General features: G+C 41.2%; 1 protein-coding gene across 1 annotated transcript; it reads right to left on the reverse strand.

Annotated features, from left to right (window-relative positions):
* Positions 1-16138: 16138 nt before the first annotated feature.
* On the reverse strand, positions 16139-29594 carry TBX22 (T-box transcription factor 22). Its single transcript, XM_084638401.1, has 8 exons — positions 29242-29594; positions 28347-28500; positions 27395-27496; positions 25570-25744; positions 24187-24351; positions 23268-23332; positions 22919-23004; positions 16139-18225 (listed from the first exon to the last, which is right to left on the reverse strand). The coding sequence occupies exons 1-8, from the start codon at positions 29405-29407 to the stop codon at positions 17615-17617; spliced, it is 1524 nt and encodes a 507-aa protein (XP_084494527.1). The 5' UTR covers positions 29408-29594; the 3' UTR covers positions 16139-17614.
* Positions 29595-72089: the final 42495 nt, after the last annotated feature.

The raw sequence follows: 72089 nt of genomic DNA on the forward strand, positions 1-72089 counted from the left end.
TATTAAGTTACAGTTCAGCTCTGTTGCATGGGAAACTATGTTTTAAAGTAAAACCTTAGCTTGCATTATCTGTTTAATTTGTTGCATGCCATTTAGGGCATAAACATTTCCAGTTCATTTTAATTTCATATCATAGGAGAATAATAAAGACAGCACAGTTATTGGTCACAGCTGTGTGAATGTGCTGAATGTAACCTAAAGAATTATGCTGTCAAATATACGGAGCCAGTTATTATTGTTTTCCCTTACAATCTTGCCAACAGTTAATTACAGGATTTTATTAAAAAATATTCGTGCAATTAAAATCTCTATATTTGAAAGCCTTTTTAGTAAGAGACTAAACAAGAATAAAAAATTTGTATTCAAAGGTTGCCAGTTTTTGTAACAAGATAATGTTGGTGTCAAATTATAAAACTAATAAACTGTTCTTATCTGGTGTTTTACATATTTTAAATGTAGCAAGGTTGGAATATGCAGTGGTTTTTAACAGTTTAATAAGAATATGTTTCTGGAAAATAACACCATTTATAATCTCTATACAATTAAATCTGGTTATAAAAAATCATTAATGTCACAATTCTGATAAAAGTCTGTGCTGGGATACTAAAAAAATTACTTTGTTACATACAGTAAACATGGCACACTGAAAGCAAATAACTAATTTACATCCCTTTTCAGTTGGTTGTGTGTAATTGTATCTTCTATGTGAGAGTTAGACGATAGCATTTTTCTTTCTTTGTGCTACACCCAGCTAATTTTAAGAACTTTATATAAGATATTCAAAGGAATTCCATTTATTAAAATAATTACATATATTTATGCTACTGATCATGTAAGGCCTGATTCTGTACCCATTAAAGTCAATGGGCCAAATCCTCAACTGGAGTAAATTGACAGCTCCAGTGCGATGCTAATTTAGATCGCCTGATGATCTGGTCCCATGGGTTCAACCTTGGTGATCTTATATTTAATCAATAAAATATTTCTTGTTGGCAGCTTTGAGGCCAATGCATATATAAACCAGGCTGCATAATCTGATTGTGAGGTTAGTATGATTGGTACTGTAGTTTTATCACAGTATTTCAATGGCAAAGAATAGACACAAGGGAAACTGAAATTTTTTCTCTGTTTCCAAAAGTGGATTAAATAGTCTGGGCAAAAGCAGACTCAACAACAATCCCAAACCTCTTTTTCTTAAAGATTTGTTCAGTAATAAATAACTGTTTCAGTCCACTACACTGATGAAAAGAAATTCTTTTTTAATCAATCCCAGGCAACATGTCATGCCATTGTGTAATCACTGGTGCAAATAATCAAAAATACAAAACAAACATATCTGTTTAATACAGTCCAGATTAGGAATGTGTTTTAGAAAAGTGCTTTTCACACAGGTGTATTCTATTTTAAGAAAATAGATGGGATTAAAATCTATAGGCTGAAGAGGCATCTAATGTTGGCATATGGCTGTCAAAATAAAAACTATTAGATTGAAACTGACCGAGTACAATTACTTGAAATAAAGCAGGCAAAATGCTTTACTTTCACCCCATGTATGTTTTGATTTTTTTTTAAGTACAAATTACTTTAAAACCATTCTTTCATGTTTTCACCTGCTTCAAGGCAAATCCATTTTCAACCTCTTGATCAGAAGGCCTCCAAATTCTTTTCCTGTGATTAGAAAATGAATCATTATTACCAAACCTCTTCTGCCTATCAAAGAAAAATGTTTCAAGCCCAGTTGCGCTCAGGATTTAATCTCCATGCTAACGTGCTGCTAGGATTTTTCTTTCTGATTCTGTAAGGGGAAAGAATGCAGGGGAAAATTGGACGGCGAAATGTTTTAGTTGTTCCTTATGGGAAATGGTGCAAGAAAAAAAGACCAAAGCAAGGAAACAAGGCTGGAAAACGTGGGTAATAAGCAGGGAAATACAAAGACAGCATCCTTGGCCTAGAAAATTCTTTGAGGATGTTCGGTTGAAACCAACTGTGCTTCAAAAAGAGGTGGGAGTGGCTAGAAGAGTGGGGATCCCCAAAAGAGCACCCCACATGTTAAATACACCACTGCAGAATGTCTCCACGTTAAATAGCTCTGTTGACCCACTGCTGGGTCAGATGGAACACAGGACAGTGTGCTAAAGGCCAAGGCCAAGACTTGCCAAGATAGGAGCCTAAAGTTAGACACCTAAATACATATTATTATGAATTGAATTAAAACGTCTTGTTTTGAGTAGAGAAGCCATTGCAATCAGGTGGCTGAAACACTGGCTGTAGCACTCAAACACAGGCAGATGTAAAAGCTGAATAGAAGTTGAATTATGTGCTCCAAGGGGTTTCAGTTGCAGGGGCAGCTGCAGTTTTGATTGGTGGAACCATTTTGGTCTATGTGTGCATGTGGGAGAGAGAGAACACAAGCTGAAGTCCCACAGAGAGACAGAGGCAGCGAGGGAATGACAAGCAGAAAGTAACCAAAGGATGTTAAATGTGACCAGGAAAGAAAGCTTTTTGGATACCACGTTCTGGCTGACAGAGGCTGGGAACAGTGAGCAAAGGAACCATTTCCTAGCTGCTTGCTTCCTACTGTGTTTAGGAAAACAGGACTTTTTGCATGTAAATAAATCAAACTCCAGCATAGAAATACCTAACTATCACTAATTTCTCCTCCTAACTGGAAAAATCTACAAGATCCTCATTTTTTTGCTAGCTTCTCTGGTCAAAAGGAGTTACAATACATAGGTGCTAAAATGAATGCCTGGATTCTCAGGGGTGTTGGGTGCCCCATAGATGTCGCTGAGGTCAGAGTACACTTGATATAGATTTATGAAACCATCTGTTGGCACTCATTTTTTAAAAATCTTGGCTCAGTCCTTTGCCTACGTACACAAACCGGTAGATCAAAGACTAATATGATCAAACGGGTCTACTCTAATGACACAAATAGATGCGAGTGTGGTGAAGTGCAGACCATGGAGCATCTGGTCCCTTCTTGTCTCCTCGGGGAGACCTGTACAAAGGAGGAGCTTGCTGCACCGATGGAAGGAGCTGTCGCTTGTGCACAGTTCTGGAAAAGTGTCTAGTTTGTGACAAGGACGTGAGGAGAAGAAGGCTCAGTCTCACAATACCTAGAGTGCCTAGCTTTAATGGTCAGAAGCAGAAGGTCTCTGGGCTTATTGCAGGGCCTGAGGCAGCGTACAGACAGTGCATAATCTGGGGCCTCTCTCCTCACAGAGGGTATGGTAAAGAAAAATAGCTGCTAGTGCTAAGGAGGGAAACGTTATCTGTCTGGAGCACAGATGTTACACTCCACCCTACCTTGAAACCCACAGCCCTGTGCTAGAGGAGGTGGGGAGCTGCACTGCCCCAGCAGGATCATCAGGAAGCTGCATTGTGAGCTTCCTAGAGCATAGGGGGAGCGTGCCAGCTGCTACACCTCATAAGGGAGTGCTGGTCAGTGCAGAGGGGGACAGGACCCAGGCACATGGGGCAGCTATTATCTGTTAAGCAATAGCCTATCCCGGATCTAGCAAAGCCAATGGCAGAATTCTCATTCACCTGGATGCCAGCAGATCTGGCCTATATGCTGGATGTTAGAACTTCCTGTTTCAATTTAATTTTTTATTTGCAATATTGATAAGCTATTTCCTGGTTTGTATTTAATATAATATTAAATCAAAAATTATCAAAATGACAAGGTTTTAAATGAGGATAAAGGAAGAAAAATGTAAATTTGCATGGCTATATGTAACATTTTTGACAATAAATTACCTGAGAATGAAAACAGAGAGAGGAATTCAGAGCAGATATCTGTACATTTCTACAATTAAACATTTTGTAATGATTTTTGTCCAGTGGAGCAAGATTAGTAAACTTGTTGTCTAGTCGTTTATAGCTTTAGTAAGTATTGAGTTTCACTTCAATATAATTAACATTTTTAGTAGTTCACTGCATTCTGGTCCCTGAATGACGCTAGAATAAAGATATTCAGGTAAACCTGAAGAAAGTCCAATATCTCTCCATGTGCAGTTGTGTTTATAGCTTTCGCATGTGTGTGGTTTTTTTTAATGCCACAGGGAGCCATTTATAGGGCTAAAATAACATAGAATCTTTTCTTTTGATGTTTCCACCATGTAGGAGGTGAAATACTGTCAGAAGACAAGATTTCTTATTATTTAGGTCACATTAAGGTGTCCCTGAGGCAAGAGAAAAGGCTGTGAATCCCAGAAACAGAAAGATCTATACGAGACCCCAGCAACATCCACTTCTTTAGTTAGTCCTTGAATTCTTGCTTCCAGTGAAGTCAATGGTACTTCCTTCAGTCATTAACTTTAGCTGTAACAAGATTGGGTCAACAAAAGCTATTAATAGCTTGAGTTGTTTGCAATACTATTCAGAAATAACCTATGATGTAAAATTGAAGATCTCAATGTTTAGAATGAATTCTAATCTTGATAAATAATAAATCTCAGTAGTGTTTGACTTTTGAACAGTCCCCTCCCTACCTTGTGAAATATAGTTCCAGGATTTGCTCTCTAAAGTTTGCTTTATTTTAGCATGTGTTTTTATAGCATGTGCTAGTTAAAGTTGAATTACAGCTTCTATTGTAACATCCCTCATTTCCTCCAAACATGATTTTGTTGTTTTGTTCTTTTCTTTGATAGATTTCACATATGAACAGAAACATTTAGAATTAGCTGTGTTGTTTGTTTAGCTCAGTCTAACATGGCTGTTACTGGGGTCACTATGAAGCACATTAGCTCAGTCTGAATTAACAGGGTTCTCATCCCATTTTAAATTATAAACACAAGGGGACTGAACTAGGGTGGAGTTTTCAACCTTAACACTGATTTTTCTGACCTCTCTATGTGCTCAATTTTGCAACTGTAACAATAATAGTTTATTATTAATAATAGTTTATTGCACGGAATGTTTACCAGCCATGCACTATATCATATATGTTATCTAATAGCAATGAATGATGGTCAGAAAGAACTGGAGCACAATGGAGTATACAACAAGCAAAGGTCATGATGCAGCTAGCAATGTGTGCAATCAACTACTATTGATTTGCACAGTTGGGACCAAGTCTTGATGTAGTTTAGAGATCCTTAACCTATTTGCTGAGAAATGTGCTGGATTCTTTATCTTCTGAGGGTCATCTGGTAGTATATATTACATTAAAATGCGTTCAACAAATGTTATTTTGTTCAAGGTTTTGATTTAACTTTAAGTGGAAGTTCCTTCTATAACCCCGCTGATATTTAAATGCCCTCAGATTTTGATATAAAAGGCTGATTTTAAACCTGCAGTTGAAGCATTGTATATGCAGGTGTCAATGGGATCTTTTCTCCAGAATTGTGGGGAGGCAATTTTCCCTAAATAGTTCTGGCACTCATTTTTATGCATGGAAATGTGGAGAAAAGATCTGTATGTTCAAGCTTATTTGTAATATGCCTCAGTTGGGTTCAGAAATGTTTAGTAGTCACCTCCTATCCTCAGCAAAAATCACTATGAATGTGCATATAATTTCCTTAGCCTTAAAGGTAAATTATTTTGTAATTAAAACAGAAAAGTAATGTAGTACTGTGATGCTTCTTGGGATCCCCAGGATGGTGAATCGCTCTGTTACCGCCCCTCCCCCCACCTCCAGTGAGAGACATACTTGCTTATACTTAACTGGGTTTCATCTCCCTGACACCACCAGCCTGTTAGCTGGCCAAATAATCTCTGGGCTATGCCAGCCCTTACTTTGCCTTACAGGTTAATAATACTTCAATATCTAGTTTGCATAATATTAAGATACCATTAACTTGGGTTTCAGAGTAGCAGACGTGTTAGTCTGTATCCGCAAAAAGAAAAGGAAGACTTGTGGCACCTTAGAGACTAACAAATTTATTTGAGCATAAGCTTTTGTGTATGTGTATATATATATATCTTCTTACTGTACGTTCCATTCTATGCATCCAATGAAGTGAGCTGTAGCTCATGAAAGCTTATGCTCAAATAAATTTGTTAGTCTCTAAGGTGCCACAAGTACTCCTTTTCTGTTAACTTGCGTGTGAACAGAGACTGGGAATGGCTGGGTCATTACACATATTGAATTTGTTTCCCCATGTTAAGTATTCTCACATCGTCTTGTCAACTGTCTAAATGGACCATCTTGATTATCACTACAAATTTTTTTTCTCCTGCTGATAATAGCTCATCTTAATTAATTAGCCTCTCACAGTTTGTATGGTAACTTCCACCTTCTCTGTATGTGTATATATATAGCTTCTTACTATATGTTCCATTCTGTGCATCCGATCAAGTGGGCTGTAGCCCACGAAAGCTTATGCTCCAATAAATTTGTTAGTCTCTAAGATGCCACAAGTACTCCTGTTCTTTTTGCGGTTACAGACTAACACAGCTGCTACTCTGAAACCAGTTTTTTCAATGTGCATCAAATCGATTTAAACCTAGGAACATCATACTTAACATGATGTTAAAGGGGAAAGGCCCTCAAAGCCCTATATGGGAGCATGTGATGAGAGGTGAGGTATATTCAATAGAGGTACAGCAGGACTTTTTTTCTCTCTGCTTCTTTCTCACTGAAATAAATGGCCATGTGCATTTCAATGGGAATTTTCCTAAAAAGAGATGCAACATGTGGCCCTGGGGAATAAGCAGGTTAATAAAAGACCCATGGATGGACAGATGCTGCCATCATAGTACCCAATTCTGTGAAACAGGCCTAGTCCATTTTTTCTCTATATTATATTTATTGACATGCCATTTGACTCTCTTTTGGTTTTGTTGCTTGAAATATTCATGGTAAACATGATGGAAATTAATCTGATCTCCTGAATAATCTCCAGCCTTCTGCATAAAATGTTATTTCTATAGGTTCTAGTATGAGAAATTCGACTCGACTGGTGGTGAATTAATGTGGTTGCAATACTCTAATGCACTCAACGGCCAAAGCAAAAGTAAAATGAATATCTTTGAAACACAGGTTGGGGTAATAGTAAGAATAACTGAAAGTAATCTTGCCAGTCCATTATTATTTTCTTCCTTTTTGAGTCTAAGCCCTTTTTAGTCACAAACCTGACTCAAAGCAGATGGATCTGTCAAAGATCACTCTCACAGGTGAGCTGAATTGAGCTGATTAGCTGTTAAGAGCTAACAGCTGTAAAGTGAGGCATTGAGGAAATTGTTGGAGACCATGCCCTACTAAAAGATGAGATTTCGATCAAACACCAAAAAGAAAAACATAGAACTTCTCTGAGAAGTTGTACTATTGAAATGTTAAAGAAAAAGGTTTTTAAAATCTTAGAAACTACCTGAACCCCTCCTTAAGAATGTAATATATCTTCATGGTACATTCAGTTGGAAATTTTCTTTAAAAAAACACATCAGGTTCTGTTGTTGTTAACAAACTATCTGCTTTAGCTATCCAGTATTGCTGTTTCTGGGGATTTTGCTGTTTCTAGGCAGTATTTACCTTCAAGTCCACAGAAAGGTTTTAAATTTTATTTGCCGCTTTGTGCTTTATGATTATAAACATAAAGGGTCCCGTACAAAATATGGAACACTTACTTTCCTGAATTGCAACAAAAACTTAAAATTTGGAACTTTACCTAGCACTTTAGGATGTGAAGTATACTTCATGGGAACGGAAACTGGTCTGACATATAGAAGTAGAGGGTAGCTCCTTCCTGAAAGGACATGGCAAAGGATGGATACAGCCGTTCTCAAACTATGGGTCAGAACCCCAAAGTGGGTTGTGACCCCATTTTAATGGGGGTCACCAGAGCTGGCGTTAGACTTGCTGGGGCCCAGGGCTTAAGTCCAAGCCCAAGCTCCACCACCTTGGGTGGCAAAGCTCAGGCTTCAGCTCCAGGCCTGGGCAGCAGGGCTCAGGCTACAGGCCCCCTACTCCTGGGGTTGTATCGTCATTTTTGTTGTCAGAAGGGGGTCGCAGCGCAATGAAGTTTGAGAACCTTTAGATTAATACATAGCTGTAAAAAGGAGACACTACCCAGGCACAAAGAGAAATCAGCTGTATGAAACATGAACAGAAAGCTAAGGAACCCTGATATAATAGCCAACATCTGTAAAAACCCTACCCGCCAGCATTAGCCTCAAGAATATATAGGGTCAGATCCCACCTCGCATATACCAGTTTTCACTAAGGTAGCTCCATTTAGTTCAATAACGTTGTTCATGATTTGCACAAGTGTAAGTGAGGAAAGAATTGGGCTCAGAGTTTAACCATGAAATGGCAGCCCTAGTAGGGAGAAAGTGTGATTTCCTTTGCTAATAAAACAGTTCCAAATCACAAAGAAGTTGTTTTCCTATTCATGTTTATATTACTATAAACCATAGACAAAAAATACGTAATTTTTTTAAATTGTGAAATTGCAGAATCAGTGTAGTGTGGCTGTTGCCGAAGTAGCAAAGTTGTGTGAAAGTAGCAAAGCTGAAGTAGCAACGCTGAAGTAGGAGGGTTGTGACTCAGTAGAGCAGTGGTTTTCAAACCGTGGGTCGTGACCCAGAACTGGGTCGCGGAATGGAAGGCACTGGGTCATGGTGGCTCTGGTCAGCACTGCCAACCAGGCTGTTAAAAGTCCCATAAGTGGTGCTGCCCAGCTAAGGCAGGCTAGTCCGTACCTGTCCTGTCTCTGCGCTGTGCCCTGGAAGTAGCCAGCAGCAGGTCTGGCGCCTAGGCGTGTGGGCCATGGGGCTCCACGCGCTGCCCCCACCCCAAGCACTGGCTCCACTCTCCCATTGGCCAGTTTCCAGCCAATGGGAACTGGGGGGGGGTGCCTGCAGGTGAGAGCCACATGGAGCCACTTGTGCACCTCTGTCTAGGAGCCAGACCTGCTACTGGCTGCTTCTGGGGTGCAGCACTGTCCGTGGTGCCAGGACAGGCAGGAAGCCTGCCTCTGCACCCCTGCTGCCCCGCCTACCAGGAGCCGCCCAAGGTAAGCCCGTGCCCCAACCCCAATCCCCTGCCCCGGCCCTGAGCCTCCCCAAACCCAGAGCCCCATTCTGCACCCCAACCCCCTCATCCTCAGCCCCACCCCAGAGCCTGCACCCCCAACCCAGAGCCCTGACCCCCTCCAACACCCCAACCCCCTGCCCCAGCCCTGAGCCCCACCCTGCAGCCCTCACCCCTGCACCCCAACCCTCTGCCCCAGCCCTGAGCCCCTCCCACACCCCAAGCCCTCATCCCCAGCTCCGTTGGGTCAAGGGCATCAACAATTTTCTTCAACTGGGTCACCAGAAAAAAAGTTTGAAAACCGTGGTCGTAGAGCATATCTGCTGACTAAGGACATCTTTTTGTGACTGGACATGGTTTTGGCCTGTTAGTACTTTTTGCAGACGTCATAGAAGACCAAAATGGATTACAGCTATTTAGGTGATTGTGCTGTAAAGAGTTCTCAGGAATGACCTAAATGTCATTAGGAGAGAGAGAGAGTAGAAAGAGCATTATTAAAATGATCAGACTACTTTAACGTGGGACCCATGCTCAGGTCTCACAGCTGCCTTTCATTTTCAACTCCAGCAATGCTTTTTTTTCATAGTTAAGTTCAGGGATGAAATCTGCAAGTTACTGTCACAGGCATGAGGTGGCTGGCAGGCATACTGTGAGCTGAGGTTCTAGATTTCCTTCACTGCTGTGGCAAGGCATGACAGTCATGACCTGCAATAAAAGTCCTGTAATTCAGGTCTTTGGCCTTTGGCCTGACGTCAGTCAGTGTTTTTATGAAGTGCACAAATGGGGAATAAAATGATACACTCAAATTCATTTTCATTTATGAACTAAAGCAGGATTTGAACTCCTTTCTTCAAAATGGAATGATTAGCCCACTGCGGCCCTGAGATGTACGTCAAATATCACAGGTTCTTCTGAAAATAGGTTTGCCTCGAATCGTATATTGAAGTGATTTCTTCACAAAAGGTACCTACAAGATCCTAAATCTTAATCCACTTTGAAATCAATTTACAATCCACTTTGCTTGCAGTTTAAGGATCTAATTCATGTTCATTCACAAATTTTATTTGCTGTGGAATACCTAGCTGGCCCTTTAGCTATCAGATCTGAAAATCAGAATAGATGTGAGGCTCAGGTTAAGAGTATAGTCTGATTTCCTTCTGAGCAGCTCTAACTTGTGCTATTCCTGTCAAAAACATGCACACTGGGCCCAATCCTTGCACACAGCCTGACTGAATAGACGGTGTGGAATGAAATTACACAAGGGGTTGAAATGGTGTGATTTCTTCTCCCCAACCCATGAGCAGGGTGTTGAGTACCCAAGCCCTATGTGTTACGTATATTAATGTTCATATCTTATATACTTTATATTTTATGTAATTTTTAATTTATACAAAACAATGGCAGCATCGGCCCAAAGATCTAGGCATTTCTGGCAAATATTTACAGCACAGCAAATATTTATGTATTTAAATATTTACAGCGAATATTTAAAAGTAGAAATAAAACCAGCAGCCTCCACTCATCCCCAATCAGAGCTTGCCAACCAGATAATAAATATCTAAGCTAACGAAACACCACCCTACTCATATGTACCAGTCTTCATTAAATTGCTTCCACCCTGAAAACCCAGGGGAAAATGGGTTTTGCGGCATGCCCTTTACAGGCTGTTTCACATCAATAGGGGAGCAAATTCCAGAGTTGGGGTTCCTCCCAGAGTAAGCTTTTCCAGAAGCCTCGTCTCTTGGAAACCAAAGGAGAGCCTCTGCTCATCACAGTTATGTCAGTATCACTAGAATAAAAAGTGGTCCACCAGGTAGGGAGATGCCCAGCTATACAAAGATAAACAGAGCTAATCAGAGGGTTAGGTTTCTTAAACAAATTCTTTTTCAAAAGAGAAAAAACCTAAAATTGAAATAAAAATCCACTCCACTCCCAGCCTATCTGCATGCTACCTATAATCTCCTAAACTAATAAGATGTCAGCCCCTGCCTTTGCTCAGCCAGTAAAGCCAACTATTACTGACCTCCTATTAAATATGCAAACAAGCATCGTCATACTTTTTCTCATGCTGCCTCTCAGACATGGGTTCCCCTTGAAAATCTCCAAAGTTACATCATTATTTTTCAAATCCCTTCTTAAAGCTCTCCTTTGCAGTTATATCTACAGAAAACAGGGCAATGGTTAAGCAGTTGGTAGCCTGAGACCACTGTCAATCATGTAGCTCAGTATTGTCTCATTGTATCCTGATGCTCCCCATCTGTCTGTATCCACCTGTTGTCTCTTGTCTTATACTTATATTTTGAGCTTTTTGGGGTAGGAACCATCGTTTTTTGTTCTATATTAGTACAGCGCCTAGCACAACAAGGTCCTGGTCCATGACTAGAACTCCTTCATGATACTGAAATCCAAATAATTACTAATAATTACAACAATATATAGTACCTCCATATTTAAGTGTCAGAAATGCCATTTCGTTTTGTGAAATAACAATATTTTGGTTTGTTTTATGGATATCTTTTTCAGAATGTTCAAATTACAGAGCCATTTCCCGTATTCACCATACAAAGGTTTTGTTTCTGTTTGGCGAAAAGCATCAGTAGCGATCACTATGCTTGTCAGTACACACTATCTATCTTCAAACTGATATTGATGAAAATAAAATAAAAAACGAGGCCACATATTAGACAAATAAATGCCTGCAATACAACCAGAAAATTAAAATAACAATTTAATGTGGTATGATTTGGCTGGTTTTGCATCCATATTTTTTAAATAGTCAGTACATCTTTCAGGTGCTTTAAGAGACAAAACCAGCCTATATATATATATGAAGTAAGAAGAAAGAACATGTAAATATTGTATATCCATCTGTTCCCAATAGAGTATGTTTACATATTAATGTGCAGTACAAATTTGTAAACATGAACATCTGAAACTTTTGGAGGAAGTGATACTAGCCCTTTTCCTTTCTATAACTTTATTGGAGCAGCATGTCTGAAATGGCCCAAACCACACATGGAAATAAGTTTAATACTGGATATGTTTCAAGGGTTTTATATATTTATTTGTCTGCTTTATATTGCCATCCAATCCAGGTTTGTATCTATAATTTGAATACAAATTATCATCTAATTGCAGCCCAAACCTTCGAAGATAAAATATATACTAAGGCACTTATATCAAAGCAACTACCACCAATGTTCAAACGATGCATTTGGCTTATTTTAAACATAGCCAGTAAACATATTAAATTCTGGTGAAACCAATTGGTAAACTACAGTTGGATTCACAAACACTTGTTGTTGTTTTGTCTCATTGAAGAAGAGGTTTCTAAACACAAATGTAGCATATTCCAAAAGGGAGTACAAAAACAGTGCTTCAGTATTGTGAATTCAATTTACTGAGTACTGTAAATATAATCCGATATTTCTGAATAGCTTTGAATCTAAGGTTGAATTAACAACATTTTAAATTGTGGAATAAGTTTCAGCTTTTGAGAAATGTATTTCCCTCCCTATTTTATTCACCCACACAGTATTTTTATGTTTATTTTCAATCCACTGACCGAGGCTAGAAAGTTGAAAGTTTTGCACTTGTCATATATTTCCACATAATAGTAAAGAAAAGAACTTCACTGGTACAGTATATAGAATATACCTGCATGTTATGGACATATGGTCCTTTTGAAGTTGTCTTTCATTCATCCCATTTGCACATTTTAAAAAAAAAGATTTACGATTATGAATATTTGAAGTAATGGTGGTAATTCATTTTCTCATGTTCTGTCACTCAGTTATCACTAGTAGCAGTTTAAAACAGTAAGACAAAAAGGAAACTTGTAAGTCATCATTGATCATTTGGACATAGCTTTTCTACTATAAACAAAACCATATATACAATGGTGTTAAAAATCTGGCTAAAATACCATCATGGCTATTACAAATGTAGCTGTTAGTTCCACTTGGCACTCTCCCAATTTATCAAAAGTTGGACCGTTTGCATCCGGATAGTGTCTCCTTGGCTAGCTGGATTGGATTCACAGCCTGATTGGAATTCTGGTTTTCTGACCTGCATGGACTCCACAGATTGTGAAATGTCCTCCATTTGTTCGCAGGGAAGCTCAAATCACATCCTTTCCAATAGCTACACTGTACACGGAGTAAGCCCGGCGTGTGCCATGTTAGTGGACTTCAGTAAGCTCCTTCATTGATATGGGGCCAGAATTCTCAAGGCCTTTGTCATAAACTGGTGAATCTTTAGACAGAGTCATTATAGAGCTGGAGAGAACAGTGAAATATGAATAAAATGGCCTTGGTGCCATTCAGTGAAATGGGAAAGATACATTATATGTTCTAAAATCAAAGGACCTGATTCTCCTCTCATTTATACCAGTGTAAATCAAGAGTAATCCCATTCAAGCCTATGCTGTATAACTGGTGTAAGAGTGAAGAAAATCAGACCTGGCATAGTGAGCCAGAGTTTTGCCACCGGAGCAGAAATGTCTAGCCACAGATCGAAAACCTTGGGTCATTTATTCCAGTCTGGTCAGCTGTTAAGGTTTTGAAAGGCTTCTCTGCCTATATAATGCCTGCTATATAAGGGTCAAAATGTGGCATCCTCCTCCCCACACTCCCGTGCCTTGTCTATGTATTATCAATCACTTGTCCAGCAGCAGAGTCAAAATCTGCAAACGTCCACAAAACGTTTTGGTGGAACAGTGACAGCAGCAGAATTACATTTAGAAACTGCTCAACGGGGTGGTTAAAAAGTACTTCATATGGTTCTTGAATCATTAGTTCAATATCACACCAGTCAGAAGCCTTTTCTCCTTCACCTTTCTAATATGTGTAAAGTGCATAATATTCTCCAGACACTTTCACTCAAAGTGTTGATTCCTTTTTGGATAAGACTGTTCCTACCAATATCTGGTTCTATAAGTACCTCATACCTGTGGCCCAGTGAGTTAGAACCAGTGAAGCCCACTCATAGGCCTCCCATTGAAGTCAATGGGGGGTTTCCATTGCCTTCAGTGGGAGCCAGATCAGGAGCCTCGCTCCTTCCATGTTCTGCAGTGCTACCACCAGAGCAAGTAAATGGTAGAGAATTCTCCATGCTCCTTTGGGAGGTCTCATGAGTCAGTGAACTGGCCTGAGTCTGTTCCCATTTAAATGACTGGTAAAAGTCTATTTGAGTTCAATGGGAGCAGAACTGGTGTTTGAAATGATAAAATGAAGAGCTAAAGGAAGGGGAGAGAGAAAACAGTTAAATAAATTCACATCATCTGGAGCCTAAAATCTTGCCTACAGAGTTTATTCTTATTCTTATTATATCCTTTATACATCTAACAGATCTACTTTTTCTTTCAGCTCGGACCTGAAGGGTAAAGCCAGTGGAGTTCCACACTTGTAGCCAAGAACAAAATCTGGCTCACTGTATTGAATATTCACTCTGTGAGCCAAATTCCTCACGCTATACCACTGAAGTCACTCTAGGAGGGAGTAAGGTGAATAAGTTTTAGCTCATACTAGATGTTGCCAGTTCACAATGAAATGTACATTTGAATTTAGTTGAAGTATCTTATAGTCACTGAGAGTTTGCCAACAATTGCACCAGCACATAGAGCTGCATGAGCACAACAGAAATGTTCTATAAATATTCATTTTAAACAATTGTTTAGTGATGTTTGCATTCTCTTTTTTGCTCTCTGCAAATAATTGCATGATTGGGTTTTCCTGGAATGCTCAAGAACACAAAAGTTATGCTTGCCTGCTTATGAAAAACTTCATTTTAAATTTGTTTTCCATTTGTATTCACAACAGGAACTTCAATTATCCATATCCAATCAGGAACCATAAACAATATAACATGACTTATAAGAATGATTGTAACTAAACAATACAACTCAAATGTTAGATTGCTAATTTTAAAAGTTTAAAAAAAAAAGTGGAGAAGAGTTAATCAAATAAGAAATACATTTGAGAAAATCATATTCTGTTTACATCATACATTCTGTGAATGGAAAAAGAGGGTGATTTTGTCAAATAAATTGTTCGCTCAGCTCTAGGAAATAAAGATATAATTTATTTGATCCAGATTTAAATGATACTTTTTCATAAAGTCATCTATGCCAAAAATTTATAGCTTAGGTTTCAATCTATTCTTTTAAGTGGAAAAATACCAGTTTTGGTCCACAACTTCAAATCTATCATAATTGTAATATTTTATTTAATCACTACTGTTATTGTGGAATTTGGGATTTACCATTTGCATCCACCCAGAAAAAAATGACTTATCTAGAAGATCCTCCTCCTGCTCCCCCAGTAATATATTCAAGTTTTAGGACCATGTCTTGCTCCTGTTATTCTCGTGAGCACTCCTGATGAACCAAGATTCTGATCTCTGTGATACCAATGTGCAAAATCTGGTCCATTGTCTTCAATGGAACTACTCACATGAGTAAAGCAGCCAGGAATTGTCCCATTGTGCGTGAAGGTGGTTGTAAGACATTTGGTTATAAACAGTGCTTTGTTGCAATGTTTCACTTTTAATTAAAAAAAAACCCTAGACATTGCTAAAAAAATAACATTAGAACGCAGATATTCTCCTTTTTGCAATATTACTAACTGTTTTGATATCAATTTAACAGAGTTATGTATACCCTAAGTACTCATCTCTTATTGATATATATGAGAGTTTTGTGAATAGGTCACAGGCAGCTCTACCAGCAGGAAAAGTTAAGGCTACCAATCTCCGGAATGCAATTTCATTTTAACAAAGTCCTGTGACAGTAAATCTTTAAACTGTGTTATTTAAACAGCTCCTGTTTTGGGCTAGTTTCACGACAATTTATGAATGAGAGTAAAAATAGAATTTTGCCAATAACTTTTCATTCTTAAATCCACGTGTATTTGCAATGTAGTACCATTTTTATGTTTCAGAGTAGCAGCCGTGTTAGTCTGTATCCACAAAAAGAACAGGAGTACTTGTGGCACCTTAGAGACTAACCAATTTATTTGAGTATAAGCTTTCGTGAGCTACAGCTCATCCGATGAAGTGAGCTGTAGCTCATGAAAGCTTATGCTCAAATAAATTGGTTAGTCTCTAAGTGCCACAAGTACTCCTTTTCATTTTTATGTTTGTAAATTCAGGATTCTCTCTCTCTCTCATTTTAATTCCACAACGTGGCTAATTCCTGTCAAATATTCTCTGCAAATGTCTATTATATATCAAGTTAGACGTACAAATCAACTGACTTCAGGAAGGGTCTGAACATACATCAAGTAAAGAAAAATAAACAGCATGCCTCCAATTGTGGATAACTGTTAGCATTATATTGTGCCCTTGCAGGGTGGAGAATATTTACATGGGTAACAAGACTATCCAGAGTTAGAACAGTTCATGCTAACAAAAAAATTGGGAGGGAATTAAAACCTCATGCTTCAGAGTTTGTCAGTCGCTAGCTCTTAGGGATCAGTATGAGATCTCTATGGCGGTCAGATTACCCCATATCTGCCTGCTGTAGGGTTTTTATACCTTTCTCTGCAGCACCTGATGCTGGCCCCTGTTAGAGAGAAGATAATGGACTAGATGGGCCCTGGGTCTGATCCAGTCTGGCAATTCCTATTTTCCTTCATGCCCCAAGGGGTTGGAGGAGATGCAGATGAGCACTGCCCCAGCAAGTGCTTCAGGAAGAGTTTTGTCTCACTTAGGCTCAATGTTTCCTGGAGCTCTGAGATCTGCTTCCTGAGCTCCCCTTATGGGGACCAGCTGGCCAAAGTGAAGGCAGACATGGCCCTGCCCTGTCCTCCCTGCCCACTTTGGGACAGGCTAGTGCCACTTTCAGCATTATCTAGCGGAGTCCTTAGGAAAGCATAATGAGCAGACTGTGCTGTGTAGGGGCACAGGGTCAGGAAGGCTCTTTGTACCCTCCTCTCATCAGACACCCTTTCCCCACCACTCGAGGCCAGGAATAATCAAGCCCTTGGACGTTTGGTCAGTCTTTGCTTCCTTCAACATCTAATGTTTAGATTTGGGACCACATCCTGCTAAGCTGGTTCATTCAGGTCCTGAGTCAGCAAGATGCTTGCTTCGCTCTAAGTATGCCCCATAAAATCAATAGGTCTCAAGCATGGGCTTAAGCACATAGCTGAATAGGGATGGTTTGCTAAATCAGGGCCTCAGATAGTCCCATTAACATAAGTAGGACAACTCAAGTAAGGTGAGCAGAAGCTAGCCCTTCACCTTCAAGGTAACTGAAGAGGAAGCTAGATAAAGAGTTTCATGAAAATAATGTTTAAAGTACTGCACATTTATTATACTTAGTTTCTCCTTAACACTGAGGTTCATTCCTGCTGCAGAGTGCAAATATTAAAAAGGTGAATGTAAAGTTTGCACCTATCCTGTGAACATTACATAAATAACTCTTACCAAAAGGCATCTCTCTGTTGTTGGCTATCTTGTTGTCCCCCATGCTCAGAACATTTTTTACAACCTAGTTGCACATGAAATGTTAAATATCTAGGCAGGTCACTCCTGGATTATGAAGCACTTTATATACAATAATCAGCAAACCTTTGGGAATGATTGAAGAAAAGACTTGCTTACATGTCACTGCGTTAGAAATGTTCTATAGTTCCATTAGAGGCAATGGTTAATTGCTGAGTGCCAGTTAGAATGATTACATCTGCCATCTCTAAAAGAAGTCGGAATGCTGTCATTCACTTTGAAATGGCTTGTTGCGTTCATCAGTCTAGATGGCATAGAAAAGTTATAACCATACAAGCCATATGGAGAATGTAAAGAACAATTAAGTGCTTCCCGAGCAATGGGACTTGATGGGAAAATGTTTCCAGGTGCATGTAGTCCATACAACATTTGATTAGCAGAATTGGGTACTTGTAGACACTGCCCAGTTAAGTCTTCAGATTTACCATTTTTCAGATTTGTTATACCAAGGGAAGATAGCATAGGCACATCCACCATGAAGTGGGGTAAAACATGTGGATTGGTGCCTCCTAGTTTTTCGTGGCTTGGAAATACAAGTGACTGTTGTCTCAAAAGGCTTGTCGGACAAATCTTGTAGTAAAGGGGCAAATTGAGATTATGTAGATATGTTTCAGGGCATGACCCTCCAATGTTGCTTGCTGACAAGTGAAACGTAGGAGGTGAGCAAGATGGAGAAAGCAAGGAGTTCAGAGGAGATGGCGTCCCACCACTTGAGGTCGTAGGTGAAGAACCAGAACTCCCATCTAAAAATAAAAGCAAAAGTAGTCAAAATGATGCTACTGGATGTTAACGAATAAGAATTATGGGTGGAATCCTGACCACACTGAAGTCAATGTAGCCTGCTATCATTTTCATCTAAATATCTACTGACTCCAAAGGGAATTCTGCAAGCAAGACTATGGCCAGATCCATCCATAAATTATGCATCATATCTTTGTTATCTAGGCCCCAGTGCAGCAAGGTAGTCATGCGTGTGTGTGTAAGTATGTGACTACTCACATAAACTTTTTTGAGGCAGGAATGGGGAAAAATTTTATTTATTGATATTTGGGTCATTTACAATAAGACATTAAATTACATTGTCTTGACATGTATAGGTACATGTCTTAGTACAGAATTAACAATATTAAGCAACATTCTGTATATTGATCATATCTTGTTATATCATTAACATTTCTCTTTTTTTGTCCCAATAACTTGATTATAACTTCTTAGGTGCTGAAACTCACACACATGCTTAAATACCTTGTTGAATCAGGCCTCTATGTATAATCAATTCCCTTCTTCTGTTTATAAACAAACAGTGTCATGTTTAAGGTGCTCTATTTTCCTCCTGATTTCCAGGGGTTTTCCTTGCATATAACAATAGAAATACTTCTTATTCAGCATTAATGGAAATTTTGCCTTGGACCCCGATCACAGGAATTGACTCATTTTATTTAGTTTCCACTGCAGTTTATAAGACACCTTTAATCACCGTTTCTCAAACAACTTTAAACATTCTTTTCAATTTAACAACCTATTTTCTGAAGTGGATTAATGATTGCTTTCATAAATTTATTAGAAAAACAACATCCACTTATTTTATATTTATTAGGTTACTGGTGTGTAACGCCATTGTTCAGCACAAGTTTTCAGCTCCTCCTATGTAAGTTCAAGGGTAAAAGCTAAGGAGAGATGGTTGCTTTGACAGTGAAACATTGCAGAGCAATGTGTATTCCTGTTACTAAGCAGACACTGTTTTAAGATGGCATCATTTAAAAGCCCCATTCTTCTCCTGCAGATGTATTAGCACAGCTCCATTGCACCTTATATCACAAAATTTGGGTCTACTTTTTTCTCATTTATTTATATGTATTAATGCTGGCATGGAAAAAAACAAAATATCCCCACTTGCTTTTTGTCACACTTGTAAAATGGTTCTGACATGTTTAGGATCTTTCTTCATTTACACTATAATTCAAAATCATGTACGCAAGACACGATCTGGTCAGGTTTTATGTGTAATGGTCTATTAGGAATCTTTTGATATTCTATACTTTTTGCTGTCAGTATATGAGATTGATACAATGTGAAGGTTTAAGAAGTGATGCAATGTAGAAACTATTCTTGTTCTCAGATTAACTGCAGACCATATCATGTATGTATTTGCAGGAATGATGGCATATTTTTGCACATTAAGGGCTTCATCTTTTTCACACTGATGTCAATTGCTGTTTTAATATTGATTTCAATGGGAGAGGGAGCAGGCAACAGAAAGGACCTATTCTCCTCCTTCTCCCTAATTCTCACTAATATTATAGTGTTTAAGAGGCAACTTAAGCAATGTAAGATCACATTTGTGATGGCAAGATCATTATCTCAACTTGCAAAAGTAGTCCCTATGTGGCTAAGTAGTGGACAGTGTGTAGAATATTATCATAAACTTAAAATGCTCCTTAAAATGTACATAAAGTGGTTTCCAATAGATCTTTGGATTTTGTGGGGTGAGAAATGAATAAAATAATACTGCAAATCTGGTTAAGCATTTTTATTAGGTACTGTAAATAGATTGTTGCTGAGAATTTTTCAGCATCTACAGTATTCATTTAGTCTACGCTCTCTGTGTGTCAATATCAGTTGTGCACCATTCCTTGGCAGGTCTGTTAACTTTTGGAATGTGAAAGTTCTTGCCCATCCGTAAGCTGCTCTACAGTTCAGATGGGTCTATGTAGGCATGTTTAGTCTAGATGGCCTTGTCATGTTCTGAAATTATTAAATTAAATTATTAACAAAAAAAATCCAAGTCCTGTTTCGGAGTAGCTAATGGACACATTGTCGGTGTTTCAGAAATGCAAGTAGAGCATAGCAAATCACTGCAACAAGTCACTAAAAAACTTTTCATGGGTCACTTAGCTTTCTTTGCCGTACAAATATTTAGACCTGATCTTATTCCCATTGAATACAATGGGTATTTAGACCAAGTTGTGCGTACATGTATCACAATATATGTGTGTGTGCCCATATCATATAAGTGAAGGGATATCCGTATTCGCAGTGTTCAAAAGTCAGTTGGACCCCAAAAGATCATGAAATTGTCTTAAAAAAATCATGAGATTTTTAAAATAAATCATTTGCCTTCTAGGTTTTAAGCCCTTAGGATGTGTGTTTTCAACCTTTTCTCTAATAATAAACCTTTTATAACATCCCACACCATCATTAATTCTATACAGTATTTATGTGTGTAGCCTCTATGTCTATGTATCTTGACTTCTTGATCTTATAAAATAGGAACTATTCACGTTTTGAGATAACATGGGATGTACATGCCACAATACAGAAATCTTCACATTTTTTCTAAGGTTAATGGCTGTGTTAAATTGGTAAGCATAGCTTTTTTTTTAAAGTGCTTTCCAATGGTAGAGTCTACAATTTTTCATCTGGCTCTACAAGCACGCATTCTTCAAGCAAAACTTCCAGTGGACATTTTTCCTGTGTAAATTCTGCAGGATTGGGTGCCAAACAAATAACTTCTCATAGACTCATAGGTATTAAGATCAGAAGGGACCATTATGATCATCTAGTCTGACCTCCTGCACAACGCAGGCCACAGAAGCTCACCCACCCACTTCTGAAAAACCCCTAACCTATGTCTGAGCTACTGAAGTCCTCAAATCATGGTTTAAAGACTTCAAGGTGCAGAAAATCCTCCAGCAAGTGACCCGTGCCCCATGCTACAGAGGAAGGCGAAAAACCCCCTGGGCCTCTTCCAATCTGCCCTGGAGGAAAATTCCTTTCCGACCCCAAATATGGTGATCAGCTGAACCCTGAGCATGTGGGCAAGATTCACCAGCCAGATACCCAGGAAAGAATTCCCTGTAGTAACTCAGATCCCACCCCATCTAACATCCCATCACAGGCCATTGGGCTTATTTATCATGAACAGTTAAAGATCAATTAATTGCCAAAATCATGTTATTCCATCATACCATCTCCTCCATAAACTTATCGAGTTTAATCTTGAAGCAAGATAGGTCTTTTGCCCCCACTGCTTCCCTTGGAAGGCTGTTCCAGAACTTCACTCCTCTGATGGTTAGAAACCTTCGTCTCAGTGGAGATAATTATTATTTGAAAAATCTTGCAACACTTATTTGCAATTTTGCAGCAGTTAAATGTCCTATTATTGATAATTTCTAGATATTGTATCATCTTCTTTACTATTTAAACATTGGATTTTGTTTATCCAAAAAAGAAGAGTAGCAAACCATAGAAAATATCATTAAATATTATTATGATCCTATTTCAAGATAATTTTCTAGAATGGAATGGACAATCACAAGAAATTTATGGATTTTGTGACAAGATAGCAAAATAACAAACCTATTCTAAATGTCCCTCTAAAACAGCTGAATAATATTTTTTCATACAAGTTATAGGTGTGAATCCTGTTTCAGTATTCTCAGCTACAGTTGAATGGTTAGTGTACATTAAAGCATTACTACAATGTTCCTGGGGCAAGTTTCATACTCCTTAAATTGATTTCTACAGGAGTCTTCCTTGCACAAGGTATGGAGTTAGGTCTACAGAATGTTGTTTGGTATCTACCCACTTCCTCTGTGTAATATTTATTTTATTGTATGTACTCTTATGTTTAGATATAATACATGAACTTATCAAAATCTTTAAGTTTATACATAATGCTAAAATACATTAATTATAGTCCTAAATAATTAACTAATTGACACACTATCATGGAAAGAATACAGACTTCACACCCAAGGGCTCAGCCTGTATTAGACCAGCAGAGGGAATGAATTTTATAGCAAAGGGTCCTTCACTGAAAATGCCCACCACCAGATGTTCAAATATGATGGCATTAACTCAAGCATCTCAAGATTGCCTTTAGTCACAGATAAAACATAATGTGATAGAAGGTCTTTAAGGCTTCAAACGGACAATAAGCTCCAGGAGGGTAGGATTTTGCACCTGTATGGAGCCCCACTGAAATGGTGCAAGGATCCTCCTGGGCACAGCTCTTTGCAGGATCAGGGCCTGAAGTAGCTGTCCCTAAATGAGTTGTTGTTATTAGTGACTTAATATAGTTACTTTCTTGTCCTTTTTCTTCTTTCCAGATATTTATTTATTCTTCAATGTCATTTGATTTGAAAATTAATAAAGAGTTAATATAAAAATATTGTCTTGCTCACAGAAACAATATGCTAGATAGTTGTTATTAAGCATAAACAGCAAGAAAGGACTGAGTCAGTAAATTTGAATTCTAATCCTTTCATCACAGTGCCATCCCCCAGGATGGCATCCTCCTAATGTAATTTCACACATCCACATCTCCATGTCATTTCCATGTCATTTCACACATGCACAACAGTTAGGTTATTTCTGTTTTACACTTAATCTTTTGTTTACACCTTAGAAACCACTTGAAGATTCAAAACTCACCTTGGGTTTCTGCACCAAAGGTCTTAAAATCCAGAGTAAGTGGTGGCCTCCATGGATATGTTTCCAAAAGTCCATCCAGCACTCCCCTATAAAGTAGAACGTGGAATTCAGTGACTTAATGGATATGGCTCCTGCAGAGAATTACATTTGCGGACTTCCTGCCTTTCTAGATATCTTTCATAAAGAAAGAATGCATAAATATTCTAAAGCCTTCTCTCTTTTCTTTCTTTCCAGTTAGTTAACAAAGTCATTTCAAATCGTAAATTAAAAGTAGTATGAAATAGAGCGTAGATCTTTTTACACACATGAGAATGTACAGAAGTTGTAGCTGACAATTTATAACAATTACCTGTTTCTCCCAGGGTCTCGAAATCCTTTAGCAAAGGGATTCCTGTCTATTTTCAGTTTGGTAATCTACAGATTAAAAAATTAAAATAATCAAATAATTGTAGTGAGTAAATAAGGCCAGGTGAAAGTAGGATTAAAATGATATAAGAGGGGTATAGTACCCTCACTTCCACTGATTGTTATATTGAATTATATTGTTTAGATTAAAATCTGCTTTCCTGAATCCTACAGATAGCCCTGTTGACTTCAATTGAATGTAAGGGCAAGATTTAGCTCAATATTGCAGTTGTTTCTATTATAAATATCCCTCTCTCCCTATGCACTTTAAAGCAGCACTTATTAATTATGATGATGATGATGATGATGATTCCTTAATCTCAAACAGACTGAGTTCCTTTCCCTTTGGTATTTTCTAAACAAGATTCCCTTCTATTTATTTTATCTGCAGTTTTGTGCACATGTTTTAATTCTACTTCCACAACACTTTACCGCGTTGTTTATTATAAAGCATCGCCCAGCTCCCCTGGCGCTGTGGCAGTCTGTGAGGGCAGTGCCAGGTCCTACAAGGTGCTGAAGTTAATAGGAATAGGACTCAGCACCTCGCAGCATCAGGACTTTTCTAAATACAGTTAGTATTTATTATATTATTATTGTAGTCAAGGCCCGGGGGAGAGCAAGTCTCCAGAGATTTCTTAGTGAAAGTAGCAGCCCCGCGTGAGCAGGCAGTAACAGGCGGTAATATATCCTAGCGTGTGTTGTGGAACATGCTCAAAATTAGTAAAAAAAAAAAAAAAAAAGTTAAAAATCCAGGATTCCAGCTGCTGTTCTGTTTCCCGGGAACCCAGCAAAGGTGAAGCTCCGAGCCGGGCTGCCGTGCAGGAAAGCTCGGGCGCTCTCCCTGTTCCCCGGGGCCGCTTTACCTGTTGGTTTTGATAAGCCGTAACAGTGGTGAATTCGGTTTCCTTAAATGAAAAGGTTTTAACCCCTTCCGCTGGCAGAGACTGGATCTGGGCCAGATCAAATCTGGAATCCTGCAGAATCACGTGCACTCTCGGTTTGTATTTGTGCATGGACTGCAGGATAATCTGTAAATTACAAGGAAAAGAGGGTGAGCAGCTTTCCCCTCTGCACAGAAAGGGACGAGAGAAGCCCTGTGGCCGGCTGAAATGCTTCTCCCATTAGCAATAGCCAAGTAGTTCTCTCCTGCTCCCGTTCTCCGAGCTGAACCAACTGCCTCGAAATCTGTCCTGACTCTAAACACCGCGTTAGTTAACTCAAATTTGCGTTCGCCTCTGGGAAGATTCGGGTGTGGGGGGAGTGTGTGTGTGTGGGGGGGGGGAGTGGTCCATTTTGCTTTCCTAAAGCCCCGTTTGTTTTCTTTTGCAAATACCAGCAAACCTTCCCCCCCGCTTAAATCAACGGCTCGGCTCTCTGGTGACCCAAACTGCTCTCCCAATCTTCATGCAATATTTGAGGGGGGGGGGGACAACCCCCCCCCCATCCGGATAGGAACTGTGGGCTCGAAAATCCAGTTCGTTTAACTCAAGAAGAAAGGGACAGATTGCAGCTGAGTGCGGGATATTTCATAGGATTTAGGCGCTTTCTGGCAGGAATGACTGCAGTGGACAGGCTGTAAAGTTGCGGCTCTTGTGTGCACCTATACCCCTCCGTCCCGATCTCTGCGAGGTGCTGGGCACTTGGAATAACGGGTCTCACTCAGGCTGGTGCTTATGGACACACACTGATTCCGCGTGGGGCTTCCCTGGCTGGCATCTGACTCGCCTGAAAAACGCGTAGCGTCTTTAGGGTCTTGGCCTCGTCCCAGGGAGGGGCCTGGAGCTCCCAGCGCGGTTCCTGATCAGTCTCTCTTTCCTCAGCTTCCCCTGGCAGCATGTGCCCCGGATCCAGCCACAGGCTGGAAGCGGGATCCCCAAGGGACAAGGAGGCCCAGGGACAGCGAAAGAAAGCCCCCCCCCCCACACACACACACACTGTTCAACTGCGTTCACCCCACAGCCGGCACTGCGGCCGGATACACCCCTTCCCCCCTCTTCCCGTCCAGGGGCAAGTGACGATTCTCTCCAGCCCTGGTTTAGGAGCTCAGTCCCCAGGCCGTGCAAGCACGGGACCAAACCGGGCTGTGCATGGCAGAGGGGGGAGAGTAGATCGGGAATGCGGCTGCATCCACCGGGGCCCTCCCCAAAAGAGCTGAAGGGGCGGGGGGAGTGTCCGCCTCCCGGGGGACTGCCCCTGCCCGCCTCCCTCCCCCTGCAGGACGAGAACCGGGCTAAATCCACACCTACATGCCCTTTGTCGTCCATCTCATTGTTGGTGAGTTTCACCCTGTCGAAGCTGATGATTTGCCTCATCCAGGTCTCTCCGGAGCAGGGGGAATCCGGGTGGATATAGAGCCTGGGCGTTATACAGGAGTGGTCTGTGTTCCCAGCCACCATCCACTGGGAGCTGTGGTAGACATACCTACAACGGGAGGGCACAGCGGGGTCAGCAGACAACAGCAGGACCCCGGGCCGGGAGCCAGGCCGAGGGAGGCCTGTGGCTCCCGCCCCAGGGGGCGCGGCAGGGCCAGGGCGTTCGGTGGGGCTGGCCCCTGTTTCCGGACGCCAGCCGCAGAGGAAACCGATCTGCGCCGCTCTGCGTTATTCCAAGTGCCCGCCGATCTGCGCCGAGATCCGGGGAGCCCGAGCGCTCTGCCTGCCCCCGGCCGGGGCCGTGCACCGCTCCGGGCCCAGCTCCCCAGCGGTGGCGCTTGTTTCCCAAGCCAGGCTGTGCCCAGCCGGGCCATTGTAGGGATGCGTGTGGGCCCGGCACAGGGAAACCCTGCAGCTGGCTCGGCTCCCAGCCTCCCAGCCTCACCCATCCCTCCAGGGCTGGCGGCGTGGGGAAGGGGGGGGGGGATAAGCCTGGCAAGGAGAAGCGGGACCCCCGCGGGCTCTCCGCCCTGCGCAGACACTAGCCCTGTGCGCACGTGCGCCCGCTAAAACAAATGTGTTTCTGAAGGGCTGCAAATCATAAGACAACAACAACCACCACAGCAACCAATCGGAGTTACCAGTTGCTCCCGCTGCTTTGTCTGCCTCGTCACCTGGGGGGGCGGGGAGGGTTAGGTGAGAAACAACCCCCCCCCCCCCCAGTTTCCTTCCTGAGCTTAGGTTCCCAACCCGTTCTCAGCTCTTGTTACTGGGCAGTGGGATAGTCCCTGGGAGCCCGGAGCCCCTCCAGCCGGCCGGCACACAGCTCCGGGGGCTCTAGTTTAATTGCCCCCCGGTGCCTGCAGGTTGATTGCTCTGGGGGTGCCCTGGGCAAGGCTGCTTGTTGTGACTGTCGTTGGGTCATTTCGCTGTTGCACCCAAAGCAAGGCCGGCTCTGAACCTCGCTCTCCGGTTTACACCGGTAATCTTTGCACATACACCCACCCACCCACCCCCAGCGAAATTGCCCTTGTTACTCGGAAACCAGAGCCTGTCCCCTCCGGGCGGCGATCACCCCCTGCCCCGTGTCCCTTTGACACCCCCTGTCATTCGGTGACTGCTGGGCAAGCCGCACAGACCCGCGGAGCTGGCTCCCCTCCTCCCCCCAGCACCCTCGGGGGCTCCAGGCCACAAGGAACCTGCCTAGGGGCTGGGGACTGGACGCATTGTCCTGCCCTGGAGGGGCGGGGGGCGCGCCCGGGGCAGAGATGGTCAAGGGAACACCGACAGGCGAGGCATCCTACGGAGCTGCAAGAGGCCTAGGTCAAGCGCAGAGATGCCCGAGGCGAGCAAACACTCCCGGGTGAGTTTGCTGCGCGGGGAGGCAGCGGGGCGCGCTTTGAAACGCGTGAGTGAAACTGACGCAGGACACAAGTGTGGGAGAGCCGCCGCTCTGAGGCTGGGCGCTAGGGAGTTTCCCCGCAATGAGGTGGGGAGGGGGCTCCGCTATTTGCAAGTGTGTGTGTGGGGGGGGGGCGGTTGTTTTCAGATCCCACTCAGCAGCGATAGCCGGCGGACTGTGGGATCCTTTGCTTGTCGTGGGTAATCAGCTAGTTGTTGTAGTGAATGGGCATGGTGCAGGCTTCTTTGTTTGCGCTGTAAAAAGCAGCGCGGCATTTGCGTGGATCCGTTTTTTTACCTGTATCTTTTGGAGTCCACAGGGACCACGTCAATGGCGACGTAATATTGGTTCGCTGGCTCCAGACCCTTCACTTTCACCCTGACGGAGGGAAACATTCTCCTGCAGGATGCAGAAAGGAGCCCGTTATTTTCCCTCTTTCCTTTTGAAGCTTGTAAGGCGGGAGTAAAAAGTTTCAGGACAAAGCTCCCACTTTAAAAGTCGACAACGATTATTTTTTTTTTAAATAATCACTTTCGGGGACTGGGAAACGGGATTGTACCGAAAATATTCGGGGTGAAATCCTCTGGGTGGTTGTCGCTCTTAGCACAAAACGCTACACAGAACGTGAGCGGGAACCGATCTGTTATGCGTGGGTGATCGCAGAGACAAGGAAGTTACATTTAGCTGTATATAAAGAGTTGCCGTAAGATCTACTATATGGGAAATATTAAAGTATATGCATGAAAAAATGATGGCTATAGTAAAACAGAATTCCACTGATCGTGGTTTCTAACATTAGGTTACATACCCTCCTTTGTAATGTTGTTCATATAGATATTAATACGATTCGAGTTGATTAAAATATTGAAGAGAAAACATACACCAAATATATCGTCTGTAGGAGATATATTGGAACATTAAGTATGAAGATTGTATAGGCTACCATTCCAGTTAACATGCATAAATGCATACTACACGTTTTTTGAACGCTTGCCGAATGGTTTGCTTTTGGTCCACTTGCCAAATCTTTGACAAAGGGATTTGCTGCAGGGATTCAGTGAAAGTTTCATATTTTACAACGCTCTCCAGAGCTGCCCGTAGTTTTTGAATCGTTAGCACGAGCAATCGAAAGCACAACACATGTATTTAAGAACCTGGGTTTTTCTTGGGCCAGAAGACACCCTGTGGCTATCACCCATGATTTATATACAACCACACAGCACCCAAGGCGTGCCTGGCTCTGCCATACCTGCCGGCTTTGGTAATAATCATTTCCGTGCCGATCTCGTGAAATCTTTTCCAGAGTTCAGAGCCTTGCAGTTCCACGTGGATCTCATCCTTCGCGTCTCGGCTTTCGGCGCTCGCTGAGAAAGAAGCCGATGTGTCTGCTCTAGGTCTCTTTTCTGCCAGGATCAGAAATGAGAAGTATTTACACGGTTCCTATTCAGAGCAAGTTTACATGTACCGAAATGCCCCCGGGCCCTGAATTAGCCTGCAGAGCCCCCACCCTGGGCACTGGCTCTCCGGATACGGACTGCATCCGAGGTGGAAGTAGCTAATCTATTATACAGCATATTTCGGATTACTAAAATCTAGACTCACCATCCCCGCGAGCGCCTGGAGATTATCAAGGCCCGGGGGTGGGAAAGGAAAGCAAAGGTTATTTTCCGTGGCCGGCACAAATCCTTCTGTGTCAAAGGTGAGCCCAGGGCCGCGCTCGCTTCTCTAGTTACGGGTGGGCAAAGGAAACGGGAACCGGCTCAGGTGAGACAGGGCCTTCGGGGAGTTGATTCAAACGATCAGGAAGTTTGGCGTGCACCACCTGGGCAGGTTCTTCGGTCTCTTTCTATGAAACCGGCCGGTCTGCCGGGCTGGGGAAACAGCTGGTGGATGCGGCTCAGCTCCCGCACCTCAGACAGAGAGCTCGGGAGGTTTCTTTAATATATGGCTGTTGTTTTGCATGTATGCGGATCTCAGGCTCCCCGCAGCCTCTCCCCGTGACCTGGCTGGGGGACGGGACGGGCTGCGGAGTTTGAGGAGCGGAACCGATACTGCGTGAGTTCGGGAAGCCTTTAGCCACCAAGGACTCTCCGCGCCCTCTCCTGTCAGACGTTATTTAAAGAGAAAAAACGGGGGATACTAACCAGGTCCCTGGCTTTTCCCGGTCCCTCTGCAGCCGGTCCCTTCCTCCTCTCCCTTCTCCACGCGATGCTGTTGTTTCTCATCTCTGAAGTCCTGCAGTTTCCTCTTTGCGGATTTCCCCACTAAGGCTTCAACGGAGAAAGCGTGAGCTCGGGAGCTTAGAGCCATCCCGGAGCAAATTGGATCCTCCCGAGCGGAACTTCAAGCCTGATCCTTTAAAAATGGGGAGGAAATCCCCCAAATCCTAAAAGAGAGCGAAAAGCCCCCTCGGGCAGGAGCGGTAATGTTCCTCCTGACAGCCCCTTCCTTCGCACGGTCTCCGCATCGTGCATGCGGGCACCCGCGTCAGGTTAAATCCCTCGATTTATTCCTCCTGGTGGTTCTAGGAGATTGGCAAGGGGAGGAATTTTTAGGGAACAGACCTGCCCTCACTGGCAAACGGAGCAGCTCCGATTGGGGAGCCGCCGCGTGAGAGAGATACTGTTGCATCCAACTGAATCAATAGAAGGCTGCAGGCACCACTGTTTGTTTTGGAAACTGTGGGGAGCGTAAAAAACATTGAGTGACAGTTCCTAGGGCTAAAGAAAAAACAAGGGGGAAAGACAGAAAAGGAGGGAGGGAGTGGGGAAAAGAGGGAGTCTGCCCCGTCTAGGATAAATCAAAGAGGTTACTGTTCTGCATTCAATTGTAAAAGCCAAAGAAATGTGACATAATTGCACACTAGGGGCCACTTTTCCAACAAAAGTGCAAATAATGTTTAACCAGAACCAGCAAAAATCTCTCTAGGCTTTTGCTACCCCAATTAAGACACAAGGTGTGTGATTCACTTCAGCTGCCTTGCTCTCCCTCCTCGGAAACCGAAACGGTGCTATTAAAGCAAACCGACGTCTTTTGGGGTTTTAAAGCACATCGAGTCAAACTGTAGTCCCCTACCCCCAGGTGAAGGCGACTCCTTAGTATGTAACAGTAAAGGCAAGACGAAGGATTTTTTTAAACAGGATCAAGGATGTAACATTTACACGTTTTCACTTCCAAGGCAGGACAAGGACACTGCATCACTGCCACCCAGGAGCCAGCATCTGCAGCAGATTAGAAGGGGGAAAATCAAAATATTTGATTCACATTATTCATTTCAGTTACTAATTCGAATAGCTTCGCCGTGTTGCAGATGTCCATATAACAGACAAAGGCAAGGCTACAACACAAAGCTTCAGAGATTTAAAATAATAAAAATGCAACGATTAAATGACCAATTCTCAGAACAGATCTTCCCCTCATTTACTGATGAACAGAAATATAATCTGAGCCCTGCAAACCCGGCCATTCTTGGATATCGTTCCTTTCCTTTGAAACGATTTCAGCCATAACTCCAGTGACTATGTTTCAAATATTACAAACCTCGTCTTCCTGCTTGGAAATGTTATCGAAAAGTACCTCGAAACAACTTCCATGCCGTTTAAAATGTGACAGAAAAGGAAATAACTGTAAATTTATCCTTGCCAACCAATTTATACAAATATAATTCACTCATTATTGAGGACTACTGAGAATGTCGATGCATCATTCCTCCTTTCCCAGGATAAAAACGCTGTGTCGGGTACTGAGAATATTTATACAATTAGGGAAAGTAGATATCGGATACTACTGTTTATATTTCAGCCAGTATATTTTATAATAAATATAATACTTCGCAAAATCAGCAAAGTTGATTCATAAAGAACCTCAATTTAAAAAGCAAGAGCAAAATCAAACCAAACAGTAGGATTTACATTCTGCTCTAAATCCACGTGCTTTTATTTATATAAATCAAATTTCTGCAATCCAATCGCCACTTACATTCCGGGGATCTCAAAACGCTTTTACAGACATTAATTGAATTAACCTCCCAGACCTCCTGGGTGATAGGTAAGTGTAAAAAGATAAGAACAGTCTGGTCTTGATCGGCTAAGGAAGTCCTGAGGATGAATCAGGACTTTACTATTTTTTAACCTCTCCAGAGGTCAACACCACAGCGGGTTCAGTCCGTCGGATCGAATATGTATTGATTATTTTTTATGCACCCATCACACTGGTCCCTGGGGCATGGACACGCATTCTTAGAAACGAGACAAAATGAGCTGCTGAACAACGAACAGACTCCCTCAGGCTTAGTCCCTCTCCAGCAAAAGCTTCGGGAGGTGAAATGAACGTTGCCCCATGCAGACTGAGCAATGCGGCCCTTGGCCGGCGATGTGCACAGAGGCGTTTGGGGGAGAGAGGGCAGAAGCCACTTTCCAACCGGAGATCTGGGTGCAAAGCTGTAGTAGAGCCTGTTCTCGGTCACTATCGGTGGGCTGGAGCAGCGAGTGCACTCACACATTTGCCCTCCATCTGGATCTTAAATGGCGCAGGGGTGTTTTGTGGGCGAGCTCCATACCCAGGGCAAAGAGTGAACAGATGGCCTTTATACCACGCCCTGTGGCCTTGATCACTCCCAGACCAACGGGAGAGGAGAGTTCCCGACCTGAGTCTCCTAGCCCGGACCTCTTGCTTGGGCTCCCAGATGGTCAAATCCAGAGGCTTTTAGCAAGAGTGTTCCAACTGATCTCAACAGCCACAAAGCCAGGTAGTTTCTCGGGTAGCTGCGGCCAAGCCCGTACATGCATCTTGGTCGGCTGCCATTGAATTCAGTGAAACAGATTATTCACCTTTGATGCCAACCTACTGTAAATCTCTGCCTCCTGACTGGCTCAACAGAGGTGCATTAAAAGCTTTGTTCTGGACCTCTGTCTTCACCTCCCCAACGTGTCACTTGCTCTTTAAACAAACAAACAAAATGCTTAGAAGCAGACGTGACTGATGCCACTCTCTGTAATGGGGAGATTTCCAGACATTTCTCCTGAAGACACTGGGAATGGATGTACTAATTCCTGTGGTAATTTCATGTTTGAGCAAACTCATGGACATTTGAACAGGCCATCCAGGGAGGTTGTGGCATGCCCCACACTGGAGGTTTTTAAGAACAGGTTGGACACATACCTGTCAGGGATGGTCTAGGTTTATTTGGTCCTGCCTCTGCGCAGGGGGCTGGACTTGATGGCCTGTCTAGGTCCCTTCTAGCCCAACATTTCTATTTCTATGATTCATTGTCACAAATATTTTCAGGCAAGCCACTCATGGAAATCAATTGGCCTGATTCAGCCCTGCTGGCAGAGTGGCTGCAAACTGTATCCCCTTCCCCAGCAATTGCTGGCAGGCAGGGTTTGTCTTCCTGCCCTCCCTTGGGCTCTACCGGAGGAGGGCTGCTCTATATTGTGGCTAGGCCTCCATAGGAGCCCCCCCAATGGAGATTGCCTGGAGACCGCATTGAATCAGCAGCCCCCAGCAGCTTGGCCAAACCCTTCCCTCTTTTTGGAGCTGTGCTGCCTGACTCCGGGGTCCCGCCAGACCAGGAGTTGCAGGCCCCTTGCACCAGGGCAAGCGCCTCTGGTCAGCCTTTCTATGCCCTGAATCCCTGCGCTGACATAGGCCTTAGAGTGAGTCAGTCCTAATTTGGGGATTTTACCCTATCCCAAGCATAGAAGCCTTAGGCCTAAATGAGACAGCAGCTCACACACAGACACACATGTACAATACAGGGTTCATGAGGCAGAGCTGTGTCCTAATTATGCAGCAAAGGGGAATTGGGCAGCCATTTATGGGAGCAAAGCTTTGGCTTGTTAGAACACAGGTTCCCCATCTGACAACTAGATCCCCAAGTAGCCACTGCCTCTGCTACGTCCCCTCAAGTACTGCAGCCCCTATTGTCACTGCTGCTTTTGCTCCCCCACCCCCTCAGCTGGTCACAGTCTCCACTCCTGCAGGGCTCGTAAGACTCACTGGCCGGGGCAGATTATAAATTGTTGATGCCTCTCCTTTCCCCAGCTGGTAAAGCTCAGAGTGGAAAGCCCATCACCCGCCCTGAGAGAAGACCTAGACAGGCAGGGAGTTACTTTTGCCTTTGTTGGTGTCCTTGCTCTGGAATGATCTTCTTGCTGCCTCTCACTCTGTATTTTTAAGGACAGCATTCTTGGAACAGTCATAGGAAATCCATCCCCTTCCCCTGCTGGGGAAAGCACAAAGCAAAGAAAGAGACAGGGAAGGAGACAGCAAGAAGGCAAAAAGGCTGTAAAGAAACTAAAGCAGAGGTACGCAGCATGTGTGTGCATTCATGTGCCACTAACAAGGATTTATGCTGCAGTCTGAATAAAAGGTAGCATGCACAGCCATTTCCAGGGTTGTATAATTATATTATGCACAAAGGCTGAACATACCCATTTTACAGCTGGGCAAACTGAGGCATAGAAAAGCTGAAACAATTTGCCCAAAGAAGTGTAATTCAGTTGTAAAGGGTGTTCTTACATAACCACCTCCCCACTCTACCTCCTGGTGTCAGCCTTAAATATACACAATAGAAGTGGCTTCATGGATTAAAAGGGTATAAGAGTCTAATTTTATTTTCATATGCCTTCTAATCGTGTCTCCTGTGTTTGGGACATTAGAGTCTGGTGCCACTGTCAACTTCTAGAGTGAGTTTGGGATAAATGTATCATATTCTGAGACTGCATCAACAGAAAAGAAATTTCAGGACTGTCTGAATCCTTTGCAGGATGTGGAACAATCTCATCCAAACTGGGAACATTTCTTGTTCAAGGGAATGGGCAGCAGCTTCTGACTCCAGCCCTTATGAAGCCAGACACCAAAATGGAATTCTAAATTACAGGTCAAGATGGGGGACCATAGGGAACCACAGATCCAGGCATGTGACTCAGATAGACCATAAGAACATAAGATGACCATACTGGGTCTGACCAAAGGTCCATCTAGCCCAGTATCCTATTTTACAACAGTGGCCAATGTCATGTGCCCCAGAGGAAATGAACAGAACAGGTAATCATCAAGTGATCCGTCCCATCGCCCATTTCCAGCTTCTGACAAACAGAGGGTAGGGACTCCATCTTGGGTAATAGCCATTGATGGACCGATCCTCCATGAACTTATCTAGTTATTTTTGAACCCTGTTATAGTATTGGCCTTCATAACATCCTCTGGCAAGGAGTTCCACAGGTTGACTGTGCATTGTGTTGAATAATACTCCACTGCAGTAGACAGTGTAAGATGCGTTGTCTTTACCCATATGTTTCACAAGTGTCCTGTTATGTGAAAACTCCCCTATCTCTCCTGCCCAGCTCCCCATTATCTGCCCAATAAAAACAAAGTTTCAACAACAAATTCATCACTAGAAACAGAAGAGATAATTTATCTGGGACTGTTTAACAAATTGGTATTCTCAGGATGAAAAAAAATAGCTTGTGGGATTACAATGAACCACACTGTGAAAAATATAACCTGATAAATAGTGTGAATTAACAATTGTACTGACCACACTTTGCTCCAGCAGATGAGCGGGACCTGGGAAAGAACTCCTACCAGCTGAGAGGCAGAGGGCAGAATGCAGCCCTCTCTACTTCAAGATACTGCTCCTCAGCCAATCAGGGCCCATATTTACAGTGAGGAAGCCAATAGTAAATCAATAAGTAAATAGTAATCAATGGTAAGTAAAGACATTAAAGGCTGTGAAGCAGTTAGAGGTCTGCTGATGAAACGTTGTAAAAGGAAAAGAAATAGGTATATTATTAAGCAAGAAAAAAAGACTAGTGTAAGTCTAATAATAGTAAATAATAAATATTAGTTTAATAGTAGTAAATAATAAATCTGCTGGAAAATGCATTTGGGGGAACACCAAAACCATTTGAAAATTTGAGTCAAATTTGGTGAATACTTTTGGCGATAAACAAACAAACAAACAAATAAGGAAAATCCTATTTGAAAAACTGGAAAGTTTGTTTTGATCATTTGTGTTGAAACAATGTTTCATTTCAAAATTTAGCTGTGAAAAAAAACAAAACAAAAAAGGGGTGAAAAACACCTGGAAAATGCCTGAAAACAAAATGAAAAACTGAAAGAATTAATTTCAAGTCAAATGAAACATTTAATTCAACCTAAAACTGATTTCTGTTTTTGTTTATTTCATTATGGTGAGAAATAATGAAAATAATCAGCAGAGGTTCAAACTGACTTTTTAAAACATTTTTCAGGTCAGCTCCTGAACCAAAAAATCAATTACTTACTCAGCTCTGTTCAAAACCTAGATCTATGTGTCAGGACCTTCTCTGCTAGGAGGGATCTGAGGTTATTTAGTGCTTGGTAATGTAGACCCTGCTGAAGGTTACATGTTATATATTAATATAATGGGGAGTGCTGCAAGACCCTACAGTGGCTGGCTGCACACTATGGAGAAGATGAGAGACCTCCTTACAGCTGATAGAACTCAGGTGCCAGAGACCTGTGGTTTGGGAACTGAGGGTCCTAGGTTCTTTTCCTGATACCAGATATGTCTGGTTTAGATTTCAATTCTGCTATTTTTACTTAAGTGATCCTTACAATATGCAAGCCTGTTACTGTAAGTACTCCACACATGGAATTCCCATTTGAATTAATGAGAATACTGTGCAAGATTAGGACATGAAAGAATTACTGTTAGCTGTAATGGGAAAGAACAGGAAAATTTCAGATGGATTTGAAATTATAACAGAAGAAGGGAAACTTCAAATCAGCTATCCAGGAGGTGGTATGAAGTATAATATCAATGTAAATTCCACAATGCATTTCAAAGAATGTTTTAATTGTTTTGTCTAAAACATAAGGTCATAATGGGTCTATTAATATTTTTACTTATCCCAATGTAAATCAGAAGTGACTCCACTGAAATCAAGGGAGTTTCACTGACAGAAATTGAATTAGTGAGAAGAGAATCAGGCCAAATAACTTCGAAGTGACAGGAAGTGCTGAGTAAAATACTAAAGAAGTGCATGTTGAAGGTGGAAATTTAAATGATCTGCACTGGTTGCCAACTAGATAGTTGCCAGGCAGGCTTACACTAGTCTTTCTTTCTTTCTTTCTTTCTTTCTTTCTTTCTTTCTTTCTTTCTTTCTTTCTTTCTTTCTTTCTTTTCTTTTTCTTAATAATACAACACCTATTTCTTATATAGCACTCTTCATCAGCAGAGCTTTAACTGCTTTAGAGCCTTTAATGTCTTTACCCTCTCATCAACCCTGGGAGATAGGGCAGGCCTACACTAGCTGTTAGTGTATCAGTGGAACCAGTTGAAAGTCAGGCTGATGCTATTTAAGGCTCTTCTGAATCTGGATATGTGCTGAGGCAGTGATCACCTCTCCCACTCTGTTTTTCAAATGATATCAGAGGGGTTGGGGTTGCCCTTACTGTCTGTCCTGTGGTCCCATATGATCAGCCTAAAGGCAGGGCCTTCTTGGTTCAGGGGCATGACGGGCACAGCTCAATCCGGAGTCATTTAGGGGCTGTTTTCAATGCGCAGTGCCAGGCGTTTCTAATTGGGTCAGTAAATCAGTGGCCATTTTTGCCTCCTTCCTGGTGTTAAATTATTCAAACATTTACTCATAACTCTGGATACTCTTGTTACCCATATACGCCTTTAATACTAACTGGATCTGCTGGATCAAAGAGTATCATCCTTCTTGCTGGTGTTCGTTGTATTTATTTCCTCTTCTTCTTCTAGGATGCCCCGGCATCTCCCTCCTGCACCAGCCAGAAACATCCCCCGAAGTGGCCTGGAGTACCAGGTGAGGGGCCTGTCTCTCTGCCTTTTGATGAGCAGGAGGGTGGCAAATGCTCATACAGAAAAGAAAAATGCTTTGATTTCCTGGCTGCCGCGGAGCCCCTCGGAAGCCCGCCTGGTGGGAAACAGCCCGGAGGTGAAGAGGAGGTGTGTGAACGGGGACGCACAGGGAAGGGGCGGACTGGGGCGCTGGAACCCGCAGGCCGGCCCTGCCAGGGTTCAGCCGTGAATTCCACCCCCGAGGCCTTGGGAAGGGAAGCCGGACGAGGCGGTTGAGGCCCTGCGCTCTGTGTTTGCAGGGAAAGGGGCCTGCCCTCTGGGGAGCGGGACTTTCTCCTTCATTCCCCGGGCGCTGGAAGGTCAGCTGACCTCGATACTTTGGAGCTGAACCGAGGAGCACAAACAGCGCTGAAACCAGTTAGAAGCTGCTTGCAATGAAACACTGGGGGGGTGGGGGAGGGGGCACTGCACTGGGAGATCTGCGTGGCATTGCAAAAGCACGTTCACCCTGAGAACACGTGGAAACAAACGCGTTGGACTTGCCTCTGAATCCCTGTAAACAGAGCTACGCAGAATCCTTCCACCGTCTCCCTTTGAAAAGTGGGCGGCTTGTAACCACCCAAAACACGGTTAGCGGTTTCCCCCTGACAGGGAGAAATGCATGTGCAGGAAGCGCTGCACACGCATCACAATCAGGGAGTCGCTGCACTTCTAGTCTCAGAAGTTCCCTGTAACATGCACCTCCCCTCCCTGCTTCTTTCTCGACCAGGGTTCAAGCCAAAGGAGTGACTTTACAATCCTGCTGTAATCCAGCTGCTCACACATGATGAGATCTGACAGTAAAATGTCACCAGTTAGATGCAGTCCGGGGTATTCAGGTGCTGAAATCTTTGCTGTTCCTCTGGGGGAGACGTGGCTTTCCCCAGAAGATGTGACCTGTGGGGCTGGGATCAAAGTCCATGTAAACGAGAATCCCTCCTCGACTCACTGCAGCAGGTGCCTGGGGCTGAGGAGCGAATGAATTATGGAGGAGAGAGGAGATTACATTTCAGGGCCCTCTTGTTTTCTGTAACGTGGCTGGGCTGCAGCTAGAACCAGACCTGAAAATCGACCCTCCAGCGTCTCTCAGCCACTTCGAATCCGTTTCTCTCTACCAGGAAACTCGTCTGACCTAACCTCCGATCGCGGCAGTAGCAAAACTTCCACAAAACCCAGGCATCTCCACGAGACTCTTAAACTGAACTCAAAGCCATTTCTACCAGGAGGACATTGCAGGCTCGCCCCGAAATCTTCTGGGGTCCTGGGGAAGTTCTGTTTGCAAGACTCTTTACAAAGAAGTTATTGGGATGGGGGGATTATGTATCAGATCTTTTTATTTTCACTTGTTTCGGATATTTGATTACCTCTCCGTTGCTTTCCCTCATTTCAGCCCCCATTGTCTCAGGCCCGATGCGACACACACACACTTTCATTTCACAGACCAACCTCACATCATCCAACCCCCCCAAATGGTCAAAAATTAGTCCACAGCCAGGTCCAGAGTTCCCGATCTACAGCCACCCAATTACCAATAATTTTCCCTCCTGGTGTTACCGTTGTGTCGGGTTATAATCCCTGGGTGTGGAAATATTGCCCCGTGCTTCAAGCCAATCTGTAAAGGAAACGCTGATTTACACAGTGACTCGTCCTGACAAGCTCTGAGCGATCGGAACTGGCATGAACGCAATCGAGCCGCGTCTGCACGGACGCAAACCGAACCTCCCGTGCCTGTCCGAGCGGAACTCGACCGCTAGGAGTTAACAGGCGCCTTCGGTTCTCCGGCCAGCGCCAGCCAGCCGCAAGTGGAAACGATTTCTCAGCCCTTGCTCGGTTTGGAAGCGGAGGGAATGGAACAAACACAGAGCGGCCTCGTGCCACAAGAAATGGATGCAGGTATCTTACCCGGAGGGACTCTAAATTAAAGGATGGTTTAGTGGCTTTGTGCAGGAGCTGGGATGCCAGCAAAGACATCGCCCCCGTCATCGGTCGGTACGCGTGGGTGGCAGGGAGGGGGGTTATTTGCCCCCAGAAATCGCTAGCACCTCTCAAGAGGCCTCTTGCCTTGCCTTTTGGATGGCGGCATTTGGACACCCCGCTGCTGGATTTTATTCCAGGGGAAGGTAGGAGCCAGGGGCTGTTTGCAAGGAGGTTTGTTGAAACGGGTCCGACAAAGGACAATCATTGCACATGAAAACGGGCCGGCTGCTTCCCTCTGTTGCACTGAGTCCGTCTGGAGCAGCGTCAGTGTAAATGGGGGGCAGGAGTGAGTCCGTTTTCCCCTACCAGCAACATGTTGCCCTTCGTTGCTTAAACATAAAGCAGAGAAGAAGGGTTTCGCTTTTGATCCAAGTCCGACGCTTCTTTTTCACTTTACTTCCAACCCCGAGTCTTAAACTCCAGTTGAATGTACTGGTTGCAATAGGGGTTTGGCGAGAAGTCAGCAAAGGGACTTTCATCAACCAGTGAAAGCCGGGGGGGGGGGGCAGAAGCAGGTACATTTGCAAAAGGGAACAATGTGCGGGGTCTGTTGTGCGACCGAGTGTGGAACAAGGCAGCGGAGCGGGCCGGGTCAGCCCCACCCTTTCATGTGCGCGATGTGTTTCCTGTCCTCACTGGGGCTGCGCCCTGCTTGGTGCGGTTTAGAAGCGGAGCGGGTGGCGGGTTGGTTCACCGGGAAGGAAGCGGCTTCTGAGCAGAGCCAGGCGATTGCCCTCGACATCGGCTCGCGTCCCTGGTCTGCTGTGGGAACGCGCCTGGCAATGATTTGTGCATTATTTCCATCGGGGGCGGCCTGCGCATGAGAACAGCTACCAAAGAAACGGGCGAAGAACTGGAGAGGGGCCATTGCCCGGTAGTGTTTTGGGCCTGTAACTTCAGAGACAGGATCCTGCAGCTGTGAGGTTGATCCTAGGCCTAAAGGTGAGCATTTGGTGGCAAACAATTTCCAACTGTTAGTCATCATGGGTGCAGGGCCATCCCTCTGTTTCTCCCTATGGCCCATTCTCAAAGCTCCACTTTTCCAGGCCTGACCAGTGCAGGAGACAGAAGAAGGGAAAGAAATGAGTTAACACAAACGACAATATTAACAACAAGAACCCAGAGGCCATGGCTTTAATGGGGCTAAGGAGGCCCTGCAGACTTCCGGAGGAGCTCCCTGGCTTGACTGGTGGTTTGTGATCTGAACCCTTGTCCATTTTTATTTTGTGATTTGTCCCATTAAGAGTATCATCCACAACTTCTGGTTGCTTCTTTATTTTAAATCCAGGATTGCAAGCAAATCACAAGCCATTTCTGTTTCAGGAAGGAGGTTTCCTGAAAACCTGAAATATCCCAGAACTATACAGAAGCAATCAGATAGCTCAATTTCCCCTTAAAGGAGACTATTCTGTTCTCACTTACCAAGCAGAAAAAGGGCCTGAGATGGCTTTGGAAAGAAACTGACAATCCCCCTATTCAGTCAATCAGAGGAGGAACACAGAGGCCTACTGAGGTGTAGCAAAGCTTCCTGGCAGCTGGGCAAGAGAAGCAAGATCAAAGCTGGAGCATGAAACATCAAATCTGCAGAGAAAAGTTTTACCAGCCAAAACATTAGAGAGAGAAATCAACCACTGTCCTCAGCTGATGGTGCTGAGTGGGCCTCAGGACTGCAGACAAAGGAAGCCCAAAGTTTCATTGGACACTCCTCAGCCCATGCAAATAGCAGAAGTCCTGGGAGTATTTTAGGAGACCCTTTCTGTTGCTGATGGGCGAACGGAACTTCCATGTGGTCACCCATTCCCCACTCCCACGACTTAATCACCAGACCTGAGGTTGAAATCAGTCAGTGATTCATTTTTTTCTACTGAAGCTCTGGTTATATGGTTATCCTTGCAATTAAAAGTCCCTGGCTTTTGATTTGGTCTGTGCTTTCTGTCATTTGGAACACAATTATCTGAATCTAAGATGGCAGTAGAATGGACTTTTGTGAAAAAATATCTCCTTTCACTTCTTTTCCCCTTCCTTCTCTGGTATTTGATTTTCACATATACACCATGGCTGTGGTTCACATACACATAATCTGTATACACACACAGACAGAGAGAAAGAGAATTTTTATTTGGTTTTACATATAGGAGGTATGCAGGTACATGGTTACATAATAAATATTAACAATATTCTGATATGATAATTATTGGGAGAATTCTAGATTTGCTAATTGTCTGGATTTTTCCCTATTAATACTTAGAGATGCAGAATAATCAGGCAACAATTTCAAAACAACATAAAAATCAAACTAAAAAGAGAATGATCAGAAAAGACAGGGGGCTCCGCTCTGCTCTGCCTACTGGGGCTTACAGGACCCTATGGAGCTACTGCTGTCAGAGAAACTCTGTCTGATCATCTTGCGAGGACACAGCACCTGAGGCCCTGGCAAATAACCTTTGAAAACAATGTCAGCCCATGGCTGTGAATAGGTGGGTGTGGAGCAGGAGGTAAAATGATTAATTCCCATCAATACTTTATGATGTATTGTTACTATTCATTTATAACTATATTTTACATTACAATATGTGAACCTGGCAGTGATTGTACTGTCCAGTCTTTGGAGCAGTTCCAGACAGGAAGGCCCAGATCCCCAACGATATTTAGGCACCTAACTCCTATTATTTTCAGTGGGAGTTAGGGACCTAAAAATCACTGGCAATTTTACCCGAATAAGGAGTGGAAGCTCAGAACTCACATTTGGAATTGCTGGTACATTTGTATGGTTTTCCAAGCCCAACTGAGAATTCCCTTTGATCCTATTGTGCACAATTATGTCCTCAGGAGACTACAGATTCCTGCTTAATCCAGGAAAGCTGAGTGATGGTTGTGAGCCAGTCACAAAACCCAGTGGAGTTTAATAGTGTTTCTGCTGAATTTTAAATGCATTAGTTAGTTTAAATGGACCTGCAAAAATATCCTGTTTTGATCATTTGTGTCACTTTCTTTCATCCCACCTGTTCCTGTCCAAAGGAGGCTGAAGTGGGCTTTCATTATAACAAAAGGGTGGTAACACTGTTGTTATTAACATACACAGCAAAATCCTACTCTCTTTATTCAGGAGATTAATCCAATTGAAGTCAGTTAGGCCCTCAATCAGTTAACACTGGCAAACGTGGCATTTTCTAGTGGTGATATGTATTCCGATAGTTATGATGCTGACCAATATGTTGTTTTGAAATGAGAGTATATTTTATCCATTTAAAACCACTAATACGGAGCAGGATCTGGATAGACCAGATGAAGTTTAATCAAAGGTAAGAGAGAATGAAGTTCACTGGTCAGCTAAGCTAATAGCATGGTTAAGATGTAGGATGCAGGAATGTCCTTTTTGTGCACTGTTTGCTGCTGATACTTTCTGGAAAGGTGGAATTTCTTTTATGCTGAATCTTATGTTGTCTTTCCTTTATGCTACATGTCCAAGCAAACCTACAATTTCTGATGAATCATTTAATTTATAGAAGTGCTTTACATTTCAGGGTTTATTTCAATGTTCACTAAGACAGGAAGAATAGTCAGAGGGCAATATGGCTCCATCACCCTTAATGACCTGAAAATCAAAAAAGAATTCTATAAAAAATGGAAACATGGATGAATTTCTAAGGAGGAATATAAAAGAACAGGACAAGCATGTGGAGACAAAATTAGAAGGGCTATGGCACAAAATGAATTACACATTGCAAGGGACATAAAAAGCAAAAAGAAGAGGCTCTTTAAATACATTAGGAGCAAGAGAAAGATGAAGGAAAGTAGACTCTGCATAGCAGGGAAGAAGAGCTAATAGCTGATGACATCAAGCAGGTTGGGGTGTTTAATGCCTATTAGCTTTAGTCTTCACTAAAAAAGTTAATGGTGAGCAGATACTCAACATGATTAATATTAACGAAAAGGGGGAAAAAGGCAAGCCAAAATTAGGAAAGAACAGGTTAAACAATATTTAGATAAGTTAAGGATATGCAGATCGGCAAGGCCTGATGAAATTCATCCTAGGTACTTAAGGAACTAGCTGATGCAATCTCAGAACCGCTAGCAATTATCTTCAAGAACTCATGGAAGATGGGCAAGGTCCCAGAGGACTGGAGAAGGGCAAACATTGTATCTACATTTAAAAAGGGGAACAATGAGGATCCAGGAAATTATAGACCAGATAGCCTAACTTCAATACCTGGAAAGAGACTGGAACAAGTTATTAAACAATCAATATGTAAACACCTAGAGGATGATACAGTAATAAGAAATAGCCAGAATGGATCTGTCAAGAAAAAATCAGGCCAAACCAACCCAATTTCCATCTTTGACAGGGTTACTCTTGTAGTGGATCTGGTGAAAGCTGTAGGAGTGATATATCTTGATTTTTAGTAAGGCTTTTGACACACTTCCACATGGCATTCTCATAAACAAACTAGGGAAACGTGGTCTAGAAGAAATTACTATAAAGTGGGTGCATAAGTGGTTGAAAGACTACTCAAAGAGTAGTTACGAATGGTTTGCCATCAAATTGGAAGGATGTATCTAGTAGGGTCCCACAGGACCCTAGTACGAGGCATGGTACTATTTAACATTTTCATTAATGACTTGGATAACGGATTGGAGAATATGCTTATAAAATTTGCACCTGACACCAAGGTAGAAGGGGTTGCAAACACCTTAAAGGACAGGATTAGAATTCCAGGCAACCTTGAGAAATTAGAGAATTGGTCTGAAATCTACAAGAAGAAATCCAATAAAGACAAGTGCAAAGTATTTCACTTAGGAAGGCAAAATCAAAGGCACAACTACAAAATGGGGAATAACTAGCTAGGCAGTAGGACTGCTGAATGGATCTGAGGAATAAAGTGGATCACAAATTGAATATGAGCCAACAATGTGATGAACTTGTGAAAACAGCTAATATTCTGGGGCATATGAACAGGAGTGTCGTATGTAAGACATGAGAGGTAATTGTTCACTGGCAGCAGATTGAAATCCATGATATAGTTTGAGACCCAGACATGTATGTGAAATATTTATGTTTCAGTGAAATGTTGCTATTATTGATAATGTATATTTTACATGTTATAGTATCATGCTGCTGGCTTTTTAAATCGAGCACGCAAAAGAAATTCGTTACCCAGCTTCAAATAGGTTTCCTATTGTTTACATCTCTGTTAATTCACTTTAAATAAATTGATTTTTATTATTCAACAAACAAGCTGGCCATACCTCAGTGAGCTTGAGATAGCTAACCAAGTTATAAAAGTCCATATTCATATGGACAAAACGGCCCTGAGTGAGACTGACAGGCCAACATTTTCAGACCTGGGTATCTAAAGTTAGTCTCCTAAATCCATTAGGCACCTGAATATAAGTGGCCTGATTTCTATGGGTGCTAAGCACTCGCAGCTCCCATTCACACCAGAGTTAGTTTCGGGAGCTCATCGCCTCGGACGGGCAGGCTACTTTTATTTAGGTGCCTGAAAATAGATTTAGGTGCCAAAAATTAGGCATTCAGGTTTGGAAATGTTGATTTTAAAGGCTCAATCCAACTCCTCTTGAAATAATGTGATGTCAATGGGAGTTGGGTCAGGCCCTAAATAAGTTGCCTGAGTAGAAAAAAAGAAAGATTCCTTGAAGACTCTTCCCCTGGAGGCTTTTCTTCAACTATTTCTAAACTGTCTGATTGAGAGATTGTTTCTGTTGGGATTATGTGCCTCGGTTTCCCCCTCTGTAATATGGGGACAGTGGTACTTTCCTTTCTTTGCAACATACCTTGAGAGCTAGGAATGAAAAGTTTTGTATTCTTATCAGAATTCTTCATTTTTTGGTTTCCTTTATTTGCTTTAGTTCTATTCTGGGATCCTCATCTGCTCTGGAGTTCAGTGGGAACTGGACCTGCAGAGCCCCCAGCTCCTTTTTACACAGTCTACCTTAATGTAGTCTGGGATTTTCAAAGGCACCTGAAGGAGTTGCATTCTTATTTGCATTGGGAGCTAGGTGCCTACATCCTTTAGGCACTTTTGAAAGTCCTAGCCCCCTTGTGTTTTAGTGCTGATCCAGTTTTGAAGTCTAGAGGTGAAATCCTGCCCTATTAAAGTTGACAGGGCAGATCGTTGGCAATGTAGATTGTCACAGCTCCACTGACTTCTGTTATGCCAACTGAGGATGTGCCCCAATGGGAGCACTCCCATTAATTTCAGTGGGGCCAATGATCCTTTATTTCTCCCTAAAAATCAGAAATTAAACCAATTTAGTGAAACACAGTCATAAGTATGACATGAGCTCACGAGTTAACAGTATGGCGAACTATAGGTCCTTCTCTCAGTGAGTACAAGATTGACTTTTTGTTCTCATGTCAATACTGATAGAAGACAGCTGAGGGCATTACATATGAACTTTTATCTTTGTTGAGATGACATATTATTAAAAAGTATTTCAAGTAATCTTTTATTTCCTTACCATTGCCATACATTTCAAAAACTTGGACAAGGATCAACCAAACCCTTTTAATTTCCTAGGGTGAAAAATAAAACAAAAATATAGCACAATTGGGATGATATAATCAGGAACATTTTGGAGGTTTAGGTCCAATTAATACATTACTGTAGTTTTTTTTTCAATGGATTTGAGGAACTTTAATTTGTCAGACTGACTCAAACCATTGTTGGGGTTGGTAATTTTATTGTCTTTAACAAATTATTTGAGGGTATGTACGTGCTCTCGTCATCAGAAAGTAGAACAAATAATCATTGACTTAAAGTGTGGAATAACTAACTTAATTTTAAAGCGAATTCTGTATTTATGCCCAGAGAGTCACATACTTTTTGTTTACCTTGAAAATGATCTGTTAATACTGTTGATTGATCTCTTAAAGCATGCAGGTAAGTCTAAAATAAAGGCTTTACTGCACATTTGCCAGCCAGCCCTTGGAAGATTTAATTTTGTTTAAGCCGCATTTGGTTCTGCCAAGATTACTTTGCATTAAAAAAAAAAAAAGATTTACGGCTTATGGCTAATACTTCAGATTTACAATTCACCTGCACTCAGTTAGGCACCTAATACTTTTATCTTTTATATCTACATCTGATATAATGTCATCGATTTATACAAAGCTGCAGTTATAAATTTGATACTAACACATTTTTGGTTCTAAGATGTAACGTCGATACACTGTTGCATGCTTGAAGACTTATTAGCAAAGAAACGCTTTTTTTAGCATTTCAGAAAGATTTCCTAATGCAGCAGAATTTATACCATATGATTACAATACTCTTAATTAGAAAGATGTTTTCAGCTAAAAACAGCTTTGCCTGAATCAGAAATTTTAAATTATATTTCAGGATATAAACCAAAATAAAATATTGCTATCTTTTGACATGACAACAAAAACACGAGAGTCCAAATTCAGTTAATCTTGACTATATTCCGAGACTACAGCCCCCACATTATATTGCTCTTCTGGGTTAATCATAACAAATGAGCCTTTTCAAAATAGTCTCTTTAATCATTTCAAACTTATACCTTTGGTATTCATAGGCAATGGATGCTGTTTCCTATAGTAAAAAGCTCTGGTGCATCCTTTTCTTCTTTTCTGTGTGCAACTCGATGCATCCTTACAGACAGATTCTAATCACAAATACATGGCACTGGAATAGCATGTATCTTTTAAAACATCTGCTATTGCATTGTGTGCTCAAGTGGAGCAGAGACTTTTCCAAGATATGTGCTGATGTCCACTGTATATCGGAGATTAAAAGCTAGCTGTGATGTGTATAAATAGAGCATCAGTAATCGATCTGCCAGATGTTCAAACTTTGGCAACAGACCTCGTAGGCTTACAAATCCGTGATTACCCATCATTGGTGCTCATTGGGTTCACAGTAATGTGGGAGACACTCTGAGGAATTTGTTCCAGTGTTTTAATTCTTTCTTAAGCGTCCCACTGAGGATAGGGGCCCCGATTCAGCAAAGCACTTAAGCACATGCTTAAGTTTAAACATTAACTTCTATGAGTCTTAGGCATACGCTCAAGACTAAGTACAAGCTTAAGTGCTCTGCTTTACTGGGGCCATGAGAAGCCATTGACAACTCATAAAAGGTGAATTTAATACAAGAAAAACAGTCTTGACTAAAACTGGGCAAATGCTACCAAAACATAAATAAAATCCATGAACGCTTGTTTAAGTAGGTGCATCCCCCCCATGGGCCATCCAAAATATGGCCACTAAAATTATCATCTTCACCTGTTGATCTGACCCTGTCACCTCACTCTTTGTATCCCTCCACTAGCTTCCCTGGCACACACTGGTATTATTTCAACATATTAGCCATGCCTTCAAGGTCTTGCAGACTATTTCTCTGATCTCTTATCACTTTCCTCTGCCCCTTCGCTGTATCAGTGATGCAAGCCACAAAGCTCCATTCATTTCCTCCTTACACTCCCATCTTCTTGCCTTTTGTCATGCTGACCTACATGCAGAATAACTCCCCGTTCCCACTTCATCAAGTCATCACCTTCTTACTCAACTCCCTACTAAAACACACACCTCTACCACATCACCTGCAAGGTGTGTGTTCACCTCTACAACAGTCACACCTCCTCCCTCCCCCCGCCCCGCCAAAATCATCCTTCATGCTTGAGGTTCCTGTGCATCCTGTCTTCACTGTGCCTGTCTTTTAGATTGAACGATCTTCAGGGCAGGGAGGGAATATCTTTATTTTGTGTCTTGTACAACAGCAAGCCCATCACTGACACTATGTAAGGATTAAATAACTAACAATAATAGACTATGTAAGTACACCTTCACTTCAACTGCATTAGGGACTCCATTACTCAATGGTCACTATTCACTAACCATGTACCCTCTCCCTCACCTAACATGTTTGGAAGGAGAGGAAGTGTGCGAGCGTGCATGCAAAATGTATTTGTACCAGATGTGTTCATGCAGCCATGTTGAAAGATCTTTGTGGTTTTGGGAGCCAGGAAGTGATGGGGCAGAAACAATAACAAGTGACTGAGGTACCCAATCACACAGTTAGTATTACACATCAGGCAATTCTGTAATAGTACTGGCATTTAGGAACCTGCATGGGGACATATTTTCTGTCTTGGTTTGAAAATGCATTTTTTACACAGAATTATGTAATTTCAGAACATAAATGATGATGACACGTTGGGGATAATGGTCTATGTTTCTCTGCAATTTGCAGAGTTCTTGGTTTTTGTTTTTGGTAGCTGTTGGGTTAAATTGGTGAAGGACTCTTACAATCGAAAGTAAGGCTAGAGGAATTGGAAATAAAATAATCTCACCATGAAGAAGAGGTTATTTATTCAAAATATTTTCTGTTAAACATATCCGTCTCTGTAAAAAAAAAGTATTTTCAAATCTATCTATTCATACTACCATATTTATACATTTTACTCGACCTTTCTTATCATTTCCACAATGGACTGCAATTTGTCAAACTTCCTAAACTCAATAATAATAATAATAATATAACTCAGCTACATGTTTTCAGAGATTCTGTACATTCACTTGCAATGATTTTGAATTAATACAACTTGTTGTGGTTCCTCAATATCGATAAGATTAAACCTAATAACTGTAAGAAATATAAATGAAAAAGCTATTGTCATGGACCAAATGGCCTTTCGCTGATAAAACATAAATGTTACAAATGATCCAACACAGTTTGCATACCTGCCGCTATCAACAGAGGGACAGAAAGTTTGATGCAAGGGAATTTTAGAGCTGTAAGGTAATAAGAATATCCTTTAAACTTTTCAGATTGTTGGCAGAGTGCAACTGAAGTGAGAGTAAGCAACAGAACAACGCTTCTATGTGGTGAAAGGCCTTGGTATAACTCACTTATAGTCTGGATTCTTTGGAGAGTTTGGGGGACTTTAATTTGAAAATACCAATCCTTTATTTTGCTAAATGTTGCTACCAGTTTATCTGGACTATTAACTGATTGCTTATTAACCCATTAACAAGGGATAGCTCAGTGGTTTGAGCATTGGCCTGCTAAACCCAGGGTTGTGAGCTCAATCCTTGAGGGGGCCATTTAGGGATCTGGGGAAAAAATTGGGGATTGGCCCTGCTTTGAGTAGGGGGTTGGACTAGATGACCTCCTGAGGTCCCTTCTATCCCTGATGTTCTATTAAATGTTTCTTTTCCCTTCTACCCCTGATATTCTATGAAAAGTTTCTTTTTCAAAAAGCATTTTTTTTCATAAAAAGCCCCGAAGACTGAGTAAAGCTTGGCAGACAACAGCCATAGTAGCCTATTCCAGTATTTACAAGCTCATTTTCCCATATGTTCTCAAATGTCAAGTCCCACCACATAGCTTGAATTTCATTCTCAGTCTTATCTGGCCCATAATGAACTTCTATAAACCTCTGGTCTTCTATTCAAGTACAGTATAATGTACCCTAAGGCTGTACTGTAGCACTTAGCAAAACCAAGATAAAAAACTGTGATGAACTCTGTCCTGGAAAGCAAGTGGAAATCATGTGTTGATGCACATAAAATGATTGTGTATATGGCCAATGTGTTTTATTGAAGACAAAGGGAGTTTTGCTGTTGACTTTAAGGGACCAGGAATTGGGCCCCAGTGAATTAAGTTCCCAAAGTTTTATTATACTTCTAGCTATTTACACTATAGAAGGGAGTCCTACCTTGGGTTTTAAAATGAGATTTTCTTTTTCTCAGGGTTTCTCTCTAGTTCAGATCTTCATCCCAGAGAATCTTGCTTCAATCCTCTCCTCTGCGTTGAGGCCTTGTGTTGGAATCACCATCCTGCTAGCTGAGGAAAGCTGGACAGGATTTCCATTACTCATAGTTAGGCTCGGAAGGATTGGACTTTTATCAATAAATGTCGGTAAACATCAATTTCACCGTACACACACACACACACACACACACACACACACACACACACACACACCCCGAAAAAATATTTCCCTCGATCATAGTTGAAATTTACAGATAGGTGAAGTAAGAAAAATGCTGCTTGAGACCTTCTTAGAGTTTAAGGATATTTACTTTGTATATTTTGACGTGTGATATTGACAGCGTACCCTTTAATGGTTATAAAGCTTTAATTTTGTGACTCTCAGCATCCACTGTCATCAAATAATTGTCTGACTCCCTCTAATTTCCCACAGCTGTGAAAATTTATGTAAAAATAATTTAAAAAATGCTTAAAACTCATAATTTTGTGCAACTGTGACATTTTAAATAACAGGAAAAGTTGCTGAAAGATAAACATCAATAATTATCTGTTGAAATTATATAAAAAAAATTAGAATTCTGCCAAGGATAATCATAACATAGCCATGTGATTCCTTAATTAGACAGAGGGATCGCTGTGGAGCAGAAGGAGGTTCTCTCTTTCATTCCGTTCCAGCTTGCTCTGCAGCAAATGCAGCCGCCTCTGGTCTTGGGAGCGAGAGGCAGGGACCAAGATACCTAATGGCAGTGTTCCTACATGGCCATTACTCAGAGGAACTGCACACGCGCTCTTCTTGGCCTGAAAAGCATGGGAACAGCAAAAGGTGCCACATTGTTTCCTCTACCATCCTAGCTCGCCCCAGTATTTAGAACTAGACAGAAGAGCAGCTTCAGAGCTGGTAGTAGAAGGATGTTGGTGTCTAAGCTTGTTAGACTGTTACTTGGAAACCTGTCTGTCTTTAAATGGAAGTTAAGTAAGAAATCCCAAATATGTATGTCTCAGGATTCTTCAGTCCACAAGTAGTAGGATATACAACAAGCTAAAAAGTTAACACTTGTTAATGGTTTCTTTTCAAAGCCATAACACAGCATAACACAACTGCAGCCATAAAATGAGCACATGTTCCCCTGCTCTTCTCATTCTGTAACTGCATCATGAGGCCCAAACTGATCGACTGTAGGTTTTTGTTAATGGTTAACCCAAAGAAGCAATTTCTGTTCTTCCACAACAGTGATACAATTGGAGGCAAATCTCATGGTTATGTAAGTTTATTTTTAATTGAAAAAAAATGTAAAAATCCCTTTGCAAATCAGGTGCAGCCACTGGTTTCCTGGCAAGTTGTTAGCAGGGACTTTGATGTCACAAACTTGGACTATGAGAGACAGCCAGACTGGCATGTGCAAATACAGCCTGAAGTGCCCAAGGAGTAACTGAACAAGCAAAATAGGCCAATGTAGGCAGGGGACACTGAAGGGGGGAGTGCAGCCTTAATTTGTGCCAGGGCTTGCCAGGGCTGAGCCCCGGCACCTCTAAGCTTGGCAGTTCATAGCCCCAGCACCTCTGGGCTTGCCACATCAGTTATGAAAGTAAAAACATTGCTTGAGTCCCGATACCTAACTGCTTGAGCCCCAGCACCTCTTTCATTAAAATTAAGCACTAGGTGAGTGTGTGTGTGTGTGTGTGTGTGTACGTGTACATACCCGCAATGGTTAGGGTATTTGTTCTTTCTTTACATGTAAATGGCAAAGCCCAGGTGATTTCACTGGCAAGACTGTGAGGCCTAAGATCAAGAATATTCAAAGTTAGGCCTGAGAGTTCCCACAGAAGCCACTGATAATTCATTTTTAATTAGCTTCATTACGTCCAAAGGTTCTTAAGAGATTCTTGGGTGCCGTTACCTGCCAGATGCATGATATTAACATTATATTAAAATAAATCTCAACTATGTTATTTTATGCATAGGCACACAAAAGCCTATACAGGGAATAGGATGAAACTCTAAGGAAATGATTCAATGAAACAAAAACTGTTGTATACAGTATTTGGAGGTAGATAAATCAAATTAGGTGACTCAGAAAACCTGATTTTTGTGGAAGGAGAGTTCATCAGACTGGTGTTTCTGTTCTCCATTACATCGAGAAGGTCAGTTATTATTGTAAAGACCAGAATCAACACCTGTTGGTAGGTTAATGACGCACCACGTACATACATTAATGGTGCCATTATCAAGCCATAATGCACTGTCATTAATGTGTCTCTTTACAACATCCCTTGACTATAATAATTCAGTCCACTGTGAGGTTTCACAGGACATCTTATATGACTACAGAAATTGAACTGTGTCACTATTATACACATATACTGTTAGTACCTCCATTAGTACCTTGATACATTTTACCAGATTTCCTTTCATGAACTAGCTCCTTGATTCTAGTTTATATTTGAGGGGAACTGAAACAAGAAATACATGAGTAGAATATGCACTGCTTGTGACTAACAAGCACCCATTCTTTTCCACTACTACTAAATTACAGAACAATTCAGTGCTTCTGCATCTAAATAAGATTTTAGTCTGCATACTGCATGCTACAGCTGGACAAATACAGCAAAGGAGTATTTGAGAATATTCTTAGAAATAAATCCTGCTGATTCACTTCTAATATTTGTGGCTTCTTTTATTCACTATTATTTGTGAATTTTTTTATTTGCCCAAATAGTCATGAAAGGCAAAAGTGTCTTGAATTTTAGTGTGACTAAACAGTAACTTTATTAAAGATTGTTCATCTTGATGCTGGCAGATATGATTAATAATGGATGGATCGTGATCTTCGAGGAGCTTTGCCATAAACTAAGGTCCTTTTACTTCAATTAAAGTCACCTCCATGAGCCCTTTAGGGGGAAATTCATCCTTGGCACAAGTGGGTGTTTTACATTTTGGCTTCAATGGGAGTTGCAGCTGCTAACAGTAATGCTAAATTTGGGCCTTGATTTCTAATGCAAAATATTCTCCCGATTCCTCTTTGGTTTGGCCTCTCTCAGAAGCAAATCTCAACTCTTTTTGCAGCTACCCCACTAACCTTTACTGGGAGACAATTTGAAAGCACATATAAAAGACCCTTTCTTTCACAGAGATTTCTCTGTAGTGCAGAAAATAGACATAAGAAACTCCCCTTCCTTCACTAAGTAAAGGAAAAAATTTCCAACATATGTTGAACTTTTCTCATAATTCTTAAAGAAAATACTTAAAGAATGTGTAATAATAGGGGATTTAGAGGGCGTAAAATTAACCACATGGATAAAGTGGAAAAACTTTTTGAATGGCACCAAACTGTATCCTGTCCAGAATTACCTCAGGGATGAGTTGTGAAGCTGGGAATGACAGACAGTGCTGCAGGGCATTGTGTGTATGTGTGTAATAAAAATGAACTTAATCCCCCATTTTTGAAAGTGAAAAATATTTTTAAGGGCATTTGATGGTTTTCTTACCTGTCACATGTAATGAGGAAAAAAATCTATCATTTCTCCAGTTAGCTGCCAGAGAAACTGCCTCGCACAAGTGAAATTAAAAATACAGTTCCAGAAAAAGCCATCTTAAGTAACTCTGTATACCCACCAACTGAGAGATACAGAGCATGCCTGAGGCCAGTTTTTCCTCCAAGTTACCCATGTATAAATCCAGAGTACCTTCCTTGGCTTCAGTGGAATTATTCTGGATTTACACAAGTGTAAGTGACATCAGAATTTGGCCTGATGACTCTAATTTTCCATTTGGGATTTTCCATCAAATTCAAATAATTGTTTAAAATTAGTTGATGTTTTCACGCTAGGAAACCTGAGAGTAAGGGCTATTTTAAAGGGAAAGATGATGCTCTGTTCACAGCACATAGCATATGCTCTGATTTTGTTCACTTCAAGTAGTAATCAGATACCTCAGCAAGTCTCTCTCCAACTGTAGTTAATACAGAGGTGAAGTGTCTTTGTCAGTTATTGTTAACCACAGATCATTTGCATTGTGCATATAAAGGGGGACAAATTCTTCCATAAGATCCAGGCACACATGTCAGATAAGCAGTTTACCTGATGCATTTTTTACAGGTATTTGTTGCTGAGGATCTGCGAGATTATCACTGACTCCAAATGAAATAAGTAAATAAGGAAAATCCATTTATTCCTGTCTGAATATTGGTGACATCACAGCAGAATTTTCTAAAGCTCTCTTGATCCATCGCTAAATTTGCACGTGCAGCAGCTGGACCTCCCTTTGAGCTGGCACACTCTGTGTGCACCTCCTTGCTGGTCATCCCCCAGTACAATGACCCTCCACCATTCATCCATTTCTCCAGGTTATTTCCATCTCTAAGCCTGCTGAGACAAAAGTATGTAACTTTGCTCCTGTTGAGTTCTGACTGCAGGGTCTGCTTCTCTCCAACAATATTGCTAATAGAAGCATTGGTCTTCTTTTCTATCCAGGAGTTACCCAAGAATCTTCACCAGCACCACATTTTAAAGGTTTCAGCTTTTTTTCTTGCCAAGAGCACTAATTGCCCAAGAGTCACATCAATAAGTCCCTGTGGAAAAAAATAAGTTTTCACCAGCCGGACCTGTGTACATTTCAGGATTTCCAAACTTTCATAAGGGAGGCCATGGATAAGCAAACCATCCCTACCTATTTTCCAATTTAATTGGAAAAGCCTTCTTGGTTGGATATGTGTGATCCCTGTTAACTGAATTCATCGACTGCATCTACAACTTGACTGTTAATCGTGATGTCTACCTGCTTCCTCTTTTTGTTGTTCCTGCTAACGTGCATGCATTCAATTTTTGCCACATTCAGAGGGGAATCCATGTTGCTCCATTACTCTTTTTACAATCTCCAACACTTGCTGCATTGCATTGGTACCTGTAGAAAAAAGCATCGTGTCAGTGGTGGGTCTGAGGTCAGTTAAGATGTGTCCACTAATAGAAATCCCATCTCCTTGCACTTTGTCAAAACATTCCAGGGCTTGTTTCATAATAAATTCTGTGTAGATGTTGAAAAGGCTTTTGGACAGACTATACTCTAGTCTCACACCCTGCCCAGCGGAAAACCACTCAAAATGGGATAATACACCAGAAATATGCCATTTACTTTGGGCACGCAGGTTCCCAGTGACAAAGTGCTGAGAACCAGTAGTTGAGTCAGCACATTGGTCCCTGTAACTCCAATTAGTTCTCTTGGTGAGGGCCTGATTGAGGAAAGGAGTGGCTAATTTCCAAATCAGCCTTGGCTGAGGAGAGCTAATGAGCACACAGGAAGGAAGTGAGAGAAAGAGAGAAAGTGAAGCAGGAGAGAGAGGGAAAGGTGCTCGAGTGAGAGAGATGTCTGGGTGGAGAAATCTCTTCCCTCCCCTGCTATGGAAAGCTGAACAGACTGTAAATAGCATTGCTGCACTAGTATGTAAAGGTGGTAGGGTAGAGCATTATAAATAAACTGCACGATGATACCTACAAACTGGAGGTGTCAGAGTAACGTGTGGGAGAAAACAGGAGCAGGGGAGCACTCCCTGTTACACTTCCAACCTGGGTTTAGATGTACTCAGCACCAAATTGAATTCTATTGATCTGACACCGGATTAAAGGAAAGTTGATCAGGTGAACCGTTATTTCAGCTTTTCAAGTAAAAACTAAACAAGTCTGCAGTCTCACAGATGGGCCCCAGATACTGAAAGGGCCAATTTGTTTGGTTAGTTTTTAATATACTTAGAATATAGGAGGCTGCTTATGCCCTCAGGCTTTCTGTGGCCCTAACCACCTGTCACCAGGTCTAAGGGAATGTTTCCAGACCAGCCCTGGCACTGCCTGTTTCATTCACATAACTACCTGAGCTGCTGCATTTTGATCTGCAAAGTTTCTCTGCACCTATTCCCTCATGCAAAAGGGCTCTTTCAGCACCACTATGCACGGTGATGGGCACCCATGGTTGTCAGGAATGTGCCCAGAACTGTGAGCATCAGCTGCAACAGCAACAACTGTGAGGCACCATCGTGGCCATTGCAAAGGATTCTGGAGCATATTTGGCTCAGCTATGCAAACAGAGATGCCTGTGAGAGGAAGCAGCAGCATGGAGAGGTGGGTTTATGAAAAGAAGCGAGTATGGAATAATGGGGATGAGGAGCCTACTCCCATCTTTGGCTAGGGCTCAGCACATTTGGGGCCAGCCCTGGGAAGGAAAGCTTAACTCTTCCTCCAGGAGAAGACCAAGGTGTCCTGTAGGTTAGTTTTTGGAGTCTTTGGGCCAGATTCTGGCTGCTCTTGCATGAGTGCACAAGGGCAAGAGAAAGCGTAGGGAGCCCCTTTGCCCTTCAGAGATTCCACAGGGGCAGCAGAATTCTTGGTGCGTACACTCGCCAGGCACAAGGTGAATGGCAGTTAGAGCCCTGCCATGGTGCTAGGCATTTTAAGGGGGGTCTGAGTGGCTGAAGACCTCTCTGCTCCTGCCAGCATTGGCTGATGGTCTGGGGACAGCACCACTGAAAAGGGTGCCGTAGCTGTTTCTTCTGTGTGTGCTCCCTTATTCTGCCTGCCTCTGACGTGCTGCTGCTGGTGCAACGCAACTCCACACACACAGTGATTGGTAAAGCCACCACCTAGCCTTTAGCCTTTATCTGATTGCTTGTAGGACCGTGGTGTGCCGCTTAGGGGAGACCCAGATATGTTTTGATATTTGTTAATAGACCATGATATTTAGTGTTTAGGTGGTGGTGATTTTTTTATTTTATTTTTTTACCATAGTTCAACAATACTTCAGAGTATTTGTGAATCAAAAGAAATGATCATCCTGGTGCTCCTGACTCAAACAGGAACAGTTTTATGAGACAGTAAGGAAAACAGGATCAAAATGTCACTGATGTGGTCTGGCACTGAACAGGACTGACATTTTTGTATGTGTCTTTTGAATCCTGGCAGTTGGTATTAAAGAAACAATGGGTCTGTCATTTTGTGTCCTTCTGCAGATAGGGAGAAATGCATGCAAGGCAACTATAAATAGGCACACAATAGGAATTCATATGGACGGAACCTATGGCATGAGAAGGCACCATAACCATCAAGGTTTAGCACCTAATGGAGGCCAAAGGGAAACATTTTGTCTAGAATTACTCTCCAGCTATTCAAGGTTTGCAGTGAGAAAAATAATTTCCACCCGGTGTGGGAGACAGGTTTTCTCTTCATTTTCAATGGGTTCATTCATTGTACATTAATTCAATGTAGAACGAGTTAATAAAGAAATTAATATCTGACGTGGTGTGTTCAATTCATGCTGTTCAATTGGTGAGTTTAATTCATTGGTGTGTTCAGTTCATGCCTCTTCTTCTCAATACTGACACCACTTTTACACTAATACAGATCCATTTATTGATACAGAATCATTCCTGATTTACACAAATGTAATGGGGCCCTTTGTGGGTAATGATGAACACAGAGTCCGTGTTCCATGACATCATGAAAGTTAGACTAACTCATCACAGAATTTGACAGCTGATGTTGTTTCTTTGGGAGACCAACGTGCTGTGATTTCCATGGGAGCCAATAAAAGGGTAACGCTGAGAGGGAGCTATTTCTTCTGCTGCGGCTTTGGTGCTTTGGTACTTTTTCAGAATTGCTAGGAGGAAGATTTCTGTGGAAGATTCATGTTGCTTACGCCGCCAGCACTTCCAAAATTTCTCTTTAACTGGGAAATAACACCTGGGATGGAGGGGAAGGATAGCTCAGTGGTTTGAGCATTGGCCTGCTAAACCCAGAGTTGTGAGTTCAATCTTTGAGGGGGCCATTTAGGGATCTGGGGCAAAAATTGGGGATTGGTCCTTCTTTGAGCAAGGGGTTGGACTAGATGATCTCCTGAGGTCCCTTCCAACCCTGATATTCTATGCTTTCTGGAATCTATCTTGCAAATGGTTAGCGTGTTGTCCCTTCTCATGCCTGTGCCTGTTTTCTGGAATATCTCATTTATCTTTTGAGACCCCTGGGACATGATGGGTGATGCTTGTAACTCTTTAAATCTCTAGGGGGTTGGCCTGTATGACTTTCACTGTATAGCCAAGACTTTGCTTTGGAGATCAGAAAATTATTCTTTTGTCAGTGGCAATAACTCTTATTTTATTATACATCCAGAAATTTAAAGTTATTAAAGTTCTTTTCATTTTATTTTATTTTCAGATGGTCTCTGACCAAATCCCCAGATCCAAATTAATCTCTCCCTCCCACAAAACTCTGGCTCACATTTCACTGCTGACCCTGTTCTCTATAACAGGGCAAGCCAGAATGGTGTTGAAAACTCCCAAATCTCGGGATGTTTGGATCCAAAACCAAACTTTATGGCTCATGTCCATCTCTCCAATACTTACAATTTTTATGCGATGTTTCTAATATGACCAGAAGCATTCAACTAATGGACATTGAGTTCTGTTCTACACTTTGTGTTTTTCGGATGCCCTACATTGATAATTATTTTGACCACAGCATGGAGAATTTTCAGTACATGTCTAACTGACTGATTGGTTTTAATATGAATGTACAACAGACTTAAACCTAATCCAGACCAGGAAAAGACCTGTGGGATAGGAAGAAACCAATCTTTGTTGAGTATGGCTCATGGGGACTGGTGTCTAGGTGGGTTTGATTCAACTCCTATTAAAGTCAATGAAAGCTTTCCTTTGGGACTTCAGTGGCAACTGGATGGGCTGCTGGATGACCTCAATTAGACTGGTGGCAGCAGCTCTTTATCAGAAGGCTTAGCTGTCATAAAGCGGACAGAGATGTGAGTAACCTTTGGACATGTGGGGGGTCAGACAAATGGTTGGCATGTTCAGTACTGGGAAGGAATGGACATTCATCTGCCTTGATCTTCAAGCACCATCTGTCATCAAGTCCATGAAGTAATATTGATAGTGGCCTTTAAAGGTGTACTACACTCTGAGTAGCTTAGATAACAGATCTGCCTCAGGGAGGTGTTGGGAGGTTTATATGATGAGTGCTTTGAGAATGTGAATTGAAAGGTACTGTAGACATTCCAAAGACTATGTGTTTAAGCTAATGATAGTGGTAGCTTGGACCATTAACTCAAAATCTTGAGTGATTTTATATGTTTCCATATGTTTGGGAGGTTTGGGTCATAGCAGTAGCCTTATGGTTGGTGGCGGAAGATGAAGATTCACTGAGGTAGAGAACACACACAAAAATGTGTGACAAATTCCCAGGCAAGGCTGTGGCCACAGTCTGTGATGCTGTGAAATGAGATCTTTGCATCGAGGATGCTGTGGGCCCTTGCATAAGGCATATTTGTGAAGGTGCAATGAGAAAAGGCCACAACCCCCGCTACATAGTTCCTGCTCCCCAATTCACAACTCATCAACCTGATTAATTGTCTCAGTAGAAAATAAAAATGTAGGGCCAATGTCAGCCTTGTTCCACTGAAGTTAATGGAATTAGAGTAAAGATGAATTTGACCCAATGAATATAATTTAAATTTAATTATTTCAGCTTGTGAATGATGCAATGCTAAAATCCAGTGGAACTAGTCAAATAACAGAAAACAGTTCACAGAACCATGTCATGAGTAAAAGCACCAAGTTTGCCTGCTGTTATTGGTAGGAGTCAGATTATTGGGGGTTCCTCAGTATTCAGCCTACTACCAAGGGTCTGTGAAAGTGTGTGTGACCCCTAAAAGTGTCAGGAATTTTACCCCAAATGAGTCTTCATCTGAAAATTCACCATGGTGATGTGTTATTTACTATTTCCAACTCATGATTCTTCTGTTCAAAATGTTTCAGTCACACAATCTGGGCACAGAATCAATGTAATGTGACTTAAGTGAGGGGGTCCTCCATCCTAAATAGTGACTAGCTGAAATGACCAATCATTTGGAGAATATTTATGAATAATGAATACACCTGCAGAATCAGGAACAAACAAAAGGGCTCAATTCACAATGAATATTATCCATGTTGTATAATTTGCCCTGCTCTAAAATATGAAATCTCCATGCAGGTAATACAGTCAGTGGGCAGACGATGAGCGCCAAGCAAACATGCTGAGCCTAGAGAGAAAGAATTACAGCTGATGGGTTCCTCACCTCTTGGAAACCAACACTGCATAATACATGAACTGCATGCACCAACTTTCGGGTTCTCCACATAACACATTCCTAAAGGGACTAAGGCCAGCGTCTATTTTCTACCCTCCGAGTTCCTGTGAGATACGGGTTTGTTCTGCTCCATTCCTTCTCAGTTGCTCTTACCTGTGAAACCAGCTGAAGAGCAGCTGTGGAATCACTATAGCTCTGCTCTACCTTCCAAACCTCCCAGGGACAATCGTTTCTGCGTTATCGGGGGAGGGGCGTGAGGGGGTTGTGTGTGTTGTTTTATTTTTTATTTCTGACAAAACTTTCCCTCCTGGAAGGTCTAACAGAATCCTTTCGCTGATCAGCTAATTGATGGTGCAGCTGGTCTCCCTTCTCCAGAGACCAGCTTGACGCTTTCAGATTCTGAGTGAGTCTCCACTTACCCAAAAAGAAAAGGAGGACTTGTGGCACCTTAGAGACTAACAAATTTATTAGAGAATAAGCTTTTGTGAGTTACAGCTCACTTCATCGGATGCAGCCACTTACCCAGCGAGTGAGAGTTCCAGATCCACTCCCTGTTCTTGGGTCTCCCACCTGGCAGTGCTGTGAACTGCTACTGCCCCCTCCAGCTAGCCGTGCTGGAGAAGTCACCATTAATATAAAATGATCTTTCCTTTGCAGCTATGGCACATTTACACTAAACTTCAGCACTGGGTGGATGCCAGACTCCTGGATGTTCAGCCTCACTATTAATTTTCATTACTCAACTTTATTTTGCCATTCTATCCTGGGTTAGTCTAACTAATTATTTATGTACAATGCAAACAATATAAGGAAGAAAATTAAAGCTTGGAAAGGATAATGCATTTGGGAGCAGAACAATAAACCAAAAAGTTTGCAAGGAAGTTTTCACTCATACTCTGAGTACTAATATATTTTAAAATTATTATATTGGGCTTTGGTTAAGAGTTTCCTTCAAAAATAACTTTTGCATTTAAGCAGTAAAGATAAAATCTTTAATATTTCATAAGACCTGCCAATACAAATATCTGTCAAAAGATGTGTAAAGTAATAGCTAAAAAAAGGAAAAAGAATCACTTGACATTTTCTATAGAAGGTGATGTCAGTCCAGTAACCAAGCCATATATTCTTTGTATTTGAAATTAAAACCGTATGAACTCTCTGCACAAAGCCCGGTGAAACTATGCTTTTTAAAGGATCTCCTTAGGGATGCTGGATATTATTTTCTGGTTTCAATTTGAAAGTAATAAATAAGTGTAAGTGATTGACTAGTAACCTAATAACACCAGCTGCTTTGTACCAAGCAGGTAAATGCAATCCTTGCATATTAATGTGCGTGCAGGTAGATTCTAAATAAAATCCTGCAAACTCTGTCACTCTACAGTCAGAGTTGCCATAATAAAAGAAACTCAACTTTAGCTGTAATGGTCAACAAGATTTAACTTTCATGCGTAATTTCAGATCATAGTACAGGAAAATCTGTCTCCATGGTATTATCTCAATTTCCAAAGTTTCCTTCTGGCTGTACTGTAACTTATACAATGGACTTATACAGCCTGGACTGTAAATTATACAGCAAAAGAATTAAATAATCTTTTTCAATGAGGAACAAAGAGAAACATGCAGTGATTTAATATAAGGACTGGTTAAATTTATGGCTTTTTCTAGTTCATAAATATGGACAGTTTTGCTCAGATTTAAAAACTATTCCAACCCCCCCGCCCCCCCAGATTAGCAAATAACCATCTGGTCTGGTGGTTTAACACCTTCAGTGGCCATAAATTCAAATGCCAGTAACATTAGCAGGGGCTTTACTTTGGAAAACAAGCTCTATCCTTGGGTAATGTAAAACCAATGTAAGAGAGAAAATGTCTGAAGAGAGTTGCACCTCTGGGGTTAGCTGACTCTGGCAGGGCACTGCTGGGCGGCCGTCAGCCTAGCTGCAGAGTTCCAGTCCCAGCCTCAGTGAGAGTCAGTACGTTCTCTTACTGAGCGCTACGAAGAAATATCTGAGATGCAGCTAGAGAGAAGTTGCCTTCACATTACCATTTACCTAGGAGTCTGATTGTGAGAAATAGTTCTCTTCTCAGGGAAACTTCCCCTCCTTTCTTTTCCTGGGTGGTGGGTAATTGCAAGCTTCAGCAGGTTTAAGTCACACCGGGCAGGGATTCTCAAGCTTTTTCACACCCTGGATCCCATCTTAACGAAGAGATTGTCTCAAGGATGCTTCACCGTCAGCTCCCACTCTCCCAGGCCATAAGTGATCACCTAGGCCTTACACCTCTGTGGCAGCTACAGCTGTTATGTCACGGAAATGTATTTAATTCGTTTGTAGCTGTCTTTTTACAGCTCACCTGAATGACCAAGATAGATTAAATATGTAGATACAAGATCAAACATCTCAAGAGCAGTAATGTTTTGTATTTTAAATTTAAAGCAGCCCCTTTAGCCATGCCAGTCATGGCCTTGAAAGACTCGGCAGGAAGCCTTCTCCTGCCTTCCCTGGCTGGAAGGACACATAGCCATGATTCAGGATGGGAGGAGCTGAAGGAAAGAAAATGGATCCTGCGGAATTCTCTCTCCATATGTATTATATATATAAATATATATATATCAGTGTACTTCATCATGTCCTGTTGCAGTGTTTATTACTCTGTCTCTTCCGCCAACAGAAGCTGGTCCAGTAAAAGAGATTACCTCCCCGCCTTTGTCTCTCTCATATCCTAGGACCAACACGGTTACAACACTGCAGACAGTATTTATTTATGTCGGATGCAATATAAGAATATTATACTCTTGACCAGATTTGTCAGGTGGTAATAGAGATGTTGATTGGGGGGCCCTATAATATCTATACCCTATGCAACTTTAGGTACTATCTATGGGCCTGGGAGCAGCGAATACCCAGCGCTTCTAAGATCAGACCCTGTATTGCATTTGCCTTTATCTATAACCTACAGTACCAGTCCTGGCTGGAGGCCTGAGCTGTAATGCTAATCCCTCGTACATGAAAAATCTGCCTCTTCCATACCCTCAAGACCTAGATTTAAGGAACCAGCCGTGGAGTCTGATTTTGGATTTCCAACAAGTTTTATCCATCAAAAAGTTGTGTATTTGTTACACATCTGGTTGTATTTGTGGCTGCTATTAACTTTCAGTGGTGCTCAAATCTGTCCATACCCATTAGTTATTGGAGTAAATAGCCCCCCTGTGTCTACAGAAATAGACTATGAGGAACCTGGAGAACAGTTTTCTGTTCAATATTATTGGTAATTCATTAGCATTCTTAAGTTTGAACTTTTAGGGCTGAGTGTAGCATTAAATCAAACAGCAACACACTGAGAACATTAGTGCAGGACCTGCTGTTCGACAATAATGCAGTCAATGGAACATTTTATAATTTGCCAAGACATCTAAGTTATTCATACAAAAAATCTTTTAAAAATATACTCCATCCCAGAACATAAAATATTCCATACAATTTGAAACAAGTGTTCCTGGTACTTGTCATATTTGTGTTATAGGGCTGCAGGAGTCCTTCAGAGCCAAAGAATCACAATTTAAATGTAAGTGTGCTTAGCAGCAGAGTGAAGGGAGAGTCTGTGGTGCTGCTTTAAGGTCTGATCCAAAGCAGTGGCCAGTCAATGGAAGATTCCCCTTGACTTCAAAGACCTTCGGATCAGGCTCTTAGACCCTGCTCCTGCAAATACTTAGGCAGATGCTTAACTTTAATTGTGCATGTGCACATATGAGCAGATGAACAGATCTAGATCTTAGTGTGGGCCTTATGTTAATTTCATGTTAGAAATCTCAAAACCCCCCCACAGATAACAATTGTCTAGTGCAATAGAGAGGAAATTTTCTATGATATACCATAAGAGCAGATGGGAGTTTATTTTCCTGGATTCCCCCTTAAAGTTGCTGTATTTGTTCACTTTTATTATTTTTCATTCCATAAATTTAAGAGCACTTCCACATATGGGCTAATGTAATTACTCTAGTTCCACTGAAAAATATGATGGAGCCCAGCATTAATGAATAATAAATATATATGGTCTGAGTTACCTTGATATCCTTCTTTTAATTCATGACCTTTGGGAACTACCTAAAAAACTGAAAATTAAATAAGTCACTCAAACTTCAAAATAGCTTGCAGTTGCCATTTTACTTTGCCACTGAAGGGAAAAGAACTTAGAGTTTTTTATGGTACTTTCTTGAACAGGTTTTTTTATTTTTTTAAACAACATAAATCACCAGACCCTGCCCACCTACTTTGCAGACTGTTGAATCACAAAATAGGGAACGCAACAGAGGCTATAACTCTCAAACATGATCATCACCATTTGATTATTTGTACAGTGATTGTTAATCACAGTGGCAAGATGCTTTAAAGAGGAGTTTCTTTGCTTTAAAATTCTGATGCCTGTTGGCGTTCACTTTTGTCTTTTCTGCTCACATCCTAGAACGCTGGAGAATATTGGTGAATGGAAAACAATTGAGCGTTTTTGCACAATCCAAAGAAGATGCAGCCTCCATTTTCGAGGCGCTGTGATATATTCACAGCATGTTGTATAGGGCATTAAGCCATATGACTCCCTCTAGGGCTAAATTAGATATATATGGCTAACGCCCCTTGCATTGTGTTAAGAATATATGTTCAAATATATCATTTCCACAGTTCCCACCAATTCCTGAGCTGAGGAGAATAAACAGTGATATGAAGCCTATTATTCAAGGTACTAGCTCAATATGTTTTCTATTATCCATTCCACACAGCTGGAGTTTTGAAGTAACAGGTCTGAAAACCTGTTATCCTCTAAGTGTTCTAGTATGGACTGTCGCCATGTTACATAGAGTGAATCCATATTCCAGTGGAATACAGAAAATATATGTACAGGAAAGCCTACCTGTGATTTTTCTATAATTTATCGAAACAATAAAACACATCTAAAAAATTCAACAGAAAATGAGTAAGGAAAATCTGTTTCTCTCTACTTTCTTTAGTGGAAAAATGGATTTGAAATATATTTGTGATTAAAACACTCACATTTCAGTCACTGCTATCTGTGGAGTTGTAATAGTCAGTCTCTGCTAATATTTGTGTGACTGCCGGTATCACAACTAGGGTTGCAAATCTCCAAAGCTCCTTGTATGTGTGACCGACCCATAGTTTGAAACAGATAAAACCAAACTACTTATGTCTTGTTTGCATTGGCAGAAATCGGGACTGACTTGCGAATTATTTGTGAAGCAAATAAAATGGCCTCAATGAATCAAATACTTCGCTCGACCAATACTATTCAATCCGTTTTGCTAACAGTGAAGTTATAAACCATATAAATCATGCTTTGAATTTTAAATGTGCAAACACAGTCGATTATGCTGTCCTGCTCAGGCAAAGGGCCTTAAAGCACAACTGTTGGTTCAGTGGTTACAAAGTACTATATTTAAAGAGACAACGTCATCTTAAAAACCATATTTCCTCCTGAAAATGTTTTGCCTTGTATTGTTACAAACAGCACTTCTGATTACTGTTATTGAAAGAGATCAGAGGAAAATAATAATGTTTATTTTTCCCATTTGTTTCCTTTGGGTATTTGACTGTTGCCTGTGCATAGTCAGTTTCATGGTTTCTCCCATACAGTCAGTTTTTCCTGTTGTATTTGTGGGGTTTTCACACCAAGGAAGAAGGAAAAAACTAAACAAACAATCCTCCAAGACAATATGATTGTACAAACAAAAATTCATAGGAAGATTGATGGGTAAGTACTTGAAATGTCTTTTAATTCATTTTTTAAATTATTGTGTTTCACATTGACAGCATCCCTTTAAAATAATCTTACTGAGTCAAATTAATTCCTTATATAATTCCACTGATTTAGAGCAGTTACATCAGGGATGAACCTACAGGATATGAAAACAAACATGAAAATCTATTCAGTGATAGTCCAATAACTACTATTTGTGGAATATATATGTTTTAAATAACTCTAAGCACCATACATTCCATTGTTACATAGGAATACACTGATCTCCTGCAGCTATAAGATACCTTAGATGTATTGGCCCAGATCTACAAAAGTATTTAGGCTCCTAGCTTCCACTGAAATCAATGGAAATTAGGAGCTGAAACACCTTTGAGGATTTGGACCATCATCTTTAAATCTGCCTGTTGCTGATGGGTATATAACCAGCACCAAGAGTCATATTTTAAAACAATTAATAGTTCAATATTTTTTCTGCAATCTGTTAAACCCCAAAGGAGACATTTATTTATATATTTAGATGTAAACAATTTAAAAAGACACCCTATCCAAGGCTCTGGGCTCCCTAACACATCATTAATAATACAAGAAAGAGGTTCTCTTAATAGGTTCTGCTACCCTTACTCATAATGAGTAGGACCATTCTCCTCTGAAATCAATAGGACTACCTGAGGAGTAAATCACTACTTAATCTGTGAAATCCTGGCTCCATTGAAAACAATAGGAGTTTTTGCCATTGATTTCAGTGAGGCCACGATTTCACCCAGTATAAGTAAATATATCAAAATCCAGGCCTTACAGAATGCAAAATACAAGTGATCCCAAAGTGGTTTATTTTGAACGTAAAATACTTCTTACTCCACTTGAGCAAAGGCTTGGATGGCAGAACAGGAGAAAGAAGTCTTCACATTCATCTCAATTCCCAAAACCTGCTCTAAACCAAGAAGTATTTAAAGACTATCAGTATTTTATTTAGATCTTTATAAAAGGGAAAAAGGCTTATCAGGTTACGTTCATAATGTTGGGATCATCCAGTCCTTTAAATCAAATTATAGCTGTATCACACTGCTTAACAATGTTTCTTTTTAATTATGTTTCCTAATTCCACATGCATTTTTTATAGAAATAAATTAAACAAACTTAATTAAATTACATCACATGGTTTAGATAAGATGGTAGAAAGTATGGTACAAATATATAGGCCTGATAAATCCCTTTCTAGATTTACTCGCTTTTTGTATTGTTTTTCAGAATTTTCCTTTTAGAAATATATTTTTGGAGGTTTGAAAGTCACATTTATTGTATACATTTGCATTTTTCACCGGTTAAGACCATTAATATAAATTAACATGATAATATAAGGAATGTTTTCAATTTTGATAAATGGCCTTAGAAACGTTACAATTCTATTTTCATAGATAGTTTAAGCAGTTCTGGGGTGGCTATGAGCGAAAAATCACTGAAATTGCAAGACTTCATGGATCAGCAACACACTAGACTTACAGGTGAAACTTTATACTTCTCAGTGGTTGCAGAGGTTGACAGGAATAATTCCTCAATACACCATCTGATAGAAAATTATTGTCACGAGTAGCGATAATTGCTGGGGAGACTGTGCATATATTCAGCCATTATAGCCTCCAATATAGCCATGAAACTCTCATTGGAGTCAATGAGCCAGATTTTGATGGATTTCCAATGCTTTCACTGAGATGAGAATCTAGCTCTTTGGCTTTTAGTTTTATTTAGCAAAACAAACAAGCCCAAAACAAATCAGAACAAGAATTTCTGTGGGTTTCCTCATGGCTGTGAGATAATTGACATACAACTGGATTTTTTTATGTGCTGTGATTTTTTCAATTTATACAAGTCCTTCATTTTCATTAAAATATGAAGTATTTGTGCTGCGTATCAATCATCCAAGTGAAATCCAGATATTTATATTTACACTTAAGTCATGCTAGTAACAAAGAATAAAATCGAGAGGAAACTAAATGAGTAGTTAAAAGGGCTATGAAAATGGTTAATTTGTGTCTTTTTTCACTTTAGAAATAGAAGCAGTTAAAAAGATATAACATTGAAAGTAACTTTTTTTTCTCACTAAGGTTTAGTTTAATTTTTCTTTGGAGCCTCCAGAGGTTAAGAAATGTATCTAGAATGAGGTTATGGAAGGTTCATTAAAGTTCATAGCGCAGGGTAGCTTTAATTTTCCAGTGGAAAAACATATTTTTATAGCAGAAAAACAGCTAAGTTTTCATTTGGACAACAGAAGTCAATGCCTAAAATTAGTTTATAACAACATCATTATGCTGTGCAATGTTTATTTTAAATACGGGAATGGCATACATTAAAGAAAAGCTGCATACATTTATGACGCCTTTTAAAGAAGAACTATAGATACATAAGCTGTGATAGCATTACATTTAATTTACACCCTGAGTAACCCACTAGCCCCCAGGTCACAGGAGGGTTATCATGGATTTTTTAACGAAAGGTTAAATTAAGTAATCTCCTGGTTGAAGAACAAAACAGTGTATTCTCCTGTCTCCAGTTGTATGAAAAGTTCAGCTCCAAACAAAGTAATCAAAGTTGGTTAGCAAAATTCTGGAATGGCTAACTCCCAAAGACGATCTATGGTACTATCCAGAGAGCACGGACCAGATCCATAGGTAGAGCTGCAAATTGCCACTGAAAAGCTCTCAGGGTTATGATCTTCTTAATAAAAATTTGACAGGGGCCCATCAAAGCAGACAGCTGTCATTGTGAAAAAGTTAACAGCATTTCAGTTATATCAGTCATTCCCCTGGCTATGTGGGTTCAGCATCTGGGCCTGAAAAGATGAAGTCAGCCTCAGAGACACTATGGCCTGGAAATGATTTCACTGAGCTGCAATGCAGATGGATTAATTCCAGTACTGTAAAGTCAACATGGTTGAACACTGGCTACATCATAGTCTTCATTACTGTGGTCTGGATCAGGTTTTGATGAAGTAATTTCCCTTGGGTTTAGCACTTAGAAAACATATAGGGCGTCCTTCTTGGATTTGACTAGAGATCACTCTCTCCCCCCGCCCCGCCCCCACTAAATTGGCCTTTATCAGTTGCACATGGACCTCTATGATTTGGAGGAGTTTCAAACGAGGCCCATATGTTCTGTGGCACACTATGCCCAAACAATCGGATGCATGAAATGAGATTCATTTTTGGAGCATATGATGGATTTAATAACAAATGATATAACACTTAGTGTAAGTATCTTCAAATGGAATGAGGCATCAGATGACTACAGATTAGCGATTCCCTGCTTCTTGCAGAGGATCTTGTCACCAAATCGACTCCAGAAATATACTAGGATGACCTCGTGGTACTCAAACATGACCAGGCTTATTAGTCAGAATAGTATGTACTTCTATACTGAGTTCAGCATTTGACAAGATCTTGGAGCACATGATGTCATGAAGTAAGTACTAATTGCCCGGCTTAATTCGTGGGCCCCCAAGATGTATAGATTATCAAACTTGCAGCCTCTTTTGAAAAGAGTCCTTTATGCAAAGTTAAATTGCTGGGGTATTTTTTGTTTGTTATTTTGTCATTTTTTAAAAGTAATTAAGTAAATGATCACTGAGCATTTGTCAAGAGTAATGTATTCTCTGCACAGGAAATAGTTACATAGCCGTGGCTTGATTGCCAAAGGTCCTGAGGACCACAACTCCCAATGATGTCAATGGCACCTGCAGATGCTCAGCACCTCTGAAAACCAGGCCATTGACTCATTGATTAACTGTCCTCCAAACTGCATCATTTGCTCATTCATTTCATATCAGAGCCCTAATGAAAATCACTTTTAAGCAAATTAAATGGGCCAAATTCATTCTTGATGTAAATCCATTAGTTGCAATGGACTTGCTGCAGGGATGGAGGTTGCCTCTTCTACCTACCTTCGTGTTTGAATGTCATCAACAGGGTATCATTTCATGAAACAATAAATTAAAAATACACTGCAAAAAAAGAGTGGTTGGATTTAAATGTTCAAAGAGAGAAAATAATACTATACATACTTCAGTGGTTTCTATGAGAAAAGGGGATCATTGATCGAGAGTAGTGATTAAAAGACCTACATTACTGCACTAATGAAAGCTTTACAGTTAATCATTACAATGCTGATATTTTCTCAACTGTCAACCAAATGTATCAGGATGATGCATACAATATATAGGGGCTCAGCAAACAGGAGGCTAATTTGGTATTCCTTTTACAAATATCAAATAGAGATGCAAGCTCCTATCTTCACTTGTATCCAATGTAATTCTAAAAGCAATATTTAAGTAGCTGAATACAGAATCACTCTTCTTTCTTCCATTTTAAATTTAAAGGGAGGGGCTTCTTCCAGCTGTTGCACTGATGCGGAATGCTTGGAGACCAAACCCATTTCATCTCGAGCTGGTCAGTTTGAAAAAGCTAGTTTGAGTATTGATCTCTGAGCCCACATGTTTTTTAGGTGATTGGGCAAGGCAGGTAACAACTTCTGATTAGCTGCAGGTACCATGCAGGTACAAGCAGGTCTGATATGTCAATATCCATCAAAATACTGTATTGTAAAGGGTCTGAAGGAGCTGTTTGAATTTGGTAAACAATATATTTGAAATCTTCACCTTTATATATCAGGGCCCAATCCTGCAATCCACATGCAGCCAAAATTCCCTGTAAAGTCAATAGGAATGTCATTAGCATAGAAACTGCAGGATCAGGCCCCAGGCTATCTATAACTACAGTGTTTATGTTCTTAGGCCCCAGATCAGGAAAGTATCCCTATGCAGGAGAGTACTTAACATGTGCTTGATACAAAGCAACATCTTAAATCCTATTGAAGTCAATGGGACTTGAGCATGTGCTTATGTGCTCTCTTGAATAGCATACATGGATTACACGGATTTACAGCATGTGCTGAAATACTTTCCTGAATCTGGGCCTTAAATGACAGGTGATAGTGACTATTGCGTTCTATTATGTACATTCTCAAAGTGTTTTGAGCCTTCTCCTTTCTGCCTCCCTTTGTTTTCTCTTTTCATTTTATAGTGACCAAAAAACCTCCTCAAATTTAATGTAAATAAAACCCTCCACGTATGTGCAAATAATGCTAATGATCTGATTTAAACACGCAAAAGGAAGGAAATTCATAGTAATGGCTAATATTCCATTCTTACCGCACCCTGGTATGCCCCTGTACTTACTCCAACACATGTTGTAGAGTATACAAGGGCACCTCAGTGAGGCCTGTTAATGATAGGCTGGGTTATGGTGGAGGCTTTGGCCTGACTGATGAAATGTTCTTGCTTTTTAGCGTTTAGTTTTAGACCTGTGAGGCTATTTTAAAATATATTTATAGTTCTATAAATATGTATAATGATCTGGCAACAAATAAAAGCCAGTAGAGAAGTAACAGAAACTCTGAAATAGCAGATAAACACTGACCTACTAATGTGGAAGTAAAGTACACTGTACTCTAATGAAATCAAATGTTCAGCAGCTTATAGAGTAAACATTTGAGCTGCTCAGAAAAAGTTAGATGGTTATTAGATATTAGATGAGATATTAGATATTCCCTGAGAACGTGGTTCTGTTAAAATTGAAATGCTTCATGAAATTGGGGCAATTGCACTGGAATTTTATTTTGGAAGAAAAACAGAAAAAACATTCTGACAGTGTCAAAAGATCTCATTTTGGTGGGTTCTGAGTGAAATAGTTCAATTTTTTCATTTTAAAGCAACTTTTCATTTTGAAATTCTTTTATTTTCTAATATAATACAACATTTAAAAAAATTAAAACCATAACCAAACATTTGAATTTTGGAAAAATGAAACATTTAGAATGACCCCAAACCATTTTTTAGTCCAGATTTTTCCTTCAAAGAGATTTTGACATTTTTACTTTTCATTCCTATTCAAAACAAAGCCATATTCCAAAATCTCAAAATCCTTTTGTGACACATTCTCGGGGTGCCCAGGACTGTGAGTCACCCTGTTATCACACCACTCTCCCTCTCTGCCTCAGCGAGAGAGACTTGCTGCTGGTAAACTGGATGTCCGCTCCCTAATATCCCAGTCTGTTAGTCATCCAAACAAGCTCCTTCATTCTCTCTAGCCCTTACTTTACTTTGCAGCTTAACACTAGGTAAACCCTACTCCTTGAGCTCCTCAGAAGCATCCTCCTGTAGTGTCCAGCCCTTAACCACTGGATATTGCACAGATATTACCAGCTAAGCTGTCCACAAGGAGACAGTACACATAGGTTTACTGGTACAACTCACAATCACATCCTTTATAAAACAACCACACTAAGATATTATTATAGCGAAAACCATCATAATTTTATTAACCAAGATTAAGATTTAAGAAATACTGAGTATGGATAATGGAAACAGAAATGGTTACACATAAAAACAAAAGTATAACCCACTTATTAGAGGCTAAATTTATCTTGCATTATTATGAGCTAAAATCCTTGTCTAAAAGAGTTTCTCAC

Source organism: Lepidochelys olivacea, assembly GCF_965140295.1.
Source record: "Lepidochelys olivacea isolate rLepOli2 genome assembly, chromosome: 9".
Taxonomy (NCBI): domain Eukaryota; kingdom Metazoa; phylum Chordata; order Testudines; family Cheloniidae; genus Lepidochelys; species Lepidochelys olivacea.

Excerpts from the sequence above, each read along its gene's own strand:
- TBX22 (XM_084638401.1), bottom strand. The coding sequence starts at position 29,407 with ATGGCTCTAAGCTCCCGAGCTCACGCTTTCTCCGTTGAAGCCTTAGTG. Across the intron at positions 28,501-29,241 it reads CGGGAAAAGCCAGGGACCTG|AAAAGAGACCTAGAGCAGAC; the intron begins GTTAGTATCCCC and ends TGATCCTGGCAG. Across the intron at positions 18,226-22,918 it reads CTTTGGTGCAGAAACCCAAG|ATGGGAGTTCTGGTTCTTCA; the intron begins GTGAGTTTTGAA and ends TTTTATTTTTAG.